This window comes from Corylus avellana, chromosome ca5, assembly GCF_901000735.1.
Source record: "Corylus avellana chromosome ca5, CavTom2PMs-1.0".
Classification (NCBI taxonomy): domain Eukaryota; kingdom Viridiplantae; phylum Streptophyta; class Magnoliopsida; order Fagales; family Betulaceae; genus Corylus; species Corylus avellana.
In genome coordinates this window covers 290,998-363,086 of record NC_081545.1, presented here as the reverse complement: position 1 = coordinate 363,086, position 72,089 = coordinate 290,998, and the positions used below count along the sequence as shown (strand labels likewise).

Here is a 72,089-nt window from a genome sequence, read left to right as displayed (position 1 = left end):
GTCCTCTATCTTTCATAGTAAATTTATTTGTCATCGCCTCTGTTAGTGGACATACCTCATATTGAGGAACCACTTAAATTTTAGAGTTATTTTGTGTATGATTGTCTTGCCTTAGGATATTTTTTGATATTTTATGATATTTTTTGCACAATAAAATAAAATAAAGTCTTAACCATAAAATAAGTTGAGATATAAGGATTATGTAGAATCATTTGGGATATAAATTGATATACGTAACACGTACTTATTAGAAATTCAAGTAGAAAAATGCCTTTGCAAGTCTTGCATTGATTATTCATCAACAATTTACAAAAAACGAAGAGAGTAAATACGTAAACATGATTAATTTATAGGTTTAAAAAGTCTAAATTAATACGTAAACGTACATGATTAATTTATTGGCTCTCGTGAACATTGCAGAATCAAGAAAGTTTTATCTCCTTTCAAGGAATTTCTCCCAATCTATAATTCATCCTCTTCTCTAGATTCGCAAGCTCAGGGAATTCGAAATCGCATTTTATTATTCCTCAGATGTTAAAACAAAGCTCAAATCCTTGCTCAGTTGTGAACCTCTCGCAAGATTTAGCCCACTTTTCCAAGCATTCTGTATCTGCTTCTGGGTGTTTCAATCATATCATCATGTGAAGTGGGAGATCTAGAGAGAGGATCATTAGCTTCCATTGCAACTTATACAAATATAAGCATGAGTGTCATCATCCCCACAAGCCTCTTCAAATCGGTTTTATCCATGCTTCTCATAACCCACCCGCCCCCACCCCGCACTTTTATTTTATTTTTTATTTTTTCATATCAATCCATATAAGTTTGATTACTCAAACCCTTGACCATGCATGGCTTATATATTGAAGAATTTCAAATTATTATATATATATATACACACACACAAGTACTGATTTGGGAAGTTGAAGTGATATATATATACACACACAAGTACTGATTTGGGAAGTTGAAGTGATATATATATGTACTTTTGTAAGCCTATCAATCTGTAACGATTTAAGCTTTTCTTTTAACGAAGCTTTTATCAAGCTCTGTTTATCTTATCAACTGTCTTTAATTTCAGTTTTTATACTTTGATTATCAACTGTCATACCGCCTTCTTGGACGGTTTTACTGCTTTGATTTTAAATTATCTTATTGCATGTACATCACTCTCCCCTATCCCCTGCATCTATATGCTTTTATTGTGATTAGTGAGATAGGCATTAGCAACCATGGACATGTGATTCATCTTATAGAGCAGTTCTTGCTCAGACAAACCGTCAATATTCCATTCATACAACTTATCAGCAGAGACAGAGAATTGGGATTGGAGAAACCTTTCCTCAAATTGTAAATCAGGAGGATTTGGTTTTGAATAAAAATTCTTTGTAAGATTAAAAGGTTTAGATCCGTCAAAGATCCTTTAGAGTTTTGGCTCCATTTCAATCTTCTGGATGGGACTCTGGGATGATTCAGACTTTTCGTCTTCTTCGTCGTTATCAGAATCATCTTCAAGGGCAGCAAGAAGGGCTTTAATCTTTTCTTTTTTGGAAGAAGATTTCTTCTTGGAAGAACTGGAAGTAGTGGAAGGGGAAGAAACAGGGGAAGTTTCTTTTTCTTCTTTTGGGGAAGAAAATATGCTGGGAGTGATCAGGAGAGGGGATTTAGCCGTTAGAGGCAAGGCAAGGGCTTTGAGAGCTTTAGACATATTTTTGACAGAAAGAACAATGTCATCAACTAGTGAGCATTTATCTCACCATTTGATAAACCATTGTCTTTAAATCTTGTCATCTGAAAGGTGATAATTCCATTTCAGAATCCAAGGAATTTTGTATTTTAAGACAAAATAAAGAATAGTTGGAAACTTAGCACCGTAAGAATCAACTTTGTAGTTGTTCTTGAATTGTTGGAAAGCTTCAACTAATTGGAGAGGGAGGATGTCAGGGATAAGACCAAATTGGTTCCACCACCTGGCGAACCAGAGGGGAAAGATACCGGTAAAATTCTTGTCAAAATTAACAAATCAGGAATGATCAAAGACAGAGGTTTGATAAAGTAAGAATTTGAACCAGGCATCGACATAATCATAATAAGTGCAGGGGATCGAAAATCCGTTAAGGGATTTTGCGACAGAGGGATGGTTACCCCATTCCTTTTCAGAGATCATCCGTTTGAAATAGACACTATAATAAAGTATCTTTTGAGGATTACTCTTATCAGGAATAGATTTGAAGGAGACAGAATCAGTCTGCTTTAGGACAGCAGAATAGAAAGCCAAATTTTTCCGAGGATGTTCAGGAATCCAATGAAAATTTGGGGGAAAATAGGAGACGGCAATATCTCCGGCAGATTTAGGAGATGGCAATATATATATATATATATATATCGATGTGATAATATATGTTTACATAAATGGGCGATTTACAAATTACAAACAAAATTTTCTAAATTAAGAAGAGGCAGTTGAGGCTATGAGAATCATGGCTCGTAGCTTTTTCTTTTGATAATACTCCTACGCGTACGAGTATTATCAAAAGAAAAAAAAGGGGCAATGAGAGTATCAAACCAATCCTTTACCTCTTGTCATTTCTTGTATTCTCTCTACTGCAGAGACCGATCCACCTTTGCGAACAAAAAGGTAAGCATTATTTATTTATACCTAGCTTCTTTCTTCCAATACGAAAAAGTACTACTTTTCCATGTAGTTGGGGGCCGGGGTTAATATGTTCATGATTTCATGATTTGAGTTTGACTAATTATCTCTTCTTGTAGTCTTGTGTGATATACTTACACTTTAAAAAAAATAATTTTTTCCTTACTAGAGTTTTCTGATGTGTCATGGTGTTTGACACGTCAAAAAACTTTCTGATGTGGCGTTTCTAACGTGTGTTGATTGTCAGAAACATATGAGTTAGTAAATTTTTTATACTGATGTGTTATTGCTTAGTACATCAAGATTTTCTAACGTACTACTGTCTGCCACGTCAGAAACTTTTCTGATGTGGGAGAAGCCCCACGTCAGAAAAATTTCTGACGTGGGAATAGTGACACATCATAACATTTCTGACGTGGTAATAGTGCCGTGTCAGAAAATATTCTGGTCAGAAAATGAAGTCATTTTTTTTTTCATTTGTCTGTTGAATTTATGATTGATTTTTTGTTTGAAAGGCCAAAATTGCAGAATTTTGGAGTTGACCTAATGCACATTTAACGAACTATATATTCATGAAACGACGTTAATCATCCATAAAAAATGAACCATCTATCAAAAATTCGTTAAACCCTAAATGAATTTTTCATTAATCATCCATAAAAAATGAACATCCACATTAATCACAAACATGCAAGTTCCATCAAGTATCACAAACTCCATCAAGTATCACAAACATGGAATTTGTACAAAAACCACAAACAACCAAACTATATCTGTTACCCCGAATCTAGACATAATTACATGTAATGGTAAGCATCAACAAAACAAGAACAAAATATTTATAAGTTTACCAACTACAAACTGATAGACAGAGATGATTACAGGGCAATAGGTTCCTCATTGTGTACGACCTCTCTGCATTATCTGAAAATAATAAAACAAACAATTAGCATCCAATACGCATCCTTCTTATCAAGATCTTAAGCCAAACACAAAAAAGGGCACCGTAACAACTTTAACATATATACTAACCAAAATGACGTTAATTACTATAATAAAACAAAAAATGCTTTCACTAGAAATAATAACAAACATCATCAATGCAATATTTATCTATTACAAAGTGTATATGAACAATAATAATAAAACAAAAAATGCTTCCACTAGAAATAATAACAAACATCATCAATGCAATATTTATCTCTTACAAAGTGTATAGGAACAATAATAATAGAACAAAACTAGCTAGAAGCAAAAACAATACTAAAGTTCAATAATAGAAATTATAACAGGCATGCAAACCTCGTCGTCATCATCGTCATCAATAGTTCGAACATCAAAAACAATATTTTTTATTGCAGAATTTCAGATTTGACCTAATACACATTTAACGAACTATATATTCATGAAACGATACTTGATGGAACGAATCACCAAAAATACCGGATGTGTTTGGGAACGCATTGATTTTCACTATGGGTTTCTTGGGTCCTTTTTAATTAGCTAGCTAGGTTTACTATATATCATCATTAGTCAATTTCAGCATCTTACACGTACGGTCGAATTAAAAGATGCGATATGAAAGTTGGAATGATGGTTGCTCAAAATCAAACCTGAAAAGCCTCAGCCAAACACGCATGCTCCTCATATCATTGAGTATAGGTGACAGTGTGACACACTGCCTCTCCAACTGCAAACAACAGCTTATTTCTCCCCTAATCATCCAATGCGGTATGACAGTGGTGAGTAGCATAATGCTTTTGAAAGAGATATTTAAAAGTATAAAGCGACGTCATTTCACAACCTCATACCATGAAGTAAAATTAAAGACTTAACTTAGACAGGGGTTCTTGTACGTGTGAATCTTTGAAAGAGTGATCACTAGGAAAATAGGAGAATATAATGCATGAGTAGTGGAGTATATATATATATATATATATAGTGTGTACTTGGAATGACTACCTTCCCTTTCTTATGCAGAGTGTTTTTTCCCATACGGCCTTAACCATATATATATATATGTAGCCCAACCCTGGCCAAGCAAGGCATTTTTTAATTCGCATATAGTGAGGTTTAACATTTGCCAGGAATCGCAATTGCTAGGGCAGTGGTGCCGAATTCCTTACCTCTTCACAAGTCGTGATTATTATTAAACATTGTTGATATTACATGCCCACTGACAAGTTAAAGGCTTTGTTTGATTCTTTGTAAAAAAATCAAGAAGACAGTTAGAATAAGGTGGAAGAGCAGTTATCCTGTGCATCACATCTCCATTGCTATACGAGCAGTTGATTAGGTGATTCTCTTGCCCATCAGAATCAATAGTTTAGGCTCAAATGCCCGACCCAGGTCTACATTCTCAATGACACTCAACATATTAGGTGCCACCGTGCCAAGAACATATATATATATATAAAGGGCCCAACTTTATAGACTTTTGAGTACCAATTGGTCAAGGCTGATTTTGGTGTATATATATAGACCACAATCAGCCTTGAGCAATTGGTACTCAAAAGTCTATAAAGTTGGGCCCTTTCTCGCGGTGGAAAGGCTACCTACCAGTCATCACCATATATAGGTCCACGTATGATGTATCACCATTCGCCGGGTTCCCAATTCCAATAAGAGTTGGGCTCTGTTGGGTCATGGATCAGCTTCATAAGGCCCAACGAATCCCGAACCCGACTTAGCAATTAGACGAGGCCTCAAACAACTTAGCCTGAGGAGGACTCGTACCCCTAGTTCGAGACCCAAATCATCGGGGACAAAATAATCAAGAGTCGAGGATGGGTCGGTTATTTCACAACAAGGATATCTACATATTCTATTTAAAACGGATGATGTTATCCCACATTTGAAAAGGTTGTCCACAACTTAGACCAGCTGTCAACATATCAACTATCCCTATATAAACGGGATGGACTATCGTTCAAATTCAAAATGTTATCTACACGCATCAGGATGTAGATTAGTTGTCAGCGCCTAAGCTGTGGGACATCCTTATCTACCGTCAAACGGAAGCCATATCGCTTATCCCATGATCTTAGGCTACTAAGATCACGAAGTGGCTAACCAACCCAGTCCTTCTCAAATAATTGCACAACAGATATTTAGGGATAAGGGAACCAAGACGTACGAGAATCAAACTCCATTCCATGCCTATAAAATGCAAGTCACCCCTCAGCACCAAGGTAATCGCAACTTTTTCTTTCTGGCTCTTCTGTTGCTTATACACTCCTCATATTACTGACTTTGGCGTAGGAGTTTCCCCGCCGGAACACCACCGGAGACTCTAATCGTCTTGTTTGCTCTATGTGTAGCTTGACGCATCCTCGGACACCGCAACATCACCTGGAAGGTGTGCCACGTCTTCCCTTGGAAAACTATGCACCAACAGTTTGGCGCCATCTGTGTGAATTCGATCTTCATCAGTTCTTATCAACAATCCATAATCCGAAATGGTGTAGACACGTGCAACACACCCTCTGTTGGAAGTTCAAGCCGAGATGCCCAGCGCAACTGCAACGCCTCCAAACCTTGCTGAGTTCATGAAGTAGATGACTGACTCCATGGATGCATTAAAGAAGTAGAATGAAGATCTTGTTGCCAAGCTCACGGTTGCTGAAGGCCGTAATGGCCGAAGGGATCGTGAACTTGAAGAAAGGTGCTACAAAGAGCGTGAAGAAAGACGTGAAAGGGAGAGGCGTGAACGGATTTGCCAGGGCAAACAGGTCCAGGACCCAAGCCAGAACCATGATTAGGAAGATAGTACGAGTTTGGTTCGTGGCAGCCGTCATACCACTGTCTAGAACGAAGGGCATCATGAGATATCTCGAGGCTGAGAGATCTCATCTTAAGAGACCTCACCGTGAAAGGCCTCATAGTGAAAGATCTCATCGTGAGAAATCTCACCTTAAGAGACCTCATCGTGAGAGATCTCATCATGCTCAGCATAATGAGACCGGCGTGAATGCTAAGCTGGGAGATTTGAAGAGAAAGTATGCAGAGATAGTTGACAAAATGGCCAATGGGGAAAACGGGTTGATAGCAGAAGAGCTTATGGAGAACACCAACCTACCCTTCACTAGGGCTGTCAATTTTGACATGACCCATGAACCCGACACGAAAAAACAAGTATTGGGTTTGGCCTTATCGGGTTCGGGTCTTAATCAGGTCTACCCGTTTAAGACCCGGTTAATTCGTATCTGGCGGGTCGACCTGCCATACACGGTTACTGTTCGGGTCTGGAAGGTACCTGTTAGATCCGGTTATTGTTCGGGTCTAGCAGGTACCCGTTAGACCCGGTTACTGTCTTGGTCTGACGGGTACCCACCAGACCCGATTAAAAAAAAAAAAAAAAAAAGTCAAAAAATGAGCATATTTGTAGTGTTTCATAATTCATATCTTTAAATATGGGATGAATCATGGAACCTTCAAGACTTGAAGTGGACAAGCATTTTGTAATGAATTATGAATTTAATGTTGATGTAGTTTTGAGTTTTGTTTTGTTTTGTTTTTTTTATTATTATTATTTTGTTTTTGTTAGCTTTTTTTTTTTATTATCTTTTTCTTTATTGCTATGATGGAAATGTTGACACATTTTACCCCTCAATCTCATTCATATTTTGATCATTTTGAAATAGAAAATTTTCTTTTGTCCCTACTTAGACTTTATGCTTTATGAGGCATCGATGAGGGCCAAGTGGCATACTAGTAACTAAGTGTCCAAGCCAACCCCTCGAATAGGTCCGACTTAATAGATTTTGAGGTCTAAGACAACAAATTTAGGTAGAGCCTTTGTTAATATTTAAATATTTAATTAAATGATTTTAATTTAAAAACATTCTTCTTGCTTTTTGTCCTTAATTTTTTTCTTTTTCAAATGATTTGCAAAATTCATCACTGTTATGAGATATTTAATTTCAACAGATTACATATATCATATTTTATGTTGAAATATACATAATTCTTTTTTAGTGAAATGTAATTTGAGCAAAATTAAATTTCTTTATAAGAAAAATTGTTTTAATAAATGAACTTAGTTAATATGCTTGCTTGTTTTAAGTTTAGGTGAAATCAAGAGTTTAGTAATTTCTTTTGAAGTACAATTACGGTCACTTTCCCTTTTTTTTTGTTTTCTTTTTTTTTTATCCTTTTTTAAAGCCTTTAATATCTTGGAACTCGATTTTTTGCATTGACAATGTATTGGTGTATTATTATTACAATTTTGAATTTTTGAATTTTATAGTTTAGGGTTTTAACGGGACGGGCCGGGCCGGGTCGGGTCTACCCGATTAGACTCGGTTATTTTAAACGGGTAAAATGGGTCGTGTTGAGTTACCCGATTATTTTCGTGTCATAATCGTGTCAGACCCAATTACCCGTTTAGCTAATGGGTACCTGCGAGTCGTAATCGGGTTGTGTCAGGTACCCATTTTGCCACCCCTACCCTTCACGAATCGGGTTATGAGCTTCCCCTTTGCCTGACAAGTTTAAGATGCCTCGTATAGATAAATAGGACGGCAATGGAGACCCTAAGTCTTCGTGCACATTTCATCCTCCAGGGGAACCCAGACAAGATCGCATGCAAGGCGTTTCCATTAACCTTGGCAGGAGTAGCCAAAGAATGGTTTGCGAGACTTCCTGTCAAGTCTGTAGATAACTTCAAATCCTTGGGGTGCCTTTTTCTAAGCCAATTCTTAGCCACCCGAAAGAGAAAGAAGAACTCGGCTTACCTACTTTCTCTTATTCAAGGAAATGATGAGTCCTTGAAAGACTTCATGCTCAGGTTCAACAAGGAGAAATTAGCAGTAGAAGGCTCGAGTGAGCAAACGATACTCAATGCTTTGATGCACGGGGTGAGAGCCAAGGGGCCACTGATGGCCGAACTAGCAAAGAAGTCTACATTGGTGACTCTCCGTCAGTTTTTAAACAAAGCGGAAGAGTACATCAATTAGGAAGAGACTGTTGGGGCCTTGATGAAGTCCCAAGAAAGGCTACCCAACAAGCTGGGGGTAGTACAAAGGTAGTACAGGCGAGCTCCAGGAAAAGGAGGAGAAAAACCTGAAGCAACAAGCCAAGAAGACTCCCTATCCAAGAACTGACCCTCAGCGAAAACTCAGCAAGTTTGCTCCATTGAACACTAGTATGACCGAGGTGTTAATAGAGATCAGAAGAGATGCTGCCTTCAGATGGCCAACAAAATTGAAAGGTCAACTGTCAAAGCGAGACCAGATTAAGTTTTGCGAGTATCACAATGACCGAGGCCACTTGATCGAGGAGTGTGTATCTCTGCGCCAGGAGATGGAAACTTTCAACAAGAACGGAAGATTGGTGAGATTCTTGGCAGGAGAAAGGAATAGAGGAAGAAATCCTCAGGAACCCTTATTACTTGAGGGAAACCGAGAAGCCCTCGGAGGCCGAGAGCCGAGACAAATCGGCAGGCTGAACTGAGGAACGATCGCGATGCTCATCCTCCGCCTCAAAATCAAGAGGGTAGAGGGAGAGATTCTTACCATCTCTGAAGGAATAGCTGGTGGAGGAGAGTCTAACTCGGCTAGGAAGGCTCATACAAGAAGAGTGCAGACCAAAGAGATTATCTTCCTTAAAAGGCCTTCGAAGGCCCCAAAGCGAAAACCCATGATTCTGTCATTCTTTGAAGAGGATGCAAAAGGGTTGATACTACCCCATGATGATGCACTGGTGGTGACAGTGACTGTGGCTAACCATGCGTTCCATCAAATTTTGGTAGACAATGGGAGTTCAGCAGATATCCTCTACTGGCCGGTTTTCAAATGAATGGGCATTGATCGTGATAGGATCAAGCCGTTTGGTTCTCCCTTGGTCGGATTTGCAGGAGAGCAAGTCCAACCCATCGGGCTCATCTCTCTCCTTTCAACAGCAGGAACCATCCCCAAGCAGTCAACTGTTATGGTAGATTTCTCAGTGGTCGACCAATCATCTACTTACAATGCAATAATCGGTTGGCCAGCCTTGAATAGGTTGAAGGCTGCAACTTCATATTATCACTTAAAGTTGAAGTTCCCGACAGAAGAGAGAGTCGGAGAGGTCAAAGGTGACTAGATGGCAGCAAAGAAGTGTTATAACACTTCCTTGAAGAAACCCTTGGAAACTGAACCTTTAACGGTCGGCACTGTAAGCAGCAACAAAGAGGGTGAACTAAAGGGCGAGCCTGCCAAACGTTAGAGGATGTGATTGTAGCGGACGGAAAAGTAGTGAAGATTGGGTCTCAACTCACCTCGGAGGTTCGAGAAAGCCTTGTCACCTTCCTAAGGAAGAATCTAGAAGTGTTTGCATGGACACATAATGACATGCGGGGCATTAGCCCTGAAGACATACTCCACCAACTCAATTGGATCCGAGTATAAAACTGGTGAAGCAAAAGTGAGGGAAGTTCGCTCCAGAGTGGAATATGGCTATAGCCGAGAAGGTGGAGAAGCTACTTAGAGCTCGATTCATTGAAGAAGTACACTATCCCAATTGGTTGGCCAATGTTGTGTTAGTCAAGAAATCCAATGGAAAATGGAGGATGTGTGTAGACTTCACCGACCTTAATAAAGCTTGTCCGAAAGACAGCTTTCCCTTGCCACGCATTGACACGTTGGTAGATTCAACATCTTGGTATGGCTTGCTCAGCTTCATGGATGCTTTCTCTGGCTACAACCAGATCTACATGCATTTAGAAGATAGGGAGAAAACTGCATTTAACATAGACCGAGGCTTGTACTGATATAAGGTCATGCCTTTCGGTTTAAAAAATGTAGGGGCGACCTACCAGAGACTAGTTAACAAGATATTTCAAGAGCAGATCGGGCGGAACATGGAAGTTTATATGGATGACATGCTAGTCAAAAGCGTGTTACCACAGAACCATACAAGTGACCTACAGAAAACATTCGAAAAGTTGAAGAAGTACGAGATGAAGCTGAATCCTGCAAAGTGTGCATTTGGAATTTCCTCTGGGAAATTCCTTGGCTATATGGTGTCAAATCGAGGGATTGAAGCCAATCCAGAAAAGATCTAAGCGGTCTTGAACATGCAGTCCCTGAAGAATACGAAGAAACTCCAACAACTAACAGGTAGGATTGTTGCACGTAATCGGTTTATCTCTAGGTCAACCAACAAGTGCCTCACATTTTTCAAAATCTTGAGGAAGGCATTTGAATGGTCTGAGGAGTATGAAGAAGCCTTTGAGGAGCTAAAGAAGTATTTGGTTAGTCCACCTCTGCTGAGTTGAACAGTCCCTGGAGAATCATTGTATCTGTACTTAGCCGTCTCTCCAACGGCGGTAAGTACAGCTCTTATCCGAGAAGAGGAGGGTGTGCAGAAGCCCGTATACTTCATCAACCGAGCTTTGAGAGAAGCCGATGAGAGATATCCCCAGATGGAGAAACTCTCCTTCACTCTTACTATAGCATCAAGCAAACTTCGGCCATACTTCCAAGCTCACACTATAAGGGTTCTCACCGAATACCCACTCAAAAAAGGTGCTTCGCAAGCTAGATTTGTCTGGTAGATTGGCTAACTGGGCAATCGAACTTTGAGAGTTTGACATCAAATTCCTCCCTTGGAATGCCATCAAAGGTCAAGTGTTGGCGGACTTTTTGGCAAAATTCACTAATCTGCCAAACGCAGAACAATGGCCGAGGGACGAGACTTGGGTAGTTTACGTGGATAGGTCATCCACAAAAAAGCATGGCGGAGCTGGGGTGGTACTAATCACCCCAGAAGGTGAAGAATTGCGTAGTTCCTTGAAGCTGGAGTTGAAAACTACCAACAATAAAGCTAAGTACGAAGCAGTTCTAGCTGGATTGAGATGGGAGCTAAATTCCTCGAGTTACAAAGCGACTCTCAAGTGATTGTCGGACATATCCGAGAGGAGTTCGAAGCCAAGGGAGACAAGATTAAGCTGTACTTGCCAAAAGTATAGGATTTGCAGAATTCCTTCAAAAAATTATGTATCGTAAAAATCCCAAGGGAAGAGAACGAGAGAGCGGATCATCGAACTCGGATAGCATCGACAACAGAACACATGGGGGAATCTGAAGAACCAGTCCAAATTCTATCACAACCTGCCATAACCGAGGTGATTTCGGTCTCAGCAATAGAGGTAGTGCCTAAGTGGCAAAAGGAGATGGTGGAATATCTTAAAAAAGGAACTCTCCCATCATAAAAGAAGTTGGCAGTCCAACTAAAGAAAAAAGCTGTTAGATTTACCATGGTATATGGAACCTTATACAAACGAGGTTTCATGTTACTACTTCTGAAGTGCGTCTCCATCGAATCCCGAGTCATTTTTCGCCAATAAAAACCTGCTCGGACTACCTTATGTGCCAACATCCTGGCACCTGAATGACTCCATATAAGAAACCACATCTCGTCTCCTGGGCATCCTCAAGCAAACAGGCAAGTGGAAATCACCAACAAGACAATCTTCAAACTTTTGAAGAAAAAACTTGGTGATCGCAAGGGAGATTGGGCTGAGGATCTTCCAGAGGTTCTGTTGGCATATCAAACTACTAGAACAACTCCAACCAAGGAGGCTCCTTATGCCTTAGCAATTAGACAAGGCCCAACGGATCCCGAACCCGATTTCAGCAATTAGACATGGCCTCGGACAGCTTAGCCCGATGAGGACTTGGACGCTTAGTTTGAGACCCAACTCATCGGAGGTAAAATAGTTAAGAGCTGAGGATCGGTCGGTCATTTCACAACAAGGATATCTACATAGTCTATTTAAAACAGATGATCTTATCCCACATTTGAAAAGTTTGTCTACAACTTAGACCAGCTGTCACCATATCAACTATCCCTATACAAACTGGATAGACTATCATTCAAATTTAAAAGGTTATCTACACTCATCAGGATGTAGATTAGTTGTGAGCGCCTAACCTGTACATGTCTGACCGATGACTACTCGGACATCCTTATCTAACGTCAAACGGAAGCCATATCACTTATCCCACGATCTTAGGCTACTAAGATCACGGAGTAGCTAATAAACCCAATCCTTCACAAATAACTGCACAACAGATATTGAGGGATAAGGGAACTGATACGTACGGGAATCAAACTCCATTCCATGCCTATAAAATGCAAGTCACCCCTCAGCTCCAAGGTAATCGCAACTTTTGCTTTCTGACTTTTTTGTTGGTTATACACTCTCTCAAATTACTGACTTTGGCATTGGAGTTTTCCTGCCGGAATACCACCGGGGACTCTAATCCTCTTGTTTGCTCTATGTGTAGCCTGACGCATCCTTGGACACCGCAACATCACCCGGAAGGTGTGCCACGTCCTCCTTCAGAAAACTATGCGTCAACCGGCTCTATGACCTAAACCATAGCAGGCTAAGAAAGGCCCTGTCCAGCTTCACCCACAAAAACATGGGCCTTTTTTTTTCTTTTTTTTTTTTCTTTTCTCCAAGAGGAAGCTGCCTGAAGAAAGATGCTTGAAAGAAAGGAAATGCGGTAGAGTGGCCCCAGCAACGGCGACCGATGTTGTCGTATCCAACGTTTTGTATGCGCTTCCTGCTCATGTTATCCTTCGCCGCTAGCTTGCTGTTGCTGGGCACCTCCTCCTCCCCATGCTCTTCTATACCGATAGTGATAGCAACCTTCACATAATTCAAATTTAATTCTATATTTTCTATCTGGGTCCACTAAATGCTACATTTTCAATTTCTTTATATCCATTAATAAATTATGGGGCCAAGTGATATTAATTACCAACTTCTTCAATTCCCCTCCCCCCTTCTTATAAAGCTCAACCCCAAAGAAGTGGCAACTTTCAGTTCCATTGAATTGAAGAAGCCAGGGGCAGAAAACAGGGGTAAAGCGCAGGAGTATTACCAAAAGAAATAGGCAATGAGATGTCAAGTCCTGCCCTTTACCTCCTATCATTTCTTCTATTCTCTCTACTGCACAGATCTACCTTTGCCTACAAAACGGTAAGCATTATTTTATTTAATTACACCTTTCTTCCAATAGAATAATTAAAAAGAAAAAAGAAATACTACTTTTCCATGTAGTTGGGGTTAATATGTTCATGATTTCACTATATAATCCCTTCTTGTAGTCCTATGTGGTATACTTTGGAGCTCATTCACATGGCCAAGAACCCTCTTCCATTGATTTCAATCGAGCAACCGAGTCTCACTATGAATTTCCTGGATCCTTCTTGGGAAGGTACGTATACTTTCATTTCTTTCCTTACATAATTTGATGCAGGTGGGTGTTTTTATCTTCTTTTTTCATGCAGTCATGCTATGGCCAAAGAATCCATATTTTACTCATATACAAGGCACATCAATGGCTTTGCTGCAACATTAGACTATCAAGTAGCAGCTCAGATTGCTAGTGAGAACTCTCTCTCTCTCTCTCTCTCTTTCTATCTCTCCCTCTCTCTCTCTCTCTCTCTCTATATATATATATATATAAAAACTATATTGCAAATGCAGAGCATCCGAAAGTGGTGTCCATTTTCCTCAACAAGGGAAGAAAATTACACACAACTCGTTCATGGGACTTCCTGGGACTTGAGCATGATGGGTTGATTGCTAAAATCTCAATTTGGAACAAGGCAAGATATGGGGAAGTTTCAATTATAGCAAACCTTGACACAGGCGAGTACTGTTTAATTTCTTCTTCTTCTTCAACTTTGAATTCTCATTTTGGTTCACTCTCCAGTCCACACCATCTTTATTTAATTTGTTCAACTTTTGCTTAATAGATCTTATCTATATAATTTGAATTTTGACCCTTGACTTCTACATGCAATACAAACAAGATCTTTAATTGTCATGAAATTGATGTTATTGGACAAAAGAGAATGTTTTTAAGGTAATAGTATAATATTTGATTTTTTATTGTGCTAACCTTGGGTGGATCATTGTGGAGCATCCTTTATAGTAAAACATAAAGTTTTTACTGTTTTTAATTTTTTTTAAAAAAAATTAATTTTTAATTAATTAATTATATGGACACGTGTTAAACCGTGAATAGTGCTGACGTGGCGTTCCGTTAAATTTTGGATGGAATTTTGATGGATGAACTATTTTCGTCTTTAAGCAAACTAGATGAACTTCCTGTGATAAAAAGTAAACTCTATGGGTCAAAAAATCAAGAAATTAAACTGCATGGGTGAATAAGGTATTTAACCCATTTTTTATAACCTATGAATAAGTCCCTACGATATGTACTCAAAATTTTGAGTGAAGTGACCATTTAAATCTTTCAAGTTTACATAAATGAACATTTAACATGAAAAACATCATTAATATATATTACAGAATCTATCAAGCGGACTAGATACCATGGAGGGAGAAAATCAATTAGACAAAAAATAATTCCAACATGCATAATATATGTTTAACCAAGCTTTAAAAAAAAAAAAAGATAAATTACAATGAATCAAGCTTTAAAATAACAAAAATCACATTCCATTAGAAAACAACGTAATCTCAACATATGTGCATATAAAATTATAGTCACAAGCCTAACTGCTTTATCTTTAAATGCAAAATAAAGAGACTAAACATGATAACATATTTTCAAGTATAAGTCACTAAGCGATGAGCAACTTTAAAGTATAAGAAGGTCTTCGTAATCAACAACTTCATGTTCATAAACGGCTAAACAACAACGTTAACCTATCTACATTATCAATATCATAACAAGTAAACATATCAAACATAACATATAATTCAAAAACTGTAACCATACCAAACATGACACATTAAAAAATGTACATGTTTTTCATAGTGCAATTTTTCAGTTGTAGTTATATGATTACAAAAATAAAGTGGTGCACATACGGAAGTGCTGAACCACGGGAAAGATGCGGTGATCCACGGGATAGTAGTGAAGCCTAGTGTATGGCTTCGCTTTCAGTGTGAGCTACATCTTAGTCCTCAGTTTCTAGTGTTACATCCCCTACACATATTACTTTGCAACTGTGTTATATGCATATTTGGTTTAAAGATACGTACAATGTATCATTATCAAACTTTTCTAACCGTTAAAATGATCGACAAGGAAGATGATCATATTAAAGTATATAGCGTTACCTGGTCAACTCGCAACTGAGGATCTCGTCCTCAGATGGCCTGGAGACTCGGTGTCTGGCACGGCATTAAAGTGACTCGTCCCAGTGCTCGCCTGCATAAAAGCCAAATAGAGGTGAAAGGGGAGGGAATTGACACCGTCAACCTTACAATGTTGATCGGGAAGAAAGTCGGGTATGCAGATATCGTAAGCATGGCGGAAGAGAAGAAAGAAGAGAAAAAACCTGATGCAGTAGTAGTAGTACCGTGGTGGTTGGCGTATGACTATGGGGGTGGTGTGCCTTCTGCCTTCCTACCCACTCTATCATCACTAATTTAACCCGGAGCACTGCGCTTGTTTGTGTCTTTGACTCTTTATCATGTTTAATTTGCCGGTCACGTCAATGGTTTTTCATTTGTTTCTTTTGTAAATGTTGTAAATGCTTCATTTTCTTTTTCACTGAAAAAGTTTCAAAACTCGTAGCCTGCATATGTAATTTGCTCATCAATAAGAATGTCATACTCTGTTTTTGGTTAAGAAGAAAAACCAAAACAGCTTCTCAAATATTCTCTAGGACATCTACCCTGCTTGCTCCATCATAGGGAGAGTAATTTCAGTTAAGGCCGGCTATATATATATACATATAAAGAGAGAGATTTGGGTGTACTTGTTGCACAAAAGTCACATTTTGTATTATCAATAAGAAGCCAACACATCAACCAATTTCATTAGACTTATACTTCAAACAAAAACTCAAGCACACTAAATTATATTCTAATAAAATTAAAAAATTAATTAAAAAAAAAAAAAAGAATTGAAAGGGTGCCGCTAAGCCATTCCCATGGCCTGGGGGTGGCTGGGGGAGCTAGCCACCCCTTCAATTTTGAGTGTTTCTTTTAAAAAAAAAAAAAAAAAAAAAAACAATTAATTTTTTATTTCATATGTGATATAATCTGGTATAGTTAGACTTTTTTAAAAAAAAAAAAAAACACTTACGTTTGGTAAGTTTAGCTTAGGTGTCATCTTCTGATTGGTTGCACAAAACTCTTTGGGGGCATGAGGCGATAATTTTTAAATAAGACATTTGTTTATATTTAAATATTAATTAATATAATTTATTTTTATTTTTATTTAAAAATTATTCTTTTCGCTTTCGAGATTCAATGTGAGCATCTCCAGCAATGTAGCTAAAAGAGAGATATTAGCTACATTTATCTATTTTTGTCCTTTTTTTTGCTCAAACAGAATAGCTCCATATTGGCTATTATACCTTAACTGCTACATATCGTTATTCACTGTAGCACACTAATTTGTTTAATATAATATTATTTCCACATTATTTTCTCTCTCTTCTCTCTCTCCCTCAACGTTTCTCTCTCTTCTCTCCCTCCCTCGACGTTTCTCTCTGTTCTCACTTCTCTATTCATGAATTTATGATACAAATTCAAGTCTTTTGAATCACTAAAAACTCCCCCAAAAAAATTGAATAGCATGCATATAATTGACAAACTAAAAATGAAAAAATAAAAATAAAAATAACACACAGGTATGCTGCGTAAATCAATTCTATTGCAATTTACAAGATGATACAAAAATAGTCGCGGATCAAAAAAAAAAAAGATTAAAAAATAATATTTAATAAAATAAAGAACTTGTTGGAGTTGGTGTTAAAAAATGAGTAGCTAAAATAGAGAATTGTGCTTTTTGACTAGGTAGAATACCTCTTATTACTGGAGATGCTTTGCTCGAAACAAATATATATATATATATATATATATATATATATATATATATATAGTAAAATCGACCTTGTGTTGAGAATGCCATTTTTTGGTTTTGAAATCAATTCATTTTTGAGTTTTTTTTTAGTGTGAATATCGAGGAGAAAAAAGAGTTGATATTATCTTTGGATGGTAATTGATATAATTAAGTAAAAATTATTAAAATACATATAATTAAAAAAAAATTATTAAAATATTAAAAAAAAAAAAGTTTATTTTTTTTAAAAAAAATTATTAGCAATTTTGAACCACCCCTAGGAATGGCCAAACTACCACCGAGGGGTGGATCAGCCATCCCCAAGTATCTAAAGGTGGCTGAGTCACTACTAGGAGGTGGATCGGCCACCCCCGAAACTAATGGGGGTGGTCGAGCCAACCCCAACAACGATTTTGGGGTGGCCAAAAACTGCTTGCGGGTGGTTGAGCTCAACCACCCCCAATAGCTACTTGGGCAAGGTCGATCCATCCCTAGTGCGTGGATTGACCAACCCCGAAGATAATGGAGGTGGTTCAGCCACCCCTAGCAGTTACTTGGGTGTGGTTTGCCACCCCCAAATTAGATGGGTGGGGGTGGCTCGACCACCACCATTAGCTTCAGCTTTTGGGGGAGGCCGATCCTCCCCTGGGGGTGGATTGGTCACCCTCAGATTCTTTGGGGTGATCCAGCCACCACCTAGGGTATTCCGGCCACCCTAAATTTATTTATTCAATCTTTATTTATAATTTTTATTAATTGGGTTGAACATATTTGAGTTAAGTTGAAATTTTTTGAATTGAGTTGAGTTGAGTTTAAAAAAATTGCCAAACATGAATTTAGAAAAAATTTGAGTTTGAGTTGGAAAGTCTTGCTTCCCAAACAAGGCCGAATATAACCTAATTTAACAATGACCTTTCAATTATACTTTATAATAAGATCATCTAATTCACTCAACTTACACAAGCAAAGACAAATTTCATTAATAATTAGTAACAATTGACTAATATACTTTCATATGCCTCGTATTAGCTTATTAATTAGGGTAAATATGTTATAAATTTCTGAGTCAACGCGCTAAAATTGTAAAATCCCTAATTTTTTTTTTTTTTTTTTTTTTTCAAATTTTTACTCCATGAGTTAATCAAAATGCCAAATAAATTCCCACTGTTACATTTTCTCAAATTTATTTAACGCCCGTTAGTTTCAATCAAAATACACCGTTTCACCTCACTTTAAAATATTAATTTGTTCGTAATTAATTCAAATCTAAAAAGTTTTAAAAATAAAATAAAATAAATTGAAAGGGTGGCCAGTGGTGGGGCTGCCACCCCTGGCCACCCCCCAACACCTATGGGGTGGCCGCAAGCCACCCCAGGGATGGCAACCCCACTGCTAGCCACCGCTTCAATTTTATTTTTTTAATTTTAATTTAAAAAAAAATTAAATTTTATATATATATAGAACTTCCATTGATGAAATTTCACGAGTATAAAACTCTTACATCACTGAGCATACAACTCTGAAAAATCATAACCAAAAGCTATGAAGGTTACAAAATCATAAAAATGACTTAAAGCTTCCGCTAACTCATGTACAATTACATTTAAAAAATTAATATTTTAAAGTGAGGTGAAACAGTGCGTTTTGACTTTTGATTGAAACTAATGGGCGCTAAACAAATTTGAGAAAATTTAATAGTGGAGATTTATTTGGCATTTCGACTAATCCATGGAGTAAAAATTCGGAAAAAAAATAAAATAATAAAATAATAAAATAAAATAAACAAAAACAAACAAAAAAAACAAAAAAAACTTAGGGATTTTACAGTTTTGGAGCGTTGACTCAGAGATTTATAATATATTTATCCTATTAATTAAGTTTTTGTAAAAAAAAAAAAAAAAAAAAACCTTTTTACTTTGCTAAACAATTTTATTATTCAACAAAAACATAAATTTCTAGTATTTTCTTATAATTATCCGACATTGGGAGGCACAAAACAGTTGATTTATTTAATTTTTGTTGTTTTGAAGAACTTATATTTTGTTGACAAAAATGATAACTTATATTTTGTTGGGTTCCTATGCCTTTATGGTTGATTTTCTATGATAATTAGAGTCTCCCCAACGGGCCGGGAGAGATAATTAATGGTTGTGTTCTTGGGCCTATAACGATAATTAATGGAAAAGTTCATATACTCCTTTTAAACTATCACCAAATTGATAATGTCTTCCTCTAAACATTCAATTGTGACAATGTCCCTTAAAACTACAAAAAAATGTCAATATCCTCCCAATATTCCTCTCAATGACGAAACTACCCTTAATAATTTTTTTAAAAAGAAACACTAAAACTTCTTGAAAAAACCTAAAACTAAAAAAGAAAAATAATAATAATTCCAATGGGTGGCAAATTTAAAATAAAAAAAAAAATCATTTTTATAATAAAAAATTAAAAAATTTCGATTTTTTTTTTTTGGTTATAAAAATTGAATTTTATTGTTTTGTTTTATAACTTTTGTAAATAAAAATTTTCGTTTTTAAAAATTAACACATTTCTTTTAAGAAAATAAAAATTTTCGTTTTCTAAAACAATTTTTTTTAAAAAAAAAAATGTTTTTTTTTTTAAATAAATATTTCCATTTAAAAAAAAAATTATTATTATCTTTTAATTTTTTTTTAAATTTATAGGGGTATTTTTGTCTTATTGAGGAATATATATATATATATATATATATATATATATAGACATTTTTATCTTTTTGTTAGCCTTGGGGGACATTGACAATGCTTTGATAGTTTGAGGGAGACATTGTCAGTTGGATGGTAGTTTGAGAGGGGTATATGAACTTTATCCTTAAAAGTATCTCTAAAAGAAGAGATAATGCACATTATTTCTTTTTTCAAAATTGTTGCAAATTATAATTAATTAGGGGTTATATTTAACAAACTGACTTGTGGGGCCTTAGGTGACTGCCTAAGAGCATCATATTGAGTTGTTTAAATAAAAGTTAAATTTGAAGAGAAAAACTAACTTTTTAAAATTTGAAGAGTTACTTTTAAAATGAACCAAATATCAAACCCTTTATATCTTCCTCAACTTTAGTTAAATATTATTATTATTATTATTTTCTTTAATTTTTTTTTTTTTGTTCTTGGTAGATGAGAGAGAGAAGGAAAATGAATATATAAGATTAAAAAACTAAATAACTTTCACTTTTTGGAAATTGGTATTTTGAGAGCCTTGTTGATCATGTTAAGAATATGTTAGGGTTATTTATTTCCTTATGTATTGTCAGTCTACTAGGTTTACAATACAATATAGTCAATTTTGTGCTTCTGCTCTTCCGCTCTCCCTATTATTCTTTCGCTCTTCTATATCTCTCAATTATTCTAACATGGTATCAGAGCCACTTTCTGTGGCCTGCAATTAACGTCTTTGACGTTTTCCAATGCTCTCTCCGACGACCTCCCAATTCCAGTCTTTTGCGCGCCGTCAAGTAGTTTTCTGCTCAAAATCTCTTCTACGCCTTTATCGCAGCCTCATTTGGGAAAATTAATCCCAGATTCTTGCTTGCGAAACATAGATCTACAGATCTATGGAAGATCCGCCGCCATCGGCCCTCCATCGCTCCTCCACTCCCCTCCGGCAGTCCCTACCCGAGCCAATTGCGCCACCATTGTAACTCCTCTCGGCCAAATAACCACCAATAGTGGTGTCTCAGCCCCAGATTGGTGGATCTGTGCAATCTCAGCCCATTCCGGCATTGCACGCGCCTCACGCTCCACAAACAGAAACTGGCGGGTCTTATAGGCGTCACCACGTGCCGTCATAGCCACTGCCGGAACTACATGCTCCACTCCAGACGCATCCGAGTCCTGATACGAAGAGATCTCAACTGTCCATGCTTCCACACACCCTCACGCGCCCCAGGAAGGTTCTGTTAGTTCTTTACGCGCCTCCATGATGTGACACGGGCCACCACGCATCGGGAGAGTCCTCACAAGCGCTAGCACATGCCGGCAGCATCTCCCACACGCGTCCACGCACCAAACATCTCTAGGCGTGTCTCTTTCACGCGCCTCACACACTAGAAAACCCCAGTTAGGGTTTGGCGCATGTTGTGCATGCACAGTGCGTGGCCGAATTGCCTAGCGTGTGCACCACACGCGCTAGCGTCTTCTTCAGTCTCTCCCTTTGCAACATGTCCCTCAGAGAGGCCGCCATGTCAGCCCTAGCCGTCTGCCACGTGTCAAATCCCAAAAAAAAAAGGGATCCAAGCAATATCAAGCTGATCCAACAGGTTAAAACCAGGTCATCTCATCGGGTCAGACCTTATTCAATCGGTCCACGGGTTTTCAACCTTTTAGGCTCAATTACACTGGTCCACTCACCTTTTTGGATCCACTCGACCTCAACCCAACCCAACGAGTCTCAAATCCAGTTCGGTCTACTGGATTCCAAAACCCGAACCGGATCCATTCAAGGTGTTCCAACCCGTTCCAATACCCGTTTTCAAACTAGGTCAACGGGTTCAAATCGGATCTTTCAAACTTGATTTTCTAAATCGGGCCATCAAGTTCAAATTAATCTCTCAAACCCGGTCCAAAACCTGTTTTCTAAACTGGGTCACCTGGTTCAAATCAATCTCTCAAACACGGAGAAAAACCGGTCTTCTAAACCAGGTCATCGAGTTCAAGTCAATTCCTCAAACCCGGTCCACCGGGTTAGACTCGGGTCATATCACTATTTTCAAGTATAATGCCCTGAAAATTAATTAACTAGTAATTAATTCCACTGTTCGTCTCCCAGCCTTATTGCTCGCGGAACAAGACTCAGGGACCTCTACTCCTCGAAACAGAGGATACTAAACAGCGAAAACAAAAGATTCTATAAATATTAATCATTATAACCAAAGCGTCTATCAAGGAACATCAAAGTAGCTGAAATTACACTATACAAGTCATCATCTTTACAATGAATCTATGATACACCTTAATATGCAAGCATGCATAAAAGCTTTAAGTCTACAACGTAACTCAAAAGTACTAGTTACCATGAGTGTGTGCCTAAGCATGCAATAAGTCCTTAAGCATCTCCCGGGTCAAATCCTTCAAGATAACCGGATGCTTCACGATATCCATCTTCTGCTAAACTATCTATAACAACATTGTTGTACATATGGAGAAAAAAGGAAAATAATACAAGGATAAGTCCGACGACTTAGTGAGTATAAATGCATATGACATACCCGTTATTAAATGGTGAACTCAGTTATTTATAAAGCACATGCAACATTATTAGATGACAATTTATCATGGATATAATATAGATATAATATATGCATATGATGTAGAGTAAGAGTAATAGTTCAACCGTATGGTCTACCCGAGATATTATCTATTCTTAGCAGGGTTAGCGCTGTCCTGTGGAACCTGTAGTACAACATCGGTGTCCCGGATATTGCACGCTACCGTACAAAACATTAGTGGTACGACCGAGTCCGACCTCAGGTGGCCCACACTACTAATGATGTTCGTTTTGTAGTGACCATCCATTTGGAATGGTTGCGCCTTGGTCACGAAACCATTGGATCCAAAGCCCACACACCCACACACACACATTTGACCATAAAGTTAACCTGTTTAGTATGCTCATGGCCTTTGTACCGCATGTATCGGTGTACCATGTCATACGATGCAATTAGTCTTATCAGTCTTTTACATGCATAGTTTTACGTGTCTCATTGTTATCTTATTAATCAACACACGTTTTCACAAAATGTCGATGATATCCTTATTTATAGCCGTAATCCAGAAGAGCATCTAAGTCATGTAAGGGAGGTTCTAGGGACCCTATGTGCAAACAATTTGTACGTCAACTTGAAGAATGTAGTTTCATGATGGACCGACTATTATTTCTCAGATTTATAGTCAGTCCAGATGGAATCCGAGTTGATGAAGAGAATGTGAGAGCTATCTGAGAATGGCCTACACCCAGGATAGTGGGTGAAGTCCGAAGCTTTCACGGGTTAGCAACCTTTTACCGGAGGTTTGTCCGAAACTTCAGCAGCATTGTAGCTCCTATCACCAAGTGTATGAAGAAAGACAAATTCCATTGGGGTGAAGAAGCTAAAAGGAGTTTCGCAATTATCAAAGAGAAGCTGTGCATAGCACCAGTCCTAGTCTTACCCGACTTTGACAAACTATTTGAAGTCGAATGTGAAGCATCAATTGTCGGAATTAGGGCGGTGTTGTCTCAAGAAGGAAATCCAGTCGAGTTTTTCATTGAGAAGCTCGGAGAAACAAGGCAGAAACGATCAACTTATGAACATGAACTCTGTGGTGTTTTAAAAGCATTAAAGGTCTGGGATCACTACTTTATTAAACATGCGTTTATCCTCTACACTGACCATCAAGTCCTGAAGTTCATCAACAGTCAAAGAAACCTAAACTGGGTGCACGCTTGATGGGTGTCTTACATTCCACGATTCACCTTCTCACTAAAACACAAGTCAAGCTAGTTAAACCGGGTAGTTGACGCTCTGAGTTGCCGAGCTACCCTGTTGGTGACTTTGCAAGTAGACATAACCGGATTTGAATGTCTCAAGGAGCTGTTTGAGACAGATGAAGATTTCACAGAAATTTGGAAGCGTTGTACTACCGAGACACTTGTACTCGAGATGCATATGCAGGAAGGCTATCTTTTCCGAGGCAACTGACTCTGTATTCCAAGGAGTTTGCTCAGAGAGCAGGTTATCCAAGAGTTGCACGGTGGAGGATTAGGAGGACATCATGGGCGAGACAAAACCTTAAGTTTGGTTGAGGACCGGTACTATTGGCCACAATTGAAGAAAGATGTTGGTAATATAGTGCAACGATGCCCGATATGCCAAGTATCCAAGGGACAGACTCAGAACACGGGCCTTTACATGCCATTGCCAATGCCAGAAGCACTTTGGGAGGATTTGTCTATAGATTTTGTTTTGGGACTCCCAAGAACTCAAAGAGGAGCCGACTTTATCATGGTAATTGTGGATAGATTTTGTTGCTTGTAGGAAAACATCTGATGTTGTCCAGATAGCCAACCTCTTCTTCCGAAAAGTAGTCGGATTACACGAAGCGCCAAGGTCAATCACTTTTGACCGAGACACCAAATTTCTTTCCTATTTTTGGAGAACACTATGGAGGCAGTTCAACACAGCTTTGAATTTTAGTAGTACTAGCCAACCACAGATGGACATGCAAACCGAGATTGTGAACCGAACGTTGGGCAACTTACTTCTTTGTATCGCCGAAGATAAACCGAAGCAATGGAACCTAGCTTTAGCTTAGACTGAGTTTGCTTACAACAATATGGTAAACAGGTCAAAAGGGAAAGCACCATTCGATGTTGTATTTGGAAAAAGTCCGAGACTTGCAGTGGACCTTGCAAATCTACCCAAGTTACCTGGAGCTAGTATAGCAGCTGAACACCTGGCAGAATGTGTGAAGTCCACCCATGAGGAGGTTTGTCAACACCTCGAAAAGACTTATGCCAAGTACAAAGAAGCAACAGATAAGGGGTGAAGATCTAAAGTCTTTCGAGAAGGTAATTTAGTCATGGTATATTTGCGCAAGGGACGTCTACCAATTGGGCCCTCCTAGAAAATGAGGAATAAAAAGTATGAACCTTGCAAAATTATTAAGAAGATTAATGATAATGCCTATGTTGTTGATCTTCTAGAGAACCTAGCCATTTCCTCAACATTCAATATGATGGACAAATTTGAATATTTTCCGCCGGAGGATTCTAACTCGAGGACAAGTTATTTTCAAGAAGGGGAGACTGATGTAGGATAGTCTGCTGAACACTGTTCAGCCGAACAGAGGATCAAGCCTCGTCTCGGGAAATCAAGAATCGAGGAATACTTAGGAAATACCGAGGCACCCTTGACCGAGGCATACTCGGGAACCGAGGCACCCTTGGCCAAGGAATACTCGGGAAGTTCAATTCTGATATCTAACAGTATCTGCCAGTGCCGAAATAATATTGTCAGAACTGAGTGCATAAATATATCAGGGTCGGAATATCAAAAGGACAGTGATGTCAGAACCACAGTCGGGAAAACCGCAAAGTTAAAGGCCGTAAATTTTATGTTAGAACAGTTGAAGGCCGCAAAGTTATGTCAGAGCCACAAAGGAATAATGTCAGAACCGACCTTGCCAACAACCAACGACCAATAAAAAGCTTCTGCCGATTAACGAAACCAATAAGAAGCTACAGCTAGATTTAAGGAACCAATGGCCAGTTGCCATTGTTCGGCCAATCATGTTAGGGCCAAGTTTACTTAGAATAGTTTTTTAGTTTTCTTTCCTATAAATAGTTGGACTAATAATATTTTCGGAACCAACCTTTCAACTTGAATCAATATATATGAATTGAGAATTTTCCCTTCAAACTTCTCTGCATAGATTTTATCTTCAACCTGCGGGTTGTGTTATGTGTCAATCTGAGGATTGAGTGCTGATTTATTAGGTTAAGAGACGCAGAAGCTCCTAACCTTTCGATTACCAATTCTGCCGCTACGTCATGATCTTTGATGAGAAAGGTTGGAGCTTTGATGTTTGGTTCACGTATTGATGACTAGATTATGCTTAAAACAATGAGGAATGCTATAAGTACGAAGGGAGTTTTACAAACAAAGTGTACGTACTGATGTGGTAGGAAAAAAAAAAAAGTAATCTTTCCCCCTCCTCTCTTCTAAACTGTAATGGCGCTTGTTAATAGGCTCCAATGTTTATCTCCTTCTCTGTCATCAAGGAGTAATGCTAGAATCCCCTCTTGTATCCCTCTTGAGTCCATCCAAGAATGATGTGGCTATTAAAATCACTATTGTGCTTGTGATTGATCATTATTGAATTTTGATCAAATTGTGATTTGAATAGCCATATCATTCTTGGAGGGACACAAGAGAAACTTCTAGAATTACTCTTCAACTCAAATCTGTAAACTTTCACCTCATTTTTTCTTTATACTATGATTCTTCTTCATATTCTTCTTCCCATTTTACAGAGAAACACTCTTTTGAGAGATACCCAAGAGACATAACGGCTATACGTATACGAACCAAGGGGAGAAAATTACATGGAGAACAAAAATTGGAGAAAAAATTTAACCCATGTTGGGTCACAAATGTCATGGGTCTCAGCTGACCCACGACTGGGTCTGGCAGAGACCCAGCGTGGGTCACTAGAGACCCACTCTTGAGTTTGACCAGACCCCGTGGGTCACGGCAGAGACCCAGGCGTGGGTCACTATAACCTGCTCGGTCTTGGCCGTGACCCATGCGGACTTTTCTGCAGGTTCAAACTCCTCTACCTAAGAAAGACAGAGTGGGGGGATTTTCAATGGAGGATATGTTCATCAGAAACAGAATAATGGCAACTCAATCCCATTTGCTACCCCCAATTGCCTTAAATAGTAACAATAGTTACTAGAGTTCCTCTGGTTATGGAAGCAGTTGGATTGGTACAACTCTGCACACATTCCAAACTCATGCAAAGTAGAGCCTTTTTCAGACGCCGATTTTTGGCATAGAATGGGCTTTTTACAACTCTCGCAAGAATTCGTGCAAAAATTACTTACACACATGAATAGCCACTACTCTAAAAAATGAGAGAAATATCTATTCCTAAGGAAATGAACAAAGTTTTCCAAAAAACCTTTTTTTTTTTTTCTTTCCAAATTAAAAAAAAAAAAAAAAAAAACTTTAAGGGTGGCCGGCCACCCACAGCAGGAATTGGGGGTGGCGCAACTACTGGGCCAGTGCCATCGGCCACCCTGGAAAGAATCGGGGGTGGTTGTGGCCACCCTCAAGTGCCGTAGAGGGTGGCCCGCTGTGGCCCTTTGGAGTGGCGCAACCACCCCCAGTTCCTGCTGTGGGTGGCCGGCCACCCATTGGGGTGGTTAGCCACACACAATTTTATTTTTTATTTATTTTTTTTAGTTTTGGAAAAATTAGAAATTATACTGCCTTTTTAAAAATTTTGGTTTAATTTCAATTATGAAATATGTGTTGATACCAAACTAAAGAATTGAAATAATTATTCTATTTCAACATCTTCTATTCCTAGTAATACCTATTCATTTTCTTATTGGAATACTTATTCCACAAAGCAAACGTGGCCTAAGAGTTAGATTATGACATTTTCTTATTCAAAGAAAAAAAAAAAACACATGATTTAAGAACTTAAATCATGTGTTTTTTTTTTTTTTTGGTAACAAGACCTTAAATTGTGTTAGAATGAGTATAGTTAAGACATTTTGAAAAATGGGTATTCTGACATACCATCATTTGACGATCTGACACCAATGTTGATTAATTAATATTTGCAATTATCATTTGAAGGTCATACATAATAACTCTACTAAACAAAGAAAGTCATACATAATAACTGCTTTGTCTAAAAATTAGGTTTAAGAATATTTTTAAGCATGAATTAGTGACTTATTATAATTTTTTAAAAAATTAATGTTACAATACACATAATACTTTTTCAATATTATTATCAAATAATTAAATTTAATTACAACTCACTTGATAAATATAATAATACTAACTAACACAAATCCAGGACATTGCACCAATCTATTCATAAAATTAAATCAATCAAATCAAGTCAATTCAAATATGGTATTTTTGTTTTATTCGCTAGACTAACACATGGACAACTTTTGTTCACATAATTGGTTTAACACGATAAACGTTTGGATATCAACCAAAAAAAACAAAAAATCTAGGGGGTTGTTTGTTAACCCCCTCCCTCTTCTCCCCAGTGGCAGAGCCAGCGATTTTATATTGGAGGTGTCGCTAAAATTTTTTTAGCGTTTTAAAAATTTTTTCACCCTAAAAATTTGATAATTCACACAATATATGTATCACAAAAAATATCTATAAAAGTTCATAAATATGTACTCAAATTGATATATTAAAAATGTAACATGTCGACACTATATCTAAAAGACAGAAATACAAAAAAAAAAAAAGTGTCTAAAACTGCACTTTATGGTCTCTTAGAAGTACAAAATCTTCAAATATCAAATCTAAATCGAAGCTCTCAGCAATTTCCCTTTCAATATAAAGAACTAAACTATTTGCAAGAAAAACTGTAACATAAGACTATAAAAGCGACTAAGAAGCCAGGGAGGAGGAGACCAGGAGTACATGTGAATTTGTGATAAAAAGAACAGAGAACGAAGAGACTAGAGAGAGTATGAGAGAGAGCGCCTTAGAACTTTTTTTTTTTTTTTTGGGTGCGGAAGAAGGGTTGCCGTGGGTTAATGGGGGTGCAAGAGAGAGGTTGTTGTGTCTTGAGTAATGGGTATGTTGGTAAAATTGTAAAAATAAATTTTTATTTATTTATTTATTTATTTTATTTTGAGGGTCTAAAAAAAAAAAAATTTAAATCGGCACCCCCAAAGGGTAATGTGGCTCCGCCACTGCTTCTCCTGGTATTGTCCATGGCTTTGGTGAAAAAAAAAAAAAAAATAGAGAAGAGAATAATGATAGTATAAAAAAGTAAAAAACAAAAAAAAAATGGTATTTAAAAGTGAAAAAATTTGTTTTGTAGTAATTTTTTTTATTTGAATAGTGATAAAAAATAAATTATGTGATATAAAAAGTGAATAATGTGATATAAAAAGTGAGAATATTTTGATATTGATTTTTTTTTTTTTTTTTTTTAAGTGAATAATATTGAAGGGAGGGCAGGGAAAAGGGTTAACAAACAACCCTCTCGCAACCTTTTTTTTCCAACCAAAATTCCAGTCTATAGGTATCATTGATCCTCATGATTAAAATTAAATGTCGTATTCATTTTTTTTTAATTATTTATCCCTTTTGCTAAAGCATGAACAATATTAATACTAAAAAAAAAAATAATAAGGGATAACAACATGGGGAGGTAATTAGTAAGATTCAATGACTAAAATATCAAGCAAATCGTAAATTATTATTGAAATTTCAATGTCTTTCTTTAAGGCAAAAGATGACAAAAATATAATTGATAATTGTTTTATTTTTTTTAAAAAAAAAACATTTTAAAAATTGCGTAATGACTTGCACAATAACATCATATCGAAAGGCATAATATTGGACTTTTCTGATGATTCATGACTAAAGGGAGATATCGAAAAAAACGAACAATACTTGCCCCTAGAAAAGGTCACCCATTAGCCGTTGCCATGGTGACTAGGGAAGCTTGGCCAAGTCCAAGCTTTAAGTCGTGTGGCCAATCGGGTCAATGAAAGAATGTACCGTTATCAGATATATTAGTAAATCCTTCGGGACTTGATTCTCATAAAAAAATTTTCATATTTATTGTTCGAATCATTAGCAATTCAAACAATAAAATTATATATATAAAAAATTGTTTCATTCTACATATCCACCTAGTACTGATAGGTTTAGGTGGTAGTCAATAAATTGGCGTTGACCCTGAGTCATGACAATGGGCCTTGAAGGGACCCAAATCTTTTTAAAAAAATTGTTTCATTAAAAAAAAATTTTGAATGAAAAATCCCACCCGCCCACCCACCCAAACCTTGGCATTTAATTATCTTGCTAAGTCCATTGCAATTAAGACCTCATGTTCTGGAAAATGTTATTCAAGGGGTTCCAGAAATATAGATACATATATAATATCATATAATATAATTTTGTGTGAAAGAATAGGTTTACGGGTAGCATGGCGGGCAGGAGTCGTTTTTTGAAAATCTTGGTTGGTTTGATTAATTCCTGGGGTGGGTACGTATACACGTTATTGAATAATTGACTTAATGTGAACTAAGCCTGGTTGACTCACGAGTCAGCGGACTAACCGCGTTAATATTCCGACAAACGACATGTAGTCATGTACACATCATGTTCTTTGTAGAAAATTATGATAAACGGTCCCCACAACCAAATTAATATGAGGAGTTCTAGGAAGCAGACGACCATGCCGTTAACATCAACCATTAATATTATTAATCTTGGACATTAAATTTGAATTGTATTTATCTTTATATACTTCCAATTACGAATTGATTAAACTAAACCCCACCTTTGTCTTTTGTGTTCTTAGTTAGTTCTAATTGGTCACTCCATCACAAAATAATAATAATAATAATAATAATAATAATAATAATATTATTGTGGTCTTGAGAAAAGTCGCTTTATATATATCGTTGTGACTTATCTTTGTATTGGTTAGAAGAAAGTGTCTTTGTTTTTTTTTTTAACATAGAAAAGTCGCTTTAAACAAATGGAAAGCGATGATCATGAAGTTATCATCTGCGATGGTGCATGTGTACGTACGTGCCTGGATGATGATGCATCACCCTACCCACAACAACCAATTTATGTATATGTATTACCGGTATTAATTTTTCGTGCCATTTATATATGTACGTATTTGCACAATAATAAACAAATCTACTATAATCATCCAGTGTGATTACAAAATAAATAATTAAGGGAAAATTGCACCTACTTTGTGTCTTTTGTAATGTATAATCAAATCGGGATTATCTCGATTTAAAGTGAAATATAACAAATTTAGGGTAAAGTTTATATACCCCTTCAAACTACTATCCAAATTATAATGTCTCTCTCAAATTATCAAAACATTGTCAATGTCTCTCCAATGGCACTAATCATAGTAAAATAAAAACAACAAATACTAAAACTTCTAGAAAAAACCTAAAACTAAAAAAATAATAATTAAAATTTGGCCAAATTTTTTTTAAAAAATTCCTTTTTATAAGAAAAAAAAAATCGATTGTTTTAATAAAAATTGAAATTTTTCATTTTTTTAAAAAAAATTTTTGTTTTATAAATTGCTTTTAATAAAAATTTCCGTTTTAAAAAAATTATAAAAAAACGTTTAAAAAAATTCTGTTTTTAAAACATAATTAAAAAAATATTTTTAAAAAAAATAAGAATTTCAGTTTCAAAAAAAAATTAAAATTTTTCGTTTTAAAAAAATAAAATAAAAAATCATTTTTTAAAATTAAAATTTTCGTTTAAAAAAAATTAATTTATTAATTATTTTTTCAAATTTATAGGGGTATTTTTTTCTTATTGTGAATCTATAGGAGTATTTTTATATTTTTGCTAACCTTTGGGTGGATATTGACAATGTTTTGGTAGTTTATGGAAGACATTGTTACAGTTGATAGTTTGAGGGGACATTGTCAATTCGGTGGTAGTTTGAGGGGGGTGTGGACTTTCCCCAAAAATCTATTTTATGGTTCATATATGATCTCCATTCCAATCGCACTCACACTTAGAACTGATAATATTTTGTACAACCGGCAAGTTAGACATAAACCTAATTAGCAAGTTAAAGTTTAGAGGTTTGACCGGTTTAATTAAATGAATTATGTTATAGTTAACATATATAATCTTATACATATGCCTTGACACGACATACAATTATGAATTGACAGTACTCCTACTAACCGGAACAAGTTAATTGGAGCAGTTACATTTCCACTTCCCTTTTAATGCATGTGCTTAATTAAATTGATTTCCCCATCATTGATCTTATATTTTGGTCACTTATAATGATTACCAAACAATGCAAAATCAGTTTGTTTAATTAGCAAATCCTTCCCCTTTTATACTGTTCACACAAATTTTTCACAAAAAAATTAATATTAAAACATTTTTCACTTTTTTTTTTTTTTTTCTACTTTTTATATTACATCATTCACGTTTTATTATTATTCAAATAAAAAAAAATAACTACAAAATAAAATTTTTTACTTTTCAATACAAAAAATTCAAAACGTTATACCGCATTAATCTACGTGGACCAGAATATATATATCTAAGGCAAAAGAATCCAGAATCTCATCATATCTAAGTCAAGTTGGAGTAGATGGAGGAGAAGTACGTGGTAAGTATACATGGAATAGCGTCAGACATTTTAACTTTTTTCTTCAAAAAAAAAAAACAAAAAAAATCGAAGAAGATAAATATTAAAGGGGAATCTAAATTTGAAATATTAGTATTAAATTTAAAGTATTAGTACCAAATTTGAGTCATTAGTACCAAATTTAGGATAATCGAATCATTTTTAGGTGATACAATCCCTAAAGGATTAACCTTTCACTCTTAAATTTTAGTTTTAAATTCAAAAACAAGTTTTGAGGCATTAAAAATTAAATATTAACTCATAAAAATTTAATTAAAAAAACGACAATTTTTTTTAATTAATTTTTTTTTAATACCTATCTGACGCTAGGGGCAGCCGCATAGCAGTACTCGTATACACAAGAGAAAAGCATGCAACCTTTGATGACTTGTTGACTTGAGAAACTCCTGAGCAACTGTGTGGAGTCGCGGCTCCAAGGCCTTTAAATAGGAGTGTATCCCAAACGACTCGCTGTAACAACATTAATTCTCCCCAACAGAGAGAGACTCTTCGTCACAATATATATATCCCACAAACCAACACCATGACGAAGGTATATATCGAAATGGCTTTGTTTTGTTTAACTTAATTAATATTAGTCAATCATAAATAAATAAATAAATAAAAGCCTTCTTTTTTTTTTTTTTTTCTTTTTTGCTGCAAGTTGTGGTGCTCAGGGTGCCCATGGATGGGCAGAAGTCATTTTTCTGTTTCATAGCGGGAAACGAGGCCCGCACCAAAGCCATCATTTCGCTCATTTTCATTGCCTTTTGGTCCAATGAACCCTAGAGAGCGAGAGAAGAGGTGGATTCTTGAAATTTACCTTCAAGACAGGTAACCTTTTGCTCTAATTTCGTGTTCATTATTGTTATGAGCATGTTTTTATGATGTCTGATCACTACCTACTATGTTAGTTGTATTTTCATAGTTTATTGTATAATTAAGTTTGTTGTTTAATATATAGTTCTAGGATGAGTATTATAGGTTAGATCATGATTATTGAGTAGGTAGCTAGGTTATAGCTTTTGTTAAGCAAGTAATATCTTATTTTTTTATGATGTTTATCTACTATTTAAAGATTAAATGTAGATCCATGTGTTTTAGAGATGTATTATATATGGTAGATTCGTTTTTGGATTTGATCTTTGATGAGAAAGGTTGGAGCTTTGATGTTTGGTTCATGTATTAATGACTAGTTTATGCTTAAAACAAGGAGGAATGCTACAGGTACGAAGGGAGTTTTACAAACAAAGTGTATGTACTAACATGGCAGGAAAAAAAAAATAGTCTTTCCCCCTCCTCTCTCTCTCTCTCCTAAAGTCACTACAACAAAAATTGATCTTTTTGGCTTTTTTTAACCTGGCATTTATTATAAAATCAATAAAACACTTTTGCCCCCAGCTTGCTTCATAATATCTAATAAGGAGAAAGATAACTTATTGACAGTACTGGCGAATGTTAGATTGCCAAATGGGCATGCTTCAAATGTGTCACATTGTGTCAAACTTAAGGAACATTGTATTAGGGGTATGCAAAGCCATGGTAGCCACATTCTCATGCGACAACTCATGCCAATTGCACTGCCCAAATCCTTGCCAAATAAGGTTGTTAACCTTTAGTAGAGTTGTCTTGCTTCTTTAGAGAGATATGCTCTAAAACACTCCGAATTGAAGATTTGGATCGACTTGAGAATCAAATCCCCTACATATTGTATGAATTGGAACAAATCTTTCCACCAGGATTTTTCACAATGATGGTGCACCTTGTCATACATTTGGTTCGTGAATGTAGGTTAGGTACTGGACCAGTTCACTATCGGTGAATGTATCCTTTTGAGAGGTACGCCATCATTCAATAATTACACCTTTTTTTTTTTACAATCCGGTTAACTAGGACGTTACTTATATGCTTATTTGTAATATAGGAACCTACATCGATGTAAAATTAATGTTCGCAACAAAGCTGCACTAGAAGGCTCTATTGCTTAAGGGTACATAATGGATGAGTTACTTACATTTTGTTTGTGATATTTGAAAAATGCACCAATAATGCACAATAAGCCACCTAGAAGCGTTGATGACTCTAGAGGGGCGGTCCATACTATTGAACTTGATGACAGAATGTTGAGACTGGCACATTGATATATCCTCCTAAACATTGATTTGCTCCATTCCGAACGTGAGTTGTATTGTTTAAATTATGAGTAAATGTATGTTCATGTTGTATGGACAAGTTTTAAAGGTTTAACTCTGGTAATATATAGGATGCACATGGAGGTGCTTCGTCAAGCAAACACTAGGGAACGATTATCGGAAGACGGATGACATGAAAAGCATAGACATGAATTTTCGGATTGGTTCTGAGACTATGTAAGTATTATGTCGTGCCTGAGACACATGGTTAATTTTTAGTTTTCTTTTTTGTGAAAAAACACTCACTATAATGAACTTTACCCAAATATCAGGTTCGAGACATGGATGAGATCCGTAGGTAGCATGCGGTTGGGCCAATGGGATCAGCCTTAGAATTTAAGCGATTTGTCAATAATGGCACATTGTTTCGCACAAGAGATAACGATCAAGGAAGGACAGCTCAAAATAGTGGAGTAAGTGTATTTCCTGAAGACGGCCCAACATACTACGACGTGCTAACTCGCATGTTTGAGTTGCAATATTACGATGGATCTTGTTATGTGCTATTTAAGTGTGATTGGGCGGACATCACACTAAACATGGGATACAAGAAGGATGCATATGGATTCATCCTTGTGAATTTCACAGGGGTGGCAAAATGGGTACTCATATATGACCCGATTACGACCCGCGGGTATCTGTTACACGATTAGCCTATATCCAGACACGACCCGTTTAGCTAAACAGGTAATCGGGTTTGACACGATTATGACACGAAAATAATCAGGTAACCTGACACGACCCGTTTTACCCGTTTAAAATAATCGGGTCTAATTGTGTAGACACGACCCGACCCGACTCGACACGACCCGATTACCCTAAACTATAAATTTTTTTAAAAAAAAATTAAAATTCAAAATTGTAATAATAATACTGATACATCAATATAGTCAATGCAAAAAATTGAGTTATAAGAGATTAAAGGCTTTAATAAAGGATAAGAAAAAAAAAAAAAAATTGGAAAGTGACCGTAATTGACAAATTGTACTCCAAAAGAAATTACTAAACTCATAATTTCATATAAACTTAAAAGTTAAAAGTTAAAACAAGTAAGTTCATTTATTAAAATAGTCCACTTATAATTTAGTCCCGGGTAAATGAAGACAACACGCGGCGTGTAAAAATTTTTCTTTTAATTAAAAAAAAAAAAAAATGCACAGGCGTGCTATGCACGCCGTGTGCTCTCAATCATCACCCTTTAGTCCCACATGTAACAAAAGTGTTAAAAAATTAATTTAAACAATGAAAATTACAGTTTCTTGTCAGCTTGATGAATGGAATTACTCCTTTGGAGTTTTCTTGTTGGCTTTCTCTTTTGTTGGTAATTACATACTTAACTCCTTTTAAGTTTGATATATATGCATCTGTTTGGGCACAAATGGCCTTAAGAGTACGGAAAATCTTCTCACAGTAGTACTTAACTGGTTATTAGATCTGCTTGTGGATTGAGTGCCAATAATAATATTTCCAAAAATTTCTTCAGACAAAAGGTAGAGAAAACAATTAAAGAAAAAGAAAAAAAGAGTGATAATTTTGGTAGAAGAGAAATTGAATCAAATAGAATCTGCTTTACCAATTAAATTGGAAACTTCTACTTCCACATGTGTGATTGAAAAAAGAGAAAAGAGAAAACTTGCATACATACATGTACCATAATGTAGCCATAGCCCGTAGGCATGTTTTGTAAATCTTGCTACATGGATTTAATTACCATTATTGTATAAATTGTCAATAAAGTGTGCTACTAAAAAGAAATGCAAAAAATCAAAAAAAAAATGAGTGAGGTGAGCCGTCTAAAGCGAGGCAGAAAAAAAGAAAGAAAAACAACCGGGTCTGACGGGTAAAATAAAGAAAAAAACCGGGTCTGGCGGGTCGACCCGCCAGACCCGGATACTGAAAAAGAACGAAAAAACCGGGTCTGACGGGTCGACCCGTCAGACACGAAATTTTCGGGTCTTAATCGGGTAGACCCGATTACGACCCGAACCCGATTAGCCCAAACCCAATACCTGTTTTTTCGTGTCGTGTTTGTGTCGGGTTCACGGGTCGTGTCAAAATTACCGGCCCTAATTTCACTCATCTAATACATACGGGTGAACAGATTATCGATGAACAAGCATCGCAAGTATATTATGTTGCGAATGAAATGAACCCAAACTGAGTTGTCGTCGTTAATACAAAATCAAGAGACATGTATGACATTTGACAAGGGCAAGGGGGAACACTTATGATGTAAACGTTTACGTCAATATCATATAAGCATAAAATAATTACAATAAATGGGGTATTATTAATGTCCACGAGTACTTTATGACCTTTTAGACATGTTTCGGCATTCACATATATTATGCTTTATCTCACAACTTTCAACACTTTGATATATTAATAGATTGTTTCTAATTTGGGTTCAAATTCTAACAAGTTTTTTTTTTTTTTTTTTTTTTTTTTTGAATTGTATAGGTATAATGGCTCAAAGGAAATATAAACATATAAATAACGTAGCCACAGAAGATGATGAGACGCAAGATCCACGTACAGGAGCTCACATTATTCAGGATGTACCTCTTGTTAGCCACCCACATGACTCATCCCCCACATCACAAGGACTTTGTGGGGAGCTATCCCGCACCTCCACTGCCACTACCACCGCACTATAAAAAGAGAGATGTACTCATTATTGGTATGAATAGCATATGTTCATCTATATTTATGACAATTTGTTTTACTTATATTTTATACATTATAACCATTTGATAAAATGTTGATACGAGTTACAGATGAAAATGGATTTCGTGAGCAGGTGCACATGCCCTCACCTGGAGACATATGGGGGTTGCGTGAAGGATTGAAAGTCGTTATTCAATTGAATAATAATGGGCAGCCTATTGGAGTGGGTAGTGAGAAGTTATCCCGGTTTGGTCCTTTACTTGAAAAAACTATGGGCCGTTGCCCCATGGACATCCCAGACTGGAGGAAGGCACCTAAAGAGAAGATAGATCAAATGTGGTAAATCATGCGAGCAAGTAATATTTAAATTATTTGATGCATATAGTGTTTATTGTTTGTTTAAATGTAGTACTAACACCTTTGTGATTATGACTTGGATTGTAGAGCAAATTGAATTTTGATACGAGCTTGCCACCAGAGGAGGTCAAAAAGTTAATCATCCAAGGGTTAGGTACAAGAAGGAAGGACCATAAATACGACCTAAAGCGTACGTTGAACATCTAGCCAAATGAGACTCCTGAAAGTCTGATTGAGTCGATAGATCCCACCAACATTGTCAATCATGAGGAGTTTGAAAATAATGCTTGATATTGGTGTGATCCTAAAGTGCAAGTAACAATGCATCTATATTACCATTTAAACGTTTTTTAAACTTCTCTTTCTAACTATCTTGTCAATAATATTTAGTCCAAGGCAAAAAAAAAAAAAAAAGGAAAGCCGGGGAAACAGATCCTTCAGGGCCTACTCCACACCACTGGATCGAGGAGCTTCGCTAGGAGTGCATATGAGGAGGTATGTATTAAAAAAGATATATACAATAGGCTGATGCGGGAAATGATTTTTTGAAAAGATAATCCCTCAATTTCTTTCATTTAAGGTCTGTTTAGGATTGCATTTGAGAAGCCTAAAAGTGCTTTTAACACTCAAAAAACATATTTGAAGAAAAAGTACTCGTTTGGTAAAAACATTAAAAGCGTTTTTAAGGGTCCAAAAAGCCTATTCATTTTCCTATTGGAATACCTATTCTGCAAACCAAACAGGGCCTAAGAGTTAGATTAAGACCTTTTCTTCAAATAAAAAGATTAAGACCTTAAATCAAATTTTTTTTTTTTTTTTTTTTTTTTTTTTTTTTTTTTTAACAAGACCTTAAATCGTGTTAGAATAAGTATAGTTGAGACATTTTGGAAAATGGGATTCTGTCGTACTATCGAATGATAGACACCATTATTGATTAATCAATACTTGCACCGATCATTTGATGATCATACATAATAACTCTTCTCAAAAAAAAAATCATACATAATAACTATTTTGTCTAAAAAATAGGTTTAAGAATATTTCAAAGCATAAATTAGTGACTTATTATAAATTTTTTATAAATTAATGTTACAATACACATAATACTTTTTACATATTATTGTTAAATAATTAAATTTAATTGCAGCTCACTTGATAAATATATAAGAACCAACTAACGCAAATCCATGACATACCTCTAATCAATTCATAAAATTAAATCAATCAAATGATCAAGTCAAGCCAAACATGGTATTTTTGTTTTATTCGCTAGACTGACACATGGACAACTTTTGTTCACAGAATTGGTTTAACACGATAACGTTTGGATATCAACAAAAAAATAAATAAATAAAGATCTAGTCCGAACCTTTTTTTCCAACCAAAATTTCAGTCTATAGGTATCATTGATCCTCATGATTAAAATTAAATGTCCTATTCATTTTTTTAATTATTTATCCCTTTTGCTAAAGCATGAACAATATTAATACTGAAAAAAAAAAAAAAAAAGAAAGAAAGAAAGAAAGGGATAACAACATGGGGGAGGTAATTAGTAAGATTCAATGACAAAAATTTCAAGCAAATCGTAAATTATTATTGAAATTTCAATGTCTTTCTTTAGGGCAAAAGATGACAAAAATATAATTGATAATTGTTTTATTTTTATTTTTTTATTTTTAAAAAAACATTTTAAAATTGCGTAATGACTTGCACAATAACATCGAAAGGCATAATATTGGACTTTTCTGATGATTCATGAATAAAGGGAGATATCGAAAAAAACGAACAATACTTGCCCCTGGAAAAGGTCACCCATTGACCGTTGCCGTGGTGACTAGGGAAGTTTGGCCAAGTCAAGCTTTAAGTCGTGTGGCCAATCGGGTCAGTGAAAGAATGTACCGTTATCTGATATATTAGTAAATCCTTCGGGACTTGAATCTCATAAATTTTTTTTCATATTTATTGTTCGAATCATTGGCAATTCAAACAACAAAATTATATAAAAAAAAAAAAAATTGTTTCATTCTCCGTATCCACCTAGTACTGGTAGGTTTAGGTGGTAGTCAATAAATTGGAGTTGACCTTGAGTCATGACAATGGGCCTGGACGGGACCCAAATCTTTTTAAAAAAATTGTTTCATTAAAAAAAAATTTTGAATGAAAATCCCACCCACCCACCCAAACCTTGGCATTTAATTATCTTGCTAAGTCCATTGCAATTAAGACCTCATGTTCTGGAAAATGTTATTCAAGGGGTTCCAGAAATATAGATTAATATATAATATCATATAATATAATTTTGTGTGAAAGAATAGGTTTACGGGTAGCATGGCGGGCAGGAGTCGTTTTTTGAAAATCTTGGTTGGTTTGATTAATTCCTGGGGTGGGTACGTATACACGTTATTGAATAATTGACTTAATGTGAACTAAGCTTGGTTGACTCACGAGTCAGCGGACTAACAGCGTTAATATTCCGCCAAACGGCATGTAATCATGTACACATCATGGTCTTTGTAGAAAATTATGATAAACAGTCACCACAGGACCATATGCCGTTAACATCAACCATTAAATTTGAATTGTATTTATCTTTATATACTTCCAATTACGAATTGATTAAACTAAACCCCACCTGTGTCTTTTGTGTTCTTAATTACTTCTAATTCGTCACTCCATCACATTTGTGTTCTTAATTAGTTCCATCACAAAATAATAATAATAATAATTTATTATTATTATTATTGTGGTCTTGACTCTCGAGAAAAGTCGCTTTATAGTCGTGCAGTGTGACGTATCTCTGTATTGGTTAGAACAAAGTGGCTTTTTTAACATAGAAAAGTCGCTTTATACATAGCAAGTAATGCAAATAAACAAATGGAAAGCGATGAAGTGATCATCTGCGATGGTGCATGCGTACGTACGTGCCTGGATGATGATGCATCATGCCCTACCCAAAACAACCAATTTAATTATCTATATATATATATATATATATATATATAAAGCGAGTTATATGAATAAGAGTAAATTGCACTACTTTGTGTCTTTGGTAATGTATAATCAACTTGGGATTATTGCGATTTAAAGTGAAATAGAAAAAATTTATTTTATAGTTTATATTAAATTTTATGTGTATATTATATATAATAGCCGAATCGCTTTTTAAAGGTAATTTAGAATTGCGACATGTAGCATGTATCCATTTTTTTTAAAGGCTAAACTCATTTTTTAAGCCATAATTTTTTAAGCAAGTTTTTAAGAGTGAACTAGTTTAATTTTACTTAAAAAAAATTGGTTATTAATTAGTGTAATTAATTGTGTTAATTATATTTCAAGAATTTTTTTATATAAATTATTCTATAAATTAAGTATTATTAATGTCTGAATCAAATAAGGAAACAAATAATATAAATCAAATTATTATCTATTAATTTAGTCAATTTAATATGTATATTAATACATTTTAGATTCTAAAGAAAAAAAAAAACGTGCACAATTTTTTCTCTCTCCAAGTATTTCACTCTTATTCCACGTCTCTCTCTCTCTCTCCTCTTTTTGCTCTCTAGCCTAAAAATTCAAATAGGGGTAACCCCTCCTTTTGTTTTTTGGTCACACCAACAATATTTTGTTTAAATTTTAAATTTTTTACCATTTTTTTTTTTTTTTTGGAAGTGAAACTCGAATATTGTATTACTCAGAATTGTGTTTTTCAACCATTACAATCTCATGAATGCAAGAAGGGAACGAATCTGTCCACATATGTTCTAAATTTTGGTCCAACGCCAATTTTGCCAACCGATGGGCTACTTCATTGCCAGATCTTTTCACATGTTGAACACTCTCTCTAGGAGAATCTTAGCCTCATTCATAAAGTGACCAAATTGTGCCTCACTACGGAGAACTTGCACCATCGCAAGAGAGTCGCCTTCTAAAATGATGTCCATGAGCCCCAGCTGCCAAATAAGATTTGCTGCTTTCCAAGCTGCTATTGCCTCAGCAGTTTGAGGATCCGTTATGTAAGTTTTAGAAAACATTTGGCTGTAATAAATTTTTTTACTCATAATTTTTAATAATTGAACCATGCAAATATTGAAAGGGTTTTTCCTTTTTCTATTTTTTTTTTTTAAATGAATTAAGTGTCTTAATGCATTAAGATCTCCCCCTTTGTTAAAACACGATTTTTCCTTAATTAATGCCTCAATATATTGTGTTTTAGTATATATATAGGATTTGGTGCTACGAAATTGGAAACAAATTACCAAAGTGTTAATATATATTTTTTTAAAGATGTCACACTAAAAATATTAAATATTCCTACTAATTTTCTATATTATAATTCATGTATTCTTCTTGCTTTTTTCTTTTTATTTTTTTTTATTTTTTTATTTTGTACTTTTCATTTGAAATCATATATACTTATACGAACAAAGATTTAAACATATTTTAATGAATTAAATTAAAATTAAGGCTCTTATGTTTTACGGGATTTTTTGTTTTATTTATGTAATTTAGTTGATTTTCGACCATTTTTGAAAGTGTTTTTATGCTTTTGAAAGCAAACAAGGCAAACATTTATTTGATTAATAAGCATAAATCGAACATAAATACTTTCAAAACACCAAAGAAATATTAAGTATATGAATTGATTTGATTGCGTTAAAGGTTTAGTGAAAAAATTTGTTTTATTTTGTATTCATAAAGAAATATTTTGCTTAGTTTGCTTTATATTTTTTTAGAATCTTTTGAATTATATGAATTTTAATTTTCATTGAAATATAATAGGTATCAGACCAATAATATTAAAAACTAATGCTTTGGTAATCAAAATCCACATGTTTTCTTCTTGCTATTATTTTCCTTTAAAACTACTTACATGATGAGAACAAATATTTTAACATTTTTTTTTAATTTATATGGAATAAATTAAAATTTAGAGTCTTATTTTTTAATTCATTTGAATGGTTTTATGTAATTTATTTTTTCATTTGTATGATTTACTTGAATATTTTTTGGATTTTTTTGCTTTTAAAAGCAAAATAAGACATAACCCCGTGCATAGCGCAGGTTATGAGCTAGTTTACAATAAACTACGTACGTACACTTATAAAAACAACAAAACAAAATTTAGATCATAAAAATGGATCTATGATCTGCATTCCAGTCGCACTCACACTTGCAATTGATAATTTTTTTTACGACTTGCAAGTTAGACATGAATTTAACACAAAACTAGTGAGTTAAAATTGAAAGGTTTGATCCATTTAATTAAATGAATTAGGTTATAGTTAATATATATATGCATGTCCTAGCTAGTTACAATATTTCCACTTCACTTTTAATGCATGTGCTTAATTAATTAAACTGATTTACCCATCATTAATCACATATTTTGGTCACGTGTATATAATGATTACCAAAGAATGCAAAATCATAGATGAAGGAGAGATCTGTAGGAAGTATGTTAATGTGATATACACAAAAGAAAATAAAAGAATGCAACCGGCAACCTTTTATGACTCGTTGACTTGGTAAACTCCCGAGCAATTGTTTGGAGTCGCGGCTCCCCTCCTAAGGCCTTTAAATACGAGTGTATCCCAAACGACTCGCTATAACAACAATTCTCCTCACTTTCAATATTATTTTTAATTACCATTCTATATCCGGCCCCCAACAGAGAGAGAGATGAAGGTATAGAAATGGGTTTGTTTTGTTTAACTTAATTAATTAATATTAGTCAATCATAAATAAATAAAGAAAAGCCTTTTTTCTTTTTCTAATTATTGATAATTCTTTTTTTTTTTTTTTGCAGCAAGTTGTGGTGCTCAGGGTGACCATGGATGGGCAGAAGTCATTTTTCTGTGTCATGGCCGGACACGAGGCCCGCACCAAAGCCATGAAGATTGCAGTTAGCGTTCCGGGGGTGCAAGCAGCATCTTTGAAAGGGCCGGACAAGGACCAAATAGAGGTGAAAGGGGAAAATATTGATACCGTCAAACTTACAACGTTGATCCGGAAGAAAGTCGGGCATGCAGATATCGTAAGCGTGGGGGAAGACAAGAAAGAAGATAAGAAAGAAGAGAAAAAACCTGAAGTAGTTCCGTTGACGGTGTGGCAGCCGCCGTATCCTTCCTATCCAATCTACCCGGAGTCCTACGGCCCTTCTTGCTCCATCATGTGACTATTTTATGATCAATAGGCCGGCCGGGGAGAGTGATTTCCATATTTTGTCTAATGCAATTCCTCAGTGGTGGGCGATGTATTCCAGCATAAATCATCACTTTCTTACCAATATATATATATATATATAATATATATAATTTACAATATATATATATATATGTATATATAAATCCAGCTTCCTCTTCTCTTCTCTCGCGTCTTAGGGATTTTCATTTCTTTTTGTTTCCCCCATACAAGACAACCAAACTTGAGAACAACATATATACCCTGATGCCAACTAGCTACCCGGCCAGTTCAAATAATGGTTACAATTAAGCAAGTTTGTAAGTCACTAAACCACCAACCCAATGGATTCAATTAACGATGGTTAAACTAGCCATTTTTTTACATGATTTGTGAATTTGATACAAACTTAAAACAAAGTTAACGGGTTCACTAAAAAAAAAGTATTTAATGACGTGTATACGTACAGTACCAATATTTTTAAAACATCACCTTTATTGACGTTTCACTTTGTAACAAGTCACTAAAAAAATTGTCTACAAGGGATAGTTCAACCGGTTGTGAACCATGCCTTATGAAGCGGAAGTCATTAATTCGAATCCATCAACACATCACCAATTAGTGACGTGTGAATAGTGACACGTCACTAATTGGTGACATGTCAAAGAGTAACACGTCACAATAAAAAAAATTCGAAAAAAAATAAAAAATAAACTACTTAATGAATTGTTAATGTTCACGCGTCACCAATTGTTGACGTGTGATTAACACGTCACTTTATCAAAAATAAAAATTTATATTTTATTTCGAGGAAAAAAAAAAGAAAAAAAAAAGTAAATTAAATGACGGGTTTGTTTACCACGTCACCCATATGGTGATGTGTTACTGTCACTACAAGCATTTTGCTCATTAGCGTCCAAATTATTAGCGGCGACAATAAAGTTGGCAACGACTATTAAAAGTCACAGCTATTGGTAGTATATTAGCAGCGACTCCAAAGTCGCAGTTAATTTTAGATGCTAAAGAGAAAAATAAATAAATATTAGATGTCGACGCTAATAAGTCTCTGCTAGTCCTTTGTGAGTTGGGTTGAAAAACTAAAAGCTATGAGCAGTGACTTTTTATGTCGCCGCTAATAGTAGATGCTAAAGAGTAAAAAATTAACAAGTTTGCTTCTAGTAACTTACCAAGATTTATTTATTTATTTGTGGGTTGTGATCAAAAACTAAAAGTATTAGCGGCAACGCTACATGTCGTCGCTAATGATGCTTAATAGCTGCTATGGTATAATGTGGCCGCTAATACCCCTACATATGATATGTTTTTTTTAAAAAAAATTAATTAATTATTAACGGCCACAATAAGAAATCGCTGCTATAAAATAGAATTAGATGATAAAAAGCTAGAAATTTTGGCGCTTCCTTACAAACTCACAGCGCCAAATTAAGCACCAAAATTCCACAGAAACTCCAAGTCCCCGAAACCTTAGAGTACGTGCTCCAACAGAACGATGCCGTCCCTGGCCTCCCCGGGCAAAATCCTCCGAGCTCGAGAACTTCAAGTCCTACAAGGGCCTCCAGATCATTGGGCCCTTCTACGACTTCACGGCGATCATCGGCCCCAACGGCGCTGGCATGTCCAACCTCATGGACGCCATCAGCTTCGTTCTCGGCGTCCGCACTGGCCAGCTCCGCGGGGCCCAGCTCAAGGACCTCATCTACGCCTACGACGACCGGGAGAAGGAGCGGAAGTGGGCTCCGAGCTCCACTTCACCCGCACCATCACCAGCTCCGGCGGAAGCGAGTACCGCTTCGACGGGGCGACCGTGTCGTGGGACGTCTACAACGCCAGGCTCAGGGAGCTCGGGATTCTCGTCTTTCAGGTATTGTTCTCAAAGCTCTTCTACCTCAGCTTATCGTTCTCAATTTATGTGTTGTTGTTTTTAAGTGTTTTTTTTGGGTCGGTAATAATAATAGTATATTTCTTCCATTTAATTGATTGAATTTTCCAAATTTGCTCAAAATTGTGTTTTTTGATAAGTAAAATTAGTCTAACAGAGCATGCCCATCCGGGGAATTTGCTCAAAATTGTGCCATGAATTTATAGTTTTCTAGGTGTTACCATGAATTTATAGTTTTCTAGGTGTTTTTAGGGGTTACGTTAACCTGTGGCATACTTCTTCCATTCTACTTTCTTTTCTTTTCTTTTTTTTTTTTTTTTTTTGTGGGGTGTGCGATTGTGGTATTAATTATGACTACTTATTTCAGTTTTGTGCGATCGTTTCTTTGTTAAGTGCTTTTAGGAACTACATTCTTTATATTTACTTTGGAATTGCCATTTTTTATTCTTTTGGGTGGTGAAATTTTATCACTTTTGTGTATTAGTCTAGTGATGATGAATTGGGGGAAAATAGAACACAAGAAGATGATTTTTTGATCCTTTCATAATTGGGAGCTAGAGTCGTGGATTCTTTTTTTGATTTGTCATGCTCTAATAATGTGGAGTCCATTGCGTCTAAAAATCCCAAAGAACTTGCTGCACTTCTTGAGCAGATATTTGGGTCTGATGAACTCAAGAGAGAGTATGAGAAATGTGAGGAAGATAAAGCCTGAGCTGAAGAACAATCAGCACTTGCTTATCAGAAGAAAAGAACAATAGTGATGGAAAGAAAGCAAAAGAAAGAACAAAAAGAAGAAGCTGAGAAACATCTACGTTTGCAAAATCAATTGGTAAACATCACAAGGTTACTTTGACGGGTTCTACTTTGAAATGTGTGCATATTCATATGTGTATGTATTTTTACATGTATTTATGTGTGCATTTTTATTAATTGTACAAATAGCTTGTTCGCCATAGTTGCAGTAGTTCTGCTTTAGCTAATGTAGGTCCCTATATTGCTTAGGCTCCCATAATTTGAATCCTGATTCTTCCAAGCTTCATTTTTCCTCTACTTCTTTGTAACCTTCAGTTGTTTCTTCCCCGCTATGCCCTCTGTGTGGCAAGGTAGGTATTGATAATTATGTATTTTTGGGGTTTGATTGAATGGGGACTGGTATTACCCCCATGAATGAGAGGGATGGCCTTATCCCTTTCACCTGTCTAGACTCTTCTCTCATTTATGTACCTTGTTGAAATAAAGTTTTGTTGTGTAGCTCTTGGAAACCAACTAAATTGTGCCAGTTTCTCGCATTTAGGTAAGAAGAAGAGAGAACAATCCAAATATGCGAGCATATCCTGGTGTGCATGTGCTCGCATGCTTGCACGTGAATATCATTAGTTGGTACTAAGGGGATAAATTGGTCTGTTGGTAGTTGTAGTAAATATTTTCCTCTATTGGTGTTTTTTCCATGGCAGCTGCTGCCCACATATTCAGTCCCTTTTTCCCCTCCTCCCCAAGAAAAAAGCAAAGTAGCAAATATCTTTTTACTACGTTCCTCTAAGTTACAAGATAGCTTATGTCTGAAGTTTTTGTTTTTTAAAGGCTTTATAATTTGGATTGGGACGCTGATGTTGCAGTAAGGAGAATGCTGGGATGAGAACTGCCAAGCTAAGAGATGAGAAAGAAGTTCTGGATAGACAACAGCATGCTGATATTGAAGCTCGAAAGAATCTGGAAGAAAATCTTCAACAGCTGAGAAATCGAGAGTATGAGCTGGATTTACAGCACGAACAGGTATGACCAAGATTGAAAAAAATTTCTGATACATCTGCAAAACATAAGGCTAACCTTGAAGAACTGAAGAATCAACTGCGTGCAATGCAAGAGAAACATCGAAACGACAGGTAGGTAGGTTGTTGGTATGCTTGTTTGATTGATGCTCTTGTTAATATCAGAGCCTCACCCTACTTATTATATTCCTTTTAGGCCCAGTTGTATCTTTTTAAGCATTACAAGCATGGTAGCCACTTGTCAAGCTTCCAATAGTTTTATTGCTAGTTTTTCACATCTTCAGCTATGATTAAATTCACTGTTAGCTTTCATGTGGTCATGATTTCATCTTGAATTAATATTATCTGTAGTTGTATAATTACATGTAATTATGACCATGCTAAGAATTCTGTGCAGTTATGCATGTTGATACTTGTCAATGTGACAGCAGAAGGGATAAAAGGATGTCTTTTTCAATTTGATGAAAATGATGCAGAGGGAAAGCATTATCGGGGAGTGATTTTTTAGGCTTACTTTTTCAGATTTGTAATCTCTTCATGGCATCTATGTTGGGACATGTATTTTGGAAGACATCTTGGTTGTCCTTTTGGTCTGTCTAACAGTTTGATGGATTTACTTTTTCTTTTCATTTATAAAGCATGTACTTTACTAATTCTGTAGTTAAAGGAGCTAGATAAATCTTAACATAAAAACTTAGATAATTTCTTTTCTAAAATGAAAATTAGAATGGTGAGTTGGAGTACTTATTGTCATTACCCTCACATAACATTGAAGCAAGTCATCATGGTTCAGTGAGTTTAGCCATTTTATAATTTATTGCTTTATTTTAGTTTTTAGACCCTTCTTGTTAGTGGAACCAAGTTCTTGAAGGGTGCTCTGAGACAGAGCCAGTTGCACATTCAATGGTTTTCACCGTCTTTGTCAAGCATTCGACTCTGTTGCAACCATATATTTCATTCTACTTATTTTCTATCTTCATGCAAACTGGATAATATAGTAGGTCTTATGCTGAAAATATCAGGTGATGATACATGTTTGACATTTATGCAGGTTATAATGATGGTGGGTCGCTCGTCTCATGGCTCCAGGAACTTGTTTGATCACTATAGGGAGATGAGGCTTGGCATTGACAACATGAGTTATGAGCTTATTACTACATTGATCCTTTTGCTGTCTTTTGGGTTTTCCCAGTTTCTGTTGATATAAATTATTGGCTATGGGCATCCTAAATTTGAAGCTTTTGATATGAGCTTGCCTTTTGTGTGTATGTGCGCTGTACTGACTCATAAAGTTTGTTGGAGCATATTATGTCTGAATGTGATGCATCTCATCCTCCATCTATGATAGTTGAAAGATGCATTTTAGAGTAACGCTACATACATTTTTTTTATTCTCTCAAAGTTAATATAGTTTTTAAGATTACCATTGTATTTAGAATAAATCACGATTATATTTTGATTCAATGGTAATTTTAAAAGCCATTATTCTGTGTTTTAAATTACTTAGACTGTTTGACTACTTTATCCGATTCTAATCAAATTCAGCCTTTACTTCCACAGAAATGATGCATGTCTCCTTTCTCATTTTGAAGTTTTTGACAATTTTTGTTGTCTCGCGAACTCCAGTCCATTGACCACCGATCTGCCACCAATTTGCCTCCATTTTTTTTATTCTTATTGTTATTATTTTTTGTAATTGTAATGACTTTTCCATATTATGTTGATATTAAAATATTGGGAAAACTTCATTGAAGATCCCTAAACTTTCACTCGTTTTGAAATACTTCCCTAAACTTCAAAATCTCGCAATTTAGTCCCTTGAACTTTCAATTGCTCTTAATTTGGACCATTTCATTTAAATCAATCGTTAACCTCAAACGGAAAATGAAAAACGTGACCTGTACGTGATTTTTTTTGCTTGAACTACCCATTATGCCCTTATACTCCCTCACCCTTACTAACTACACCGTTTTGGGCTCCACAACTGTAACACTCACCCAGCCCAAAATGACGCCATTTTGCGCATTTTAAAAAAAAAAAGAAAAAAGAAAATTGGGGTGGTCGGACCACCCCATTTTTCGCCAAGGGGGTGGCTCCATGGCCGGTCTGGGGGTGGTTCCTCCACCCCCATGGCCAAGGGGGTGGTCCGGCCACCCCCAAAAGGCCAAAAAAATTTGCAAATGGGGAATGGGTTTGGGATTTTGGCAGTGGCCGGACCACCCCCATGGGTTTGGGGGTGGTTTCACCACCCTTACCCGTATGGGGTGGCTAAACCACCCCAGGCCCTTGGGGGTGGTCCGGCCACCCCCAAAAGCCAAAACCCATTCAGTTCGTTTGCAATTTTTTTTTTGGCTTTTTAGGGGTGGCTGGACCGCCCCCCTGGCCATGGGGGTGGTTCCTCCATCCCCAGACCAGCCATGGGAGTGGCTCCAACCACCCCAATTTTCTACTTTCCTTTTTTTTTTCTTTTTTTTTTTTTTACTTTTTCTTTTTCTTTTTCTTTTCTAAAAATAAAATTAATGTCCAAAACGACGTTGTTTTGGGCTGGGTGGGTGTTGTAGGTTTGAAAGAGGGTAGTCTGGACATTTAAGTTAGTTAATATGAGGGTATAATGGGTAGTTCAGGCCAAAAAAGTCACGTGCAGGTCACGTTTTTTGTTTTCCATTTGAGGTTAACAATTGATTTAGACGGAGGGGTGTAAATTAAGAGCAATTAAAAGTTTATGGGACTAAATTGAGAGATTTTGAAGTTTATGAGGGGTATTTTAAAATAAGTGGAAGTTCAGGGGTCTTCAATGAAGTTTTCCCTAAAATATTCTATATTTAGTAGACTATACTTAGTATCTTCTCACCTACCATAGTTTTCCTACAAATAATGTCTTTTTTCTTTTAAACAAGAATTAAGTCAATTAGAGCAAGATGTAGTTTTAGGGCAATTAAATGTGGTGGTGGTGGTACGTGTTTAAATAGTTTGCAATACATATTTTGTTAAATGTAATTGAGGTTCTATTTTTCTCCTCTTTATTAATGCATATTTGGCTTGTAATTATGCATAATAAAACCCGTGATTTATTTATATATATTTTTTTTTAATTATCTTATACCACTAGTAGCAACTCTATATGTCGCCGCTAATGCTATGTATTAGCAGCAATCTTGGATGTCGCTGCTATTTTTTTTAATTATCTCAGACCATTAGCAGTGTCGCCGCTAATGCTATGTATTAGCGGCAATTCTTCATGTTGCTTGCTATTTTTTTAATTATCTTAGACCATTAGCAGTGTCGCCGCTAATGCTATGTATTAGTGGCGATTCTTCATGTCGCCGCTAATGGTAACTAATAGCGGCGACATGTGGTTTGATTGGATCCTTTTGCGTTGACAAAATATACTATTAGCGGCGACCAATATCGCCGCTATTGAAAAATATTAGTAGCGACAAAATTGTCAACGGTATTGAGTGTGATCATTAGCAGCGACTCACACAAGTCGCCGCTATTGATTGATAAGCGCTAAATGTTGCACATTCAAGCTCCTTGACTCGCATATGTTAATTCCTTAACATTGTTATTTATTTGATTTTGTGTTGTTTTATTATTTTCAAGTTTTAAATAAAGATGCAATTAATTCCATTGATTTTTGGCTTAAAGCACACTTTGAGAAGACCTAGAAGATATAATTAAGCTTAGTCAATCTTCGTGATTATTTTTATTATTGATATTTTTGGATACAAAAATGCCACATCATTGATCATTAGCATCGGATCAATAGCGTGAAACACATTAGCGGCGACATGTTGCTTCTATTGGTAAATAGCAGCGACAAAGTGCTTATTAGCTAGATGCTTGTAGTGTGTGACACGCCACCTATAGGGGTGAAGTGTTATGTGCACGAGTCGCCCCTTGGTAGGGGCGACGTGTGAAAATCCACACGTCACCCCAGTGGTGACGTGTTAAAAATCCCACATGTCACCAAATGGTGCATGGAGAAGGGCATGCGCCTGTAGGCCTGTGTCACCTTTTTCTTTTTTATTTTCCCCTTTTTTTCTTCTTTCTTCTCCCCCTTTTTTCTCTTCTTCTCCGGCTTTCTTGGACATGACTAATGATAGGACTGATGCCACGCAGCCCACTGAGCCTGAGCGGCAAGTGTTGGGTGTTCGCTAGGTCCGGACGATAGGTATGTATACTATATATATACATAAAGATTTTAATATATATGTAAACATTTGTTTATGTTTGTTTTGGTAGGAGATAAGTGAGGGCACGACTCCTACGCGAGCACAGAATTACATCAAGACCCACATAAAGAAAGATGGTTCCTATGCAAGTTAAGATATCCATGAGAGAATTGTATGCTACTTACACTATATCTTGATTATTATTTGTGTATTAACTTATTTAGGATTAACACTTAGATAACAAACCTACTTTTTATGTATCCTACAGGAGAGAATGAGGGAGTTGATGTCCACAAACATTGCGGCAAGCTCAACCGTCACCTAGGGGACGATACGGTGGGCATCGGACAACGCGTATGCCAAGGTTATGGACAATAAGCCAGAATATGCTAGCCGGGTTCGAGGTGTTGAACCTAGGATTCTACCAGTTCGCGGCACCATCTATTTATATTATAGACCGTCCGGAGCATGCTCACAGAACCCTCGACATGTAGAGGTGGAACAACTGATTGAAAAAATACTAGAAGTTGAAAGGGAACAACACAGGGCATAGCTGCACAAAAAGAATAGATGGCTGCGCAGATGGCTGCACAGAAAGAGCAGATGGCTGCGCAAATGGCTGAGCAGATGGCTGCATAGATGGCTGCACAACGGGAGGGATATGAGTCCCGTTTTCGTATGCTTGAGTCTTAGGTGCAGGCGAGCTCCGGGTTGACTCAACGTAAGGCTATATCAAACACTGAGTCCCCAAGCTGTGTGAGGGTGAGATCCTCAGTTGGGAGTCGACTAGGTAACGCTATATACTTTTTGGTTTTGTTTGTTTTAATAACACGATCATCTTCCATGTTGATCATTTTAACAGTTAGTAATTGTTTGATAATCACACATTGTGCATATCTTTCTACCAAATATGCATGTATATAACACATTTGCAACATAATGTGTAAAGGATGTATCATTAGAAACTGACGATGAAGATCACACTGTAACCGAACTAGTGATACAGGCTTCAAAAATGTTCCGTTGATCAACACATTTTTCCCATGTTTCACTATAACTGTAAGTATATATTGTCAATTTGGGTTTTGTTTTGGATGCCCTCCTTGTGGGAGTTGCTCACTTTATATAGAAACCGCCGGGCCAATTACAAGGCTGAAAATCAGCCATTACATCGGACTATGCAAGGTAAGAATAAACACCTATCAATTATATGTCTATATACAATATACTCTTCTATATATAGCTAGACTAAATAAGGTAGAATATATGCTGCCCTAATAGACTAGGCCAGCACATATCCAGCTGTTTATTCTGCTAACATCCCCCCTCAAATTGATGTTGGGCGATCGAGAAGCATCAATTTGTCAATCAAGAACTGACGGCGAGGACGAGAGAAAGCCTTGGTGAAGACATAAGCAGTTTGGTGTTCAATGGAAATGTGTGGAAGAGTAATCTCCTGGCGAGCAAAGGCTTCACGAATGGAATGACAAGCCACTTCAATATGTTTGGTGCGCTCGTGAAAAACTGGATTGGGAGCAATTTGAATAGCACTGGTATTATCAGCATGAAGAGGAGTAGGAGTAAGTTGTGGAACACTAAGTTCGCCTAACAACCCTCGAAGCCATACAATTTCAGAACAGGCAGATGACATAGCCTGATATTCAGACTCGGTGGATGACTTCGAGACATGAGCCTGCTTTTTGCTCTTCCAAGAAATGAGGGCATCACCAAGAAACATACACCAACCCGTAACAGAACGATGAGTATCCGCACAACCAGCCCAGTCGGCATCACTAAAACCTTCCAACTGTAAAGAATTCCCTGAGGGAAAAAAACAAGCTACAACCAAATGTCCCTTTGAGATATCGAAGAAGACGATGGACAGCGGCCAAATGTGTTTGGCACGGATGCTGCATAAATTGACTGACCTGCTGAACAGCAAACGAGATATCAGGTCGAGTAATGGTCAAATAATTCAAACTGCCCACCAACTGCCGATACATCGAAGGATCAGATAAGCGATCACCACCCGCTTGATGCAGCTTCAAATTGACCTCCATAGGTGTAAGAACCGAATTACCGTCTTGAAGGCTTGCTAGAGAAAGAAGTTCTTGGGTATACTTACGTTGATGTAACAGCGTGCCATTCGTACAATGTTGAACCTCAAGTCCAAGAAAATACTGTAGTGGACCAAGATCTTTCATATGAAACAAAGATCTGAGGCGCTGTTTAAGTTGCTCAATTAACTGGAGATTAGATCTAGTCATCACAATATCATCGACATACATAAGAAGTATAACGATCCCAAGGGCAGTCTTGCGAAAGAAGAGAAAGGAGTCATACTCGCTTTGAGTAAAAGTGAAATCTAGTAGAGTAGTGCGAAACTTCTCAAACCATGCCTGCGGTGCCTGCTTCAAACCATACAGAGTCCGCTTTAAGCGATAAACCTCAACAGAAGAGGAAGGAAACAAGCCAGGAGGAGGAGAGATAAATATTTCTTCCTTCAGATCACCATGTAAAAACCCATTCTTCACATCCATCACCTATCAGAATTAACAGCTAGATTTGTGCTGGCCTAGTCTATTAAGGCAGCATATATTCTACTTATTTAGTCTACCTATATATAGCAGAGTATATTGTATATAGACATATAATTGATAGGTGTTTATTCTTACCTTGCGTAGTCCGATGTAATGGCTGATTTTCAGCCTTGTAATTAGCCTGACAGTTTCTATATAAAGTGAGCAACTCTCACAAGGAGGGCATTTAGAACAAAACCCAAATTGACATGATATCATAGCCACAACGTTTGAATACTCAAACCCTTAAACATATATGCATGGCTTATATATTGAAGAATTTCAAATTATTATATATATACAAGTAGTGATTTGGGAAGTTGAAGTGGCATATCGATGTGATAATATATGTTTACATAAATGGACGCTTTACAAAATACAAACAAAATTTTCTAAATTAAGAAGAGGCATGAAGTTGAGGCTATGAGAATCATGGCTCGTAGCTTTCAAGAAAGTTCATTTTTTAGTTGTTAATTTATATCTTTCGATATATCGTGCAAGATGTAAAAGAAAAAGGCAATGAGAGTGTCAAACCAATTAATCCTTTAATTACTCGATCTTGTCATTTCTTGTATTCTCTCTAGTACTGCATGCAGAGATCGATCCACCTTTGCCAACAAAAAGGCCGTAAGCATTATTTATTTATTACTACTTTTCCATATGTTCATGATTTCATTATTTGAGCCTCCATTGATTTAAATCGATAGAGCAATCGACTCTCACTAGCTACGGCCTACGAGTTTCTTGCCGTGGGTCCTTGAAAGTTGCTCAAAATCAAAACTGAAAGGCCTCAGCCAAACATGCATGCTCCTCACTGATATCAATGATATCATGATCATGAAAGATTGAAGAGGCGGTTCTAAGTATGGGTTACAGCGCAGTGTGACACATTCATTAATGGCACGACAGATTACAGTGGCGAGTAGCAGCAGATCGAATGCTTTTGAAAGAGATTAAAAGTATCAAAACGTCAAGCCTTGGTACTCAAAAGTCAATAAAGTTGGGCCCTTTGTCGCGGTGGAAAGAAAGGCTACCACCCACCAGTCGCAGTCATCACCATATATACTATATAGGTCCATGTATGTGTATGATGTATCGCCCGGTTCCCAATTCCAATAAGAGTTGGGCTTTGTGACCTAAACCAGAGCAGGCTGAGAAAGGCCCAGTCCAGCTTCACCCACAAAACCATGGCCCATGGGCCTTTTTTTTATTTTTCTCCAAATCACTTTGCTTGTCTTATCAAAAACCCACTATTTAGCATGTCAAAAAAAATAAAAAAAACCCACTATTTAGTATATTCCCCATTCCAAGAGGAAGCTGCTGCCTGGAGAAAGAATGAAAGATGCTTGAAAAGAAAGGTAATTATGCGGTAGAGTGGCCCCAGCAACGGCGACTGATGTTGTCGTATCCAATGTTTTGCATGCGCTTCCTGCTCATGTTATCCTTCGCCGCTCCTCCTCCTCCTCTTTCTATATATACTGATAGTGATAGCAACCTTCATATAATTCAAATTTAATTCTATATTTTCTATCTGGGTCCACTAAAATGCTACATTTTCAATTTCTTTATATCTATTAATAAATTATGGGGCCAAGTGATAGTACCAACTTCTTCAATTCCCCTCCCCCCCTATTATTATAAAGCTCAACCCCAAAGAAGTGGCAACTTTCTTTCTGTTCCATTGAATTGAAGAAGCCAGGGGCAGAAAACAGGCCAGGTGTAAAGCGCAGTAGGAGTATTTGTATTACCAAAAGAAATAGGCAATGAGACTGTCAAGTCCTGCCCTTTACCTCCTGTCATTTCTTCTACTGCACGCCAGATCTACCTTTGCCTACAAAAAGGTAAGCATTATTTTATTTAATTACACCTTCTTTCTTCCAATAGATCAATTAAAAAGAAAAAAGAAAAAAGAAATACTACTTTTCCATGTAGTTGGGGTTAATATGTTCATGATTTCACTATATATATAATCCCTTCTTGTAGTCCTATGTGGTATACTTGGGAGCTCATTCACATGGCCCAGAACCCTCTTCCATTGATTTCAATCGGGCAACCGAGTCTCACTATGAGTTTCTTGGATCCTTCTTGGGAAGGTACGCATACTTTCATTTCGATCTTGCCTTACATAATTTGATGCAGGTGGGTGTTTTTATCTTCTTTTTTCATGCAGTCATGCTATGGCCAAAGAATCCATATTTTACTCATACACTAGGCACATCAATGGCTTTGCTGCAAGATTTGACGATCAAGTAGCAGCTCAGATTGCTAGTGAGAAATCTCTCTCTCTCTCTCTCTCTCCCTCTATATATATATATATATATAAAAAAAAACTATATTGCAAATGCAGAGCATCCGAAAGTGGTGTCCATTTTCCTCAACAAGGGAAGAAAATTACACACAACTCGTTCATGGGACTTCCTGGGACTTGAGCATGATGGGGTGATTGCTAAAAACTCAATTTGGGACAAGGCAAGATATGGGGAAGATTCAATTATTGCAAACCTTGACACAGGCGAGTACTGTTTAATTTCTTCTTCTTCTTCTTCAACTTTGAATTCTCATTTTGGTTCATTCTCCAGTCCACATCATCTTTATTTAATTTGTTCAACTTGCTTAATAGATAGATCTTATCTATATAAATTTGAATTTGGACTTTAATTGTCATGAAATTGATGTTATTGGACAAAAGAGAAGGTTTTTAAGGTAATAATATAATATTTGATTTTTCATTATAATTATGGAGCATCCTTTATAGACCACTCCATGTTCACGTATTAAAAATATTCATAAAAAAATTGAGGGTCTTTTGAACGCTTAGTTGTGTTTGGCCATTGGACCACCATGGGAAATGTCTGGGCTTTACAATTTTTTTATAAGTTTGGTTTGATAGTTTATTATTAATTAGTAAAATGATTAAGAGCTATATATTAATTATTAAATTGACAAGTCATGTTTAATTATTTTATTAATTATGGATTCTCAAGTTAATATTGGAAGGAAAGTTATAGTAAGATGTATAATATCCTTAGTGGCACTCCGAATTTATAATCCTAATTCATTAAGAGCATCTCTAATTCAACAATTATATATTTTAGTTACAACTTTTTTAATAATGACTTCAACAATTTTTTATTATCTTATCTATTTTCTTTAAATATTACTTTTATTATATTTTTTTTAATTATTTTCTTGTCTGACACCCAAAGTCCAATATACCTCAATATCAACAACCAACCAATAAAAATTGAGAAATTTTCACACTTCCCAATAGTGAAAACAGTCCAATTATTTAAGTTTCGCCAAAAACAAAAAAAAAAAACAAAAAACCCTAAGATATCGAATATTACTCACTATAGTTAAAATACAGATTAAATTTATCAATTTTTATCGGCTTAAAAAAAAAAAAAAAAAAAAGAAAAGAAAGGTGAACAAATGAAAAGCTAAAAAAGGGAAGAGGCTTCGAGGAAACAGTGACAAGTGATTAAAAATAAATAAGAAATTAAGTAGAGGGGTAATGATATAGAGCACGCCCGGCGTGCACTATATCATTACCCTAAGTAGAGAAGCTCTATGAGAGTGGTTGCCTAGAAATGGGAAAATGTTGAGATTATGGATTCGGGAAGTGTTAAGGAGCTAAATAAATGAATTCAAAAAAAATTTTAAACGGATGTGGCAGATTGTGAGTGGAAGACAAGGGAGAGGGAATTGTATTTTTTTTTTAATTTAAAAACTTTTGCCACATCTCTTTAAATTTTTTTTTTTTTTTTTTGGTTCATTTGTTTGTCTTCCTAACACTTCTATATGGATTCACTTTGTTTTGGATTTTTATTATCCAAACTTTAGACAAGTGTAGGGTTTAAAGCATCCATTGGAGATGATTCCTGTTAGGTTTGGCAGAAGGAACAAACGGAACAGAATCATGCTGCAGCATTTTATAGACAATCCAGATAACGTGGAAATGAGAATATACTTTTTTTTTTTTTTTTTTTTAAGTTCATTGTCTCTGCCCAAATCTTGGAGTTTGCCTCAGCCTCTCACGTATTGTTGATGCTAGGCGTGTGGCCCGAATCCAAGAGCTTTTCTGATCAACTCTTGGGACCGATTCCATCAAAGTGGAAAGGAATCTGCCAAAATGACACTGATTCTGCCTTCCATTGCAACAGGTACTCTTTTTTACTTTTTCTCTTTTTCTTTTCTTTGCAATCTATTAATACCCACAAGCAGATATTAATAGAAGGTTAATTTAGTTTATTGTGGTTCACTCTCTAAAGATCATCTGCTTATCGCTACTGTGCGTCAAGGGAATCCCTACGGCCTAGGGGCCAGAGCAACACAACCTTTCTTTTTCTTCTCTTTTTTTGGTTTTATATATTGAAAAATGTAGCCCATGATCACTCAACATGAAGGTTCTATTCAACAAAGTTGACCATATGAAACCTTTTTAGGAGAGAAAGGTGAATGCTCTACTCAAATCTCCTTTTGATTGTGGGGACTCACTCACCACTGGTATTCATAAAAATCATATTCATTTGGAATTTTCTCCTAAGGTTGCCACTTTATTTGTGGAATGGGAATGATGGGCTGTAATTTGTTGTTTGAATTGTAGCCAAACCCGACCCCTACCTAAGTTTTAATGGAGCCATACCACATGATTTGTGAAATGGGAATGATGAGCTGTAATTTGTTGTTTGAATTGCAGCCAAACCCGACCCCTACCTAAGTTTTAATGGAGCCATACCACATGATTTGTGGAATGGGAATGATGGGCTGTAATTTGTTGTTTAAATTGCAGCCAACCCAACTCCTACTTAAGTTTAATGGAACCATACCACGTGATTTGTGGAATGGGAATGATGGGCTGTAATTTGTTGTTGAAATTGCAGCCAACCCAACTCCTACTTAAGTTTAATGGAACCATACCACGTGATTTGTGGAATGGGAATGATGGGCTGTAATTTGTTGTTGAAATTGCACCCAACCCGACCCCTATGGTAAGTTTAATGGAACCATACCACATGATTTGTGAAATCGGAATTGTCTCTAATTTATTGACCATGCATGATTGATGGTTTTAATGAGACAAAGTCTAAAACGTCTTTTTTTCTATCCGTCTTTCATACAACTTTTTAAGTACTTACTTGGGTGACCATTAAATCTGTAAAATCACCATAAAATGTGTAAGGTCATATGTGAAGTAAAACCCACGTGAAATCCTCCCCCAATTGCGTCCGAATTGACTGCAATGAATTGCGGAAGATGGCCGTCCGTCATTTGAGACTCTGTATGTATTTGGTTGAGGAGTTCAGTGCAGCAGCTGTCGTCACATCGTAAATTGGGTTCGTTTAATATTCTATAAGATCCCACTACCTTTCTAGTGTGCAAGTGCTTTGTTGTCGTTTACAAGAAGAAGAAGGAAAACAGCTAAAAAAGGAATCTAAAATTAGTTGTCGTTTACACTACATGGTGATTGGTGAACCATCCATGTGATCTTATCTTAAATTAATTTATTTTTTCTAAGCCATACAATCTTTCTATCTCTACTGTTGTAGTCAAAATCAAGACAAGAAATATATATATATATATATATATATATCTCTGTGTCACGTGTGTGTGTGTCTGAATTTCATATCGGTAACTTCTTGTACATCTAGCTTGAGAATCCATCATTGTCCGAATTGGGTCCAAATTTTCAACAGGACACAGGTTTTCTAAATATTTTTTTACTAGACAGATTCAAATTCTATTGGAGCTGACATTTTATACCCAAAACAAACACGCAACATTCAAGCTGTGCTACATCTCTTCTTTAATCTAATGCATTAGTTAAGTTCTTTATATATATATATAAATATATAATACAGAGAAGAACAACTAAGGAGGGGATCCTTCCCAGTTCCCACTGTCCAAGGGGATTTGTCTGGGGAAGGATTATTAAGAATCTACTGCTAAGAGCATTTTTATTAGGCTTTCTAAATTTATTCTTTTTCTTTTTTTTAAAAAAAAAAACTCTTTATTTTAATTAAAAAAAAAAATCACATATTTCTATTTGAGTTATCAACTTTTTCAAAATACCTACATTTTTCGGCTCCTCCAACTAAGTATCCATTAACTTTTAACGATTTTTTATGATTTGAGGAGCAGAAGCAGTGTTCATTCTCCCTTTAGTAATTCAGCTCATCAAAGAGTGAGGAGATGACAGGAGCATTCCAGAAGTTGGTAGGGGAGATGAGATCTAAAATTGATCATATTAGGGATTAGGTTTGAAAGAGGGGATAAAGGCAATCCAATGGGAGGACTAGATGAGGATGGAAAAGTTATGGTGAATTTGGCAGCAGGCCTCGAAGTCAATCAGGGTTTTAATCTTCATGATGCCTTTCCAAATCCAGAAGCTATTTGAATGGGTGTGGGAGGACAAGAAGTCCCCTCTACTCAGTTACTTTGACTTTAGCTGGGCCACCCACATGGCACATATTGCTTTGGTTGGTGAGAAGTTCCATTCCAATTTAGAAACAGGAACCTTGTTGACTTCCTTCATTTTTTTTTTTTTTTAAGGAGCAATCAGCTTGGGGTGGATGAGCTTCAATCTATTAGCCAAAATCTTGGTGATGATCTTGTAAATAATATTACAAAGGCTTATGGGCAGTAGTGATGAATCAAGGAATGACCCAGCTGCTTAAGAACTAGGGAAATGAAAGTGTGGTTTTGTTCATCGAGGAGATTCCTTTATTAAAGAAATCCTAAGTTATAAATTTTTTACACGACTTGTGAACCTGATACAAATCCAACACGAAATTAAAGGGTTAGGATTGAGAAGTTTGACTTGTTTAACTAAATAGATCACATTACTTATATAATCTTATACATATAGCTCGACACAACCCGAACCTAACACACGAACACAAATTGCCACTCCTCAGAAATCCCATATGGAGCTAAGCACATCGGGTTTTATGGAACTCCAATAAGTTTAATAGAAGAGGGTAGCCATATTGTCCAAGAACTTTGGTTGAGTTCTATTTTATACAAAGCTTAAGAAAGCTATTAATCTTGTTTCTATCTGGTTAAGCCTTTAAAATAACCGGTAATTTAAAATAGTATAAAATCATCCTCATGAGTTCAAATTTTAATTAAAATATTCTACATGTTAAAATATCAATTAAATAATAATTATTATTATTATTTTTAATCTCATATGGCAATTCTTTGTGCCAAATTGGTGCAACAAAGAAAGCTAATTGGAGCAAGATACTTCAACAAAGGCTATGCTACGGTGGTTGGTCCACTAAACTCCACCTTCAACACACCACGCGATAATGAAGGCCACGGCTCTCACACATTATCAACAGCCGGTGGCAATTTTGTAGCGGGGGCCAGTGTGTTCGGCCTGGGCAATGGAACGGCAAAGGGCGGATCGCCGAAAGCCCGGGTGGCAGCTTACAAGGTGTGCTGGCCTCCGGTGGGTGGGAATGAATGCTTTGATGCAGATATAGTAGCGGCCTTTGACATGGCCATCCATGATGGCGTTGATGTTCTGTCTGTGTCGCTGGGAGGGCAGCCTACTCCCTTCTTCAATGACAGCGTAGCCCTTGGCTCCTTCCATGCTGTTAAGCATGGCATTGTGGTGGTTTGCTCAGCTGGGAATTCTGGACCTACCCCTGCTACTGTCTCCAATGTTGCGCCATGGCAGATCACTGTGGGAGCCAGCACCATGGACAGGGACTTCCGCAGTTATGTTGTCCTTGGGAACAAGATGCGCTTGGAGGTAATTACATTTTAGTACTATTGCTACAAGTTTCATTTTCCTTTCTTATATACAATATTTAAGTTTTTTGGCTTTGATATGAAGGGACAAAGCCTGTCACCTACAGCCTTGCCAAGCAACAAGTTCTACCCACTTATTAGCGCTGCAGATGCCAAAGCAGCAAACGTTTCAGCTGCAGATGCGTAAGGATGTATAGCCTCATTATTTTATTAATTTTGTTTAACACAATCATGTAAATTATGTGCAATGTGTTTAATGAAGCTCGCTCTTGGTTATGCAGTCTGCTTTGTAAGAATGGAACTCTTGATCCCAGAAAGGTGAGGGGAAAGATCTTGGTGTGTCTTCGTGGTCAAAATGCAAGAGTCGACAAGGGTGAGCAAGCTCTATTGGCAGGAGCTGTGGGGATGGTTCTTGCCAACACTGAGCTTACTGGGAACGAGATTATTGCTGATGCACATGTCCTCCCTGCTTCCCACATCAATTTCACCAATGGCGTCACTGTCTTCACTTACACCAATTCAACCAAGTAAGATGACACGTACACCACTAACAATGTTATGATATTTAGCTAAAGGGTAGCTGCATGGAGCGTATTTTCTATGCATAGAATTGGTCGAGCATAATTTTAAACAGAAATTTCCATTTTTGACAGGTATCCAAAAGCTTACATTACGCGTGCAACGACACTTTTGAGCACGAAGCCGGCACCTTTCATGGCAGCTTTCTCATCGAAGGGACCAAATCCCATAACGCCTGAGATCCTTAAGGTTTCCTCTACACCAATACTATATATGTCTTTTTTATTACTTGGGTCATATGTGTGGATTATGTATTCTATAGTAACTGCTGTACGTATGTTCAGCCTGATATCACTGGACCAGGAGTTAGTGTCATAGCAGCCTATACTGAGGCACAAGGTCCAACAAACCAAAAATTTGACAAGCGCCGACTTCAATTCAATTCGGTATCAGGCACTTCAATGTCATGCCCTCATGTTTCTGGCATTGCCGGTCTCCTTAAAACCCTCCATCCTACTTGGAGTCCTGCAGCTATTATGTCGGCAATCATGACAACGGGTGAGGAGTAAGACTAGTGCTTGCATTGTGTTTTTAATTCTTCCAATATTCTTTCTTGATCTTGCTTTTCTCCAATTTTTACAGCTAAAACGCAGGATAACAGCAGGGAGCCACTGCTTAATGCTTCTTACTCTAAGGCAACACCATTCAGTTATGGAGCAGGACACGTTCACCCAAACGGTGCCATGGATCCAGGGCTGGTTTATGACTTGACAGTTAATGATTACCTTAACTTCATATGTGCTCTGGGATACAATGAAACACAAGTGTCAATGTTCTCAGATAGCCCCTATAGTTGCCCCAACCCTATCAGTCTCATCAACTTCAACTACCCTTCAATCACAGTCCCTATGCTAGCAGATTCCATCACAGTGACCCGAACCTTAAAGAATGTAGGTTCCCCAGGAACTTATACAGCTCGTGTCCACGAACCAAGTGGAATTTCGGTTCTTGTCAAGCCCAAGAGCTTGAAATTTAACAAGGTTGGTGAAGAGAAAAGCTTCAATGTTACCCTGAAGGTTAAAGAAGCCAATGCCGCTGAGGACTATGTGTTTGGAAAGTTGATATGGTCAGATGAAAAGCACCATGTGGGGAGTCCGATTGTGGTGAAGGCAGCCTATAGAAACTGATGTATTCGAGCTAGTTCTACATAATTTCAATATTTGTCCCTCAAGGATATTGCTTACATAAATAATGTTTGGAAAAGAAGGGGAAAAAAAAATCTCATGATCTTTTGACCATTCAATTCACTTTCTTGTTTCCCATATTATATCTTGTGGAGTTCTTTTCTTTCTTTTTCTTAGACAACATATTTGTAATTAATGACATTCTCGATCTGAAAATAACACAACAGTAACATATGGAAGTTTCAAAGAAGACCTCTTTGATTCTCATCACTGAAAATTTTACGATAGATGCATATACCACAGAAATATTATATGTTGCTTCAATCATGTCTCTCCCTAGAACAGAGGTGAAAAGAACAAGTGGAATGAAAGGCCTCCCATAAGAGAGTTGAATTTCAACCACGGGGAGAAAGAGGAGTGGGGTTGAGATATGGATATGGAAGGAACTCCACTCAGCCTTCACCTAATCAACTTAAAGAAGAAAGCATAAAGAGAACTAGGGGCTCATATGGAACAATGGTCCAGATATAATACCATTCCTCTTTGAAATTCTACATATGGATATGCTATGGGTAGATCATCGTCTCTTGATCTCCACCTACAAGTTCAAGCAAAACCTCCACATTTAGCACAAATGTACGTATTATAGACTATAAAAGCTTAATTACAAAATACCAAATCAACTAAGAGGAGATAATTATATATAAATTTATTTCTATTTTTTCTTGAACTATTATTATTACAACCAAAGTGATTACCTGAAACTTAGTACAAGGTGGTGGAGAAAGAAGGCAATCTCAACTTTAGCAAGTTCGGAACCGGGACAGCATCTAGAGCCTCCACCAAAGGGAGTAAAATTCTTGCGCATTTGATCTTGGCTCTGAGATTTTATGAGAGAATTATTTCCACAAATTTTCTTGTACAAGTACCAATTAACAATATAAACCACAAAAGCTATCCTAAAATTTCACATGAAATATTTTGGCGCATGTCTTGGTTTAATTGTGGTGTACCCAAGAATAACCCTCAGAAAACGGGCCTTTCCTGTCCAAAGTTAAGCCCAATGGGCCATTTTTTATGAGTCTTACGGATTGACTAAACCCAGCTAAGGCTAGATGGGTGGAAGCACAAGCAATCGAAAGGCGTCTTGTGTATGGTATCCAGACCACCGCTACCTAGACTCCTAAAAAGTCCTTAACGCCCATTTATTGTTGGAAAATGATAAAAGACATAACTTAAACTCAATTTTAGCCTAATTTTTATCTTAAGTTTAAACAAAAAACTGCTTGCGGAGGTTAGAGAAATTGCTACTGCCTACTGGGTTTGAGGGTTGATGTAATTACCTCCCACCTCCAAGGGTCGAATTGGAAAGCATTTGCATGAAGAGTTGGGTCCAAATGAACTGCACTAAATAAAGGTAGGACCTTCCAACCAGATGGAATTAGATAATCTGTAAACAAGAGGACCTTTTTTTCAGTACAGATCATAAAAGTATTTGACACTAGAAAAAGCTCATGAAAAGCATGATTACTGTGGGTAAAGTAGTATCTATACATTTCATACATATGTATATTACCTTTAAATTTCACATCTTTGAGAGCCTTTCGGTGCACAAATTTTACAATGTTCCCATATCGGAGAGCTTCATTGATGACCTTGATAAAAACAATTAAGTATATATGCATGTGAAGATCGAAGAGAAAGAAATCTTAATTATCGTCTGACACCTTAAAGAGGCATATCAGAAAAAAGAGTAACACGACATAAAAATAGTTACATTTTGAGTAAATTCCATCCTTTGGTAATCTTCCCAGTTCAAATTCTCCCCCTTCTGCTTCATGCTTCTTATTTTTTGATGCTCTACCTATATATTTAACAGGAACAATTGAGGTCAACAAGAAGTTATATATACCCATATTCACAATCTCAACTCAAAGGGAAATGGTTACCTTTAGCTGTTGAAATGCAGGAGGTGAGAGAGCTAGAAAATGAACCACCATGGCCAGTAAGAGAGAGGTGGTTTCATAGCCACCCAAAAGGGAATCCAAAACGAAGCTCACTTTTTCCTCCTCAGTTAAGTTGTTAACACGCACAAGTATCTCAAGAAAATCACTCCTTGTAGAATTCCCAGAATTTCTGTTCCTTTCCTCTATAATTGCTTTAACTGTAGAGGATATCCGACTTCTAGCCTGTAAAGAGACATCGGTCAATATAAAAAGTCATGAGTCACATGCCCTTCTTTTCGCAACAAAACAAAAGAAGCTTATATATGCTTGTTTTGTATAAAACAAAGCTATCTATAAACTTTTCTTTTCTTATCTTCTTCCTTTTGGCATAGTGAAGATCTAGAACAAATGGAATCAAGAATTAATTAGCTAGCTGCAGGACCTGAACGGCTCTTGCATATGGAGTTCCAGGAATATAGAGAGGTAAGGATATGAGCCCTCTCATGAAAGTGAGAAAATCTTCAAGAATTCTGCTTGTTTGTGGCTCATCTGGGGTTAAACCTAACACCTGCTTTACTATTACATTGAATGTGAACTGCATGATGTGCAACCAAAAAAAAGAGTCAAAAAGAGAAAATAACTTTAATTGTCTGGAATTCTTGTTCCAAATAGTTGAACAAGCTTATACCTTTCTGGCCTCCTGGCAAAAGATGACTTGTGATTTATCTTTCCATGAATGGAGTATACGGATGGCTGTGGTCTCAATGTCATTGAGGAACTCAGGCTTGGATTTGGTAATGGTGATGAGGGAGAGCGCCACAGTTCTAAGCCTCTTGTGAGTGTCACCCACAGCAACCAGCATGGAGGCCTTGCCGAGAATGCCATGGATGGGTTTCGGATAACTGCACTCAAACAGCTTCCCTTCATTCTGAAGTATGAAATAGTTGAGCTCCTCGTCACACGACACCACCGTGGGAGACAGGAACAAATGCGATTTGAACACTTTGCCATACCTGAAAAATACTGCCTTCTTATTTTTTATTTTTCTGTACGTCGACCCTTTCAGCCTGTAATTAAAACAAATGCAGAGCTTGCTCACCTAGAACAATGGTCTTTAAGAAAGCCCCCCAGAGAATTAGAAGGATGAGGCTTCAAGAAAGAAAGGGTTTCACCCAGTATTGGCCAACCAAAACTCCCTCTTGGGACAGGACCAAGCCTCAACAGCAATGGCAACAAATGGTTCAAAATCAGACCCAACACAAATCCGAACGTACCAACTATAAGGACAAGCCAAATACCTCCGGCCATGGAAGGAGGTTAATATCAGCCTCGGCTACCTAGCCATATATATATATAGAGAGAGAGAGAGAGAGAGATAACTCAACCTTATTATAAAGACGCCCAGAGAAGCAAAATACTATTTTTTTGTTTATCAACACCAACAAGAAGGAAAGTAAGGAGGCTTTACGACAGATAATTACAGTCAGTGAAAGACAACTTTATCAGAGGACATGGGAAATGTATAGACCCAGCTAGCTAATCTACAATCTAAGGCCTATTGTAGCTGCTACTACTAGGTGTACCTGCAGACAAGGAAGAGAGATTGTGTAATAAGTTGTATTTTCATTACCATTCATTATGGTGAAACTAGGAATTTGTAGTAATTTTCTTGGAACTATAAATTCAATAATAAATTTGAAAAAAAAAATAGGAATAGAAATAAATAAGAAATAAAAAAATAACATTTTTCTTTAATAAAATAAAATTTTTACTCTTATGAGCTTAAATTTATGTGAAGGGTTACCAAAAAAAAAAAAAAAAATTGCACTACCCTCACACACTCAAATTTTGGGCATTCGGGTGAAGATCTAATAGTTATTATGTCATTGTAAGTTAACTTTTTAGTTGAATTTAGTTATTATATCATATTTTTTTGTAATAATAATCAATGTAAAAATAGCATTGTAAGTTAACTTTAGTATTCGAAAGTTTACTGTAATAACTCTAAGTAACATAATATCATTTCCAAGGTTTCATTTTCTTATTTTACTCTTCTTTCTCTCTCTTTTTCTTTCTTTCTTGCTTATCTCCAAGGCTCCAACGAAACACCATTCTCAGCATCCAAAATATTTTTTCTTCTTCACCTCTTTCTCTCCTCTTCTCTTTCATTCTCAGCACCTTTTTTTTTCCTCGAAGCCTTTGCCACTAGGAAGCATTCTCTTGGAAATTAATAGGTCTAATTGTTTTTTTTTTTTTTAAGAGATTTTCATTTCGTTTGACCTTTTTATTGCTTTGGTGAACTTTTTTGTTTATATATATATATATATATATATGTGTGTGTGTTTATTTTCTCTTTGATTGAGTGTTAGCAAAAAAACTATAATAAAAAATGATAAATAATATTTAAAATGAAGTAACCTATAAAATAAAAAACTTGTTAGAGTGTGTAGTGAAAAAACAGTAATTAAATTAACAACCATTATTGGGGTGATGGACCATTCATAAAAAGACAAATACATTTATTTTCGTTTTTCGGGTATTCATAAGGGACAAAAAATAATAATTTTTTTTTAAAAAAAAAGAAATAAATTCATTGGTAGGATATTTTATGAAATTTGGTTAAAATGTAATTTAATTATAAATAACAAAAATTGATCATTATTATATTTTTTATCAGAAATAATAGTAGCTTCATTAATAAACTAAATGATGAATTACTGATTGCTCAAAAGCAAGCAAATCCTTGATACACGTTGGTGGCTCAATAAACCACACGTTCTCCATGAGTTGTGTCGTGGCAAGCCTTGCTAGTGCATGAGCTATCTAGTTAGCCTCCCGATTAACGTGTGAAATCTTCCAATGAGAAAATCTATGTGTGTTGGATCGTATGGCGTCAATAAGGTGGCCCTCATTACTCCAGTCCGGTTCTGCCGAGAACACTACATCCACCACCAATTTCGCATCACCCACGAATTGGACCCAATCGTGACCCAAACTGTGACAAAACTGCGTTGCTTCCAAGGCGGCTAATGCTTCAGCAGCTACAGGTTCTAAGCCCCCCAGGCGAATGGAGCACTTTGTTGTATCAAGTTCCCCAAATGGTCACGGATTATCACTCCCAGCCCCCACCACCCTCTACTCTGGTCGATCGCCGCATCCCAGTTTACCATTAACCAACCGACAGGGGGTGCCATCCATTGGGTTTGCCTCCCCGTGACACATGCAGGATGATCCATCAATTTGATTGCTTGATACTCAATAATAATTGTCCTTGTCCATTTAACCACCTTTCTTGGGGGAGAGAAAAAGCCTCTGTGGATCACCTCATTCCATCTTAGCCAAATCCTTCTTGCTACCCCAACAAGCTGGAGTATCTCCTCCACGTTGCAACGCCGAAACATCTCCTCCACAATCTAGAAAACATTTTCCCCAATATAGGAGCTCTTTTGGAATATCCTAGCCCTTCACCCCAGACATCCATGGTCGAAGGACACTTCCATAGCATATGGGTTGTCGTTTCGTCATCTCTCCCACATATGGGGCACTTTGGGTCATCAAGAACTTTTCTCCAGTGAAGATTTACCCTAGTAGATAAAATGTCATGGCATGCTTTCCATAAGAAATTTTTCTCCACATTCGACACGGGCAATTTCCACAACCTTCCCCACACCTCACTAATAGGGCCATGAGACAAACACTACGCTTGAGTCTCCTCTTCCACCTCCTTTTGCATATGATATGCACTCTTTACTGAGAAGACCCCATTTGCCGAACCCCTCAAAATGAGAACATCCTCTTGAGATGTACCACTAAGTGGGATGGAGAAGATAATTTTCGCCCTCCACCCGCGTGCCTCTCCCACCATGAGCTCATTAACCGTTGTTGTTGGAGCAAAAAAAAAAACAAAAAAGTAGGCCAGGATTGTATCATAAAAGTGGATTTTTGGGGAATCCACTTATCTTGCCAAATACGAATTTTTTCCCCATTCCCGACCCGCCATACAAGACCCTCCCGGAGCAAACTACAAGCACTATGAATACTTCTCCAAACAAATGACGGTTTTCTACCTCTTCGGGCATCAAGGATAGAGCAATCAGGAAAATACTTTGCTTTTATTATTCTTCCCGTGAGGCTTTCTGGCATCTTCCACATCCTCCAACACTGCTTCGCCAAAAGGGCCTTGTTAAAACACGTAAAGTCCCAAAAACTCATACCACTCCGCCCTTTTGGAAGCCCCATTCAACTGTAGTTCATCTAAAAAATCCTTTTCTCCTTATCCATGTGGCCCACCAAAACTTTTGCATAAGTGAATTGATCTCCGAACATAATGTCTTTAGTAGAAGAAATACACTCATACAATATGTAGGTATAGCTTGTATAACCGCCTTCAGCAAGATTTCTTTACTAGCTTGGGAGAGGAACTTTAGCTTCCAATCTTGGAGGCATTTCCAAACCCACTCAATTATACTCTGAAAAGTCGCTGTTCTCGATTTGCCCAAAAGAACCGGCAGCCCCAAATATGTATCATATCTCTGAGTGGCTGGGATCCTGCCACCTCCAAAAATTTTGTAGCTTGTCAGCCAAAAGGGTATTATTACTGAAAAAGATCGTTGTCTTGTTTTGATTCATCTTTTGTCCGGAAGCACTCTCGTACAACTACAAAATATCTGTCAGGTTGTTCCATTGTGTCATATTAGCCCTGCAAAACAATAAACTGTTATCGGCAAATAGTAGATGGCTAACTTGGGGTCCCCTCTTGGATATGGGTACTCCCGTCAACCTTCCATCACTACTTGCTTGAATCAGCAACGAACTTAAGGCCTCAGCACATATCAAGAAAAGATAGAGAGATATGGAGTCACCCTGTTTGATGCCTCTAGTCGAGGTAATGCTTCTACAAGGCATCCCGTTTACTAGGACCGAGTATTTCACCGAGGTAACACACATCATAATAAGATGAATCCACATAGTATCAAAACCCATTTGTCTCATAATCGCCTCCAAAAACCTCCAATCCACCCTATCATAGACCTTACTCATATCGAGTTTGACCGCAATAAAGCCCTTTTTCCCCCTCATACCAGTATGCATAGTGTGAAGCGTCTCGTATGCCGCTATGATATTGTCAAAAATCAACCGATCCGGGATAAATGCATTCTGTGTGGAGGATATAATATGGGGAGAACTTTTTTCAATCTATTTGCTAAGACCTTGAAAACCACTTTATACATCACATTGCAAAGGCCAATTGGTCAAAATTTCGCGACAGACAACGGATTTTTTATTTTTGGGATGACCACAATATAGGTCAAATTAAGGGCTGCAGGCATCACGCCTGAGTTCAAAATATCAATCACAACATTACATACTTCGTCTTCCATAAGCCTCCAATTTTTTTGGAAAAAATCTGCAGTAAACCCGTACGGACCCGGGGCTTTTAGGGGGCCCATTTGGTGAAGTGTCGTGCTGACTTTATCCCTGGAAAATGCCTTCATCAATTCTTCATTCATCTCCACGAACACTCCTGAATTGACATATTGAAAACACGTCTTCATATTCACCACATCCCCTGCAGAAAATAGCCTAGTTAAATAATTCACAAACGCCTTTCTCCACCCTGTCTGGATTCTCCCATAATTGCCCCATGTCATCAATAATTTCTCTAATGAGATTTATGTGCCGCCTTGCTTTAACACATTCATGAAAAAAACGTGTATTTCGGTCTCCTTTTGTAATCCAATTCTCCTTCGCCCTTTGTCTCCACCGGGTATCTTCTTGGTCTAAAAGAATTTGAAGTTCCTTTTGAAGTTTATTACCCTCCTCACAGGCCAGTGCTTCATCTCTCCTATAAAGAGTAAGAATTCTTCTCTTTAGATCATTCATTTTTCCTAGGGGATCCTTACGGTTTTGCTGCCATTGGAAAAGTTTCCTTTTACAACCATTTAATTTTTCATTCAGCCTCTCCCACGGACCGCCATATATATTAGTGGCTCCCCATGCACATTGAATTACCTCATGATAGTCCTCCTCGAGGGCCCAACTTGCCTCATACCGGAAAGTTTGACACCTCTTTCGCCCCACCATCTTACCATCCAAGCACAAAAATAAGGGGAGGTAATCAGATCCCATAGAAAATTCAATCTTAATTTTAGCCTCAGGAAAAAGTTCTCTCCATTCCATATTCACCATCCCCCTTTCAAGTCTTTCTTTTATAAAAGCCATATCCTCCCTACAATTATTCCACGTGTATTTTGGTCTTGAAAAACCTAAATCTGTTAACTCACATTCCTCCAAAGTTTTCTAAAAATATCTCATCTGACTTCTATTTCTTTCACTGCCCCCCCCCCCTATTTTTCCGAAGGAGTTAAGATCTCATCAAAATCCCCTACACATACCAATGGTAATCGGTTGGATTGTGCCAAGATTTTCAGTAAACT

The 72,089-nt window shown here is 36.6% G+C and overlaps 5 protein-coding genes across 5 annotated transcripts; 4 read left to right on the top strand and 1 right to left on the bottom strand.

Annotated features, from left to right (window-relative positions):
* The first annotated feature begins 8,181 nt into the window (after nucleotides 1-8,181).
* LOC132180584 (uncharacterized) lies at nucleotides 8,182-9,109 on the top strand. Its single transcript, XM_059593461.1, has 2 exons — nucleotides 8,182-8,575; nucleotides 8,691-9,109. Exons 1-2 carry the CDS (start codon nucleotides 8,182-8,184, stop codon nucleotides 9,107-9,109), a joined length of 813 nt encoding a protein of 270 aa, XP_059449444.1.
* Nucleotides 9,110-43,258: 34,149 nt separating this feature from the next.
* Nucleotides 43,259-44,002, top strand: LOC132183151 (uncharacterized). Its single transcript, XM_059596547.1, has 2 exons — nucleotides 43,259-43,324; nucleotides 43,446-44,002. The coding sequence occupies exons 1-2, from the start codon at nucleotides 43,319-43,321 to the stop codon at nucleotides 43,812-43,814; spliced, it is 375 nt and encodes a 124-aa protein (XP_059452530.1). The 5' UTR covers nucleotides 43,259-43,318; the 3' UTR covers nucleotides 43,815-44,002.
* Nucleotides 44,003-45,230: 1,228 nt separating this feature from the next.
* On the top strand, nucleotides 45,231-48,859 carry LOC132182412 (structural maintenance of chromosomes protein 1-like). The gene is made up of 3 exons (XM_059595651.1): nucleotides 45,231-45,701; nucleotides 47,336-47,602; nucleotides 48,540-48,859. Exons 1-2 carry the CDS (start codon nucleotides 45,454-45,456, stop codon nucleotides 47,496-47,498), a joined length of 411 nt encoding a protein of 136 aa, XP_059451634.1. The 5' UTR covers nucleotides 45,231-45,453; the 3' UTR covers nucleotides 47,499-47,602; nucleotides 48,540-48,859.
* A 7,049-nt stretch (nucleotides 48,860-55,908) lies between these two features.
* LOC132180924 (subtilisin-like protease SBT5.3) lies at nucleotides 55,909-63,811 on the top strand. The gene is made up of 11 exons (XM_059593921.1): nucleotides 55,909-56,083; nucleotides 56,226-56,335; nucleotides 56,413-56,510; nucleotides 56,590-56,754; nucleotides 58,297-58,405; nucleotides 61,470-62,004; nucleotides 62,089-62,186; nucleotides 62,285-62,530; nucleotides 62,657-62,771; nucleotides 62,867-63,080; nucleotides 63,165-63,811. The coding sequence occupies exons 1-11, from the start codon at nucleotides 56,006-56,008 to the stop codon at nucleotides 63,707-63,709; spliced, it is 2,313 nt and encodes a 770-aa protein (XP_059449904.1). The 5' UTR covers nucleotides 55,909-56,005; the 3' UTR covers nucleotides 63,710-63,811.
* Nucleotides 63,812-63,936: 125 nt separating this feature from the next.
* LOC132180925 (cytochrome P450 724B1-like) lies at nucleotides 63,937-67,004 on the bottom strand. The gene is made up of 9 exons (XM_059593922.1): nucleotides 66,752-67,004; nucleotides 66,341-66,665; nucleotides 66,095-66,247; nucleotides 65,656-65,895; nucleotides 65,484-65,570; nucleotides 65,283-65,361; nucleotides 65,050-65,156; nucleotides 64,465-64,586; nucleotides 63,937-64,304 (listed from the first exon to the last, which is right to left on the bottom strand). Exons 1-9 carry the CDS (start codon nucleotides 66,958-66,960, stop codon nucleotides 64,211-64,213), a joined length of 1,416 nt encoding a protein of 471 aa, XP_059449905.1. The 5' UTR covers nucleotides 66,961-67,004; the 3' UTR covers nucleotides 63,937-64,210.
* Between the last annotated feature and the right edge of the window lie 5,085 nt (nucleotides 67,005-72,089).

Bases quoted from the DNA above. Each gene is read 5' to 3' on its own strand.
- LOC132180584 (XM_059593461.1), top strand. From the start codon at position 8,182: ATGGAGACCCTAAGTCTTCGTGCACATTTCATCCTCCAGGGGAACCCA. The intron at 8,576-8,690 runs GTCAGTTTTTAA...AAGGTAGTACAG, and splicing joins GTCTACATTGGTGACTCTCC to GCGAGCTCCAGGAAAAGGAG.
- LOC132182412 (XM_059595651.1), top strand. From the start codon at position 45,454: ATGTCCAACCTCATGGACGCCATCAGCTTCGTTCTCGGCGTCCGCACT. The intron at 45,702-47,335 runs GTATTGTTCTCA...CTGATGTTGCAG, and splicing joins TCGGGATTCTCGTCTTTCAG to TAAGGAGAATGCTGGGATGA.
- LOC132180924 (XM_059593921.1), top strand. From the start codon at position 56,006: ATGAGACTGTCAAGTCCTGCCCTTTACCTCCTGTCATTTCTTCTACTG. The intron at 56,336-56,412 runs GTACGCATACTT...TTTTTCATGCAG, and splicing joins CTTGGATCCTTCTTGGGAAG to TCATGCTATGGCCAAAGAAT. The intron at 62,772-62,866 runs GTTTCCTCTACA...ACGTATGTTCAG, and splicing joins TAACGCCTGAGATCCTTAAG to CCTGATATCACTGGACCAGG.
- LOC132180925 (XM_059593922.1), bottom strand. From the start codon at position 66,960: ATGGCCGGAGGTATTTGGCTTGTCCTTATAGTTGGTACGTTCGGATTT. The intron at 66,248-66,340 runs GTATAAGCTTGT...CACATCATGCAG, and splicing joins TTTGCCAGGAGGCCAGAAAG to TTCACATTCAATGTAATAGT. The intron at 65,362-65,483 runs GTAACTATTTTT...GTTTTTATCAAG, and splicing joins GGATGGAATTTACTCAAAAT to GTCATCAATGAAGCTCTCCG.